Source organism: Muntiacus reevesi, chromosome 16, assembly GCF_963930625.1.
Source record: "Muntiacus reevesi chromosome 16, mMunRee1.1, whole genome shotgun sequence".
Classification (NCBI taxonomy): Eukaryota; Metazoa; Chordata; class Mammalia; order Artiodactyla; family Cervidae; genus Muntiacus; species Muntiacus reevesi.
The window spans coordinates 35,125,461-35,197,549 of NC_089264.1; the positions used below are offsets into that span (position 1 = coordinate 35,125,461).

Consider the following 72,089-nt stretch of genomic DNA (forward strand, 5'->3'; position numbering starts at 1 on the left):
TTTTTCACTCTCCTCTTTCACTTTCTTCAAGAGGCTCTTTAGTTCTTCTTCACTTTCTGCCATAAGGGTGGTGTCATCTGCATATCTGAGGTTATTGATATTTCTCCTGGCAATCTTGATTCCAACTTGTGCTTCATTCAGCCCAGCATTTCTCATGATGTGCTCTGTATATAAGTTAAATAAGCAGGGCAACAATATACAGCTTTGATGTACTCCTTTCCCGATTTGGAATCATTCTGTTGTTCCATGTTCAGTTCTAACTGTTGCCTCTTGACCTGCATGCAGATGACTCAGGAGGCAGATGAGGTGGTCTGGTATGCTCATCTCTTGAAGAATTTTCCACACTTTGTTGTGATTCACGCAGTCAAAGGCTTTGGCAGAGTTAATAAAGCAGAAATAGATGTTTTTCTGGGATTCTCTTGCTTTTTCGATGATCCAACAGATGTTGGCAATTTGATCTCTGGTTCCTCTGCCTTTTCTAAACCCAGCTTGAACATCTGGAAGTTCATGGTTCATAGACTGTTGAAGCCTGGCTTGGAGAATTTTGAGCATTACTTTGCTAGCATGTGAGATGAGTGCAATTGCTCAGTAGCTTGAGCATTCTTTGGCATTGCCTTTCTTAGGGATTGGAATGAAAACTGACCTTTTCCAGTCCTGTGGCCACTGCTGAGTTTTCCAAATTTGCTGACATATTGAGTACAGCACTTTCACAGCATCTTTCACAGGATTTGAAATAGCTCAACTGGAATTCCATCACCTCCACTTGCTTTATTTATAGTGATGCTTCCTAAGGCCCACTTGACTTTGCATTCTGGTATGTTTTGACATTCCAGACATTCCTGGAATGTCTGGCTCTAGGTGAGTGACCACGCCATCATGATTATCTGGATCATGAAGATCTTTTTTGTATAGTTCTTCTGTGTATTCTTGCCACCCCTTCTTAATATCTTCTGCTTCTGTTAGGTGCATACCATTTCTGTCCTTTATTGAGCCCATCTTTGCATGAAATGTTTCCTTGGTATCTCTAATTTTCTTGAAAAGATCTCTAGTCTTTCCCATCTCTAATTTTCCTCTATTTCTTTGCATTGATCCCTGAGGAAGGCTTTCTTATCTCTCCTTGCTTTTCTTTGGAACTCTGCATTCAAATGGTTATAACTTTACTTTTTTCCTTTGCCCTTTGCTTCTCCTTTTCTCAGCTATTTGTAAGTCATCCTCAGACTACCATCTTGCCTTTTTACATTTCCTTTTCTTGGGGATGGTCTTGTTCCCTGCCTTTTGTATAATGTCTTAACCTCTATCCATAGTTCTTCAGGCACTCTGTGTATCAGATCTAATCCCTTGAATCTGTTTTTCACTTCCACTGTATAATTGTAAGGGATTTGATTTAGGTCATTCCTGAATGGTTTAGTGGTTTTCCCTACTTTCTTTAATTTAAGTCTGAATTTGGCAAGAAGGAGTTCATGATCTGAGCCACAGTCAGTTCCTCATCTTGGTTTTGTTGACTGTCTAGAGCTTCTCCATCTTTGGCTGCAAAGAATATAATCAATATGATTTCAGCATTGACCATCTGGTGATGTCCATGTGTAGTGTCTTCTCCTGTGTTGTTGGAAGAGGGTGCTTGTTATGACCAGTGCATTCTCTTGGCAAAACTATATTTGGCCTTTGCCCTTCTTCATTCTTTACCTAAGGCCAAATTTGCCTGTTACTCCAGATATTTCTTGACTTCCTACTTTTGCATTCCAGTCCCCTATAGTGAAAAGGACATCTTTTTTGGGTGTTAATTCTAGAAGGTTTTGTATCTTCATAGAACTGTTCAACTTCAGCTTCTTCAGTGTTACTTGTCAGGGCATAGACTTGGATTACTGTGATATTGAATGGTTTGTCTTGGAAATAAACAGAGATCATTCTGTCATTTTTGAGATTGCATCCAAGTATTGCATTTCAGACTCTTGGGTGGATTAGCCTCACAAAACTGAGCACAGATGGTCTTTAGCTTTAATAAGATCCAGACATTAGTAAGAAAGAAAAGAGATTTTCCAGTTAAGATAAATTCCAATTATTATCTTAGGAAACAGGAAATTTAGGATTTTATAGGAGAAATGTGTGCAAACAAAAGCAGGATTTAGTTTCTGGAAGGACTATTCGAACAAAAGAGCTCTTGTTTTTGACTAGGGAGTTCAAAAGCAATGGGATATGGGCATTATAAAAGAGAGGCACCTGCTTGTGTATTAAAAAAAAAAAAAACCTCCTATAGGGAGATGTCTCTAAATTTAATCATGAATGTGAAAAAAAAAAAGATGCTCTCAAGGACTCTGCTAAATTTTCTGTTAAAAACTAAGAAATAAAAAAGAGAGAGAGGTTGCCATCTAGTGACTGTTTTCTGCTTTTCAATTTTGAAGTGAAGCGAAGTGAAAGTCGCTCAGTTGTGTCCCTCTCTGCGACCCCATGGACCATATACAGTCCATGGAAGTATCCAGACCAGAATACTGGACTGGGTAGCCTTTCCCTTCTCCAGGGGATCTTCCCGACCCAGGGATCGAACCCAGGTCTCCTGCATTGCAGGTGGATTCTTTACCAGCTGAGCCACAAGGGAAACAAACTCAATTTTGGAAACTCTTGAACATGGTCCCTTTGGCAGTGGTTTTTTGAACCTGGCTGTGCATTAGTGTTAGCTGGAAGCTTTCCTAGACTTTGGATTCCTGGGACCCACCTGAATCTGAAAGTAGAGTCTATGACATGAGGCTGCTCTATTCTAAAGTTCTTCAAACAATGCTACTGGAGATAATCTACCACCGTTGTTTGGAATCAACCGTCCTGAGGGCATACTGTGTGTGGAATGAAGTGTCACAGAGCCAAATTTATTTAAAGTGCAGAAGGTTCTTGCTCTTACAACTTGGTTTTAGGAACATGCAACTTGGTGCTGCCTCTATGTACCTCTGAAACTTAAAATAGGCTTAGCATGGCTAGAGTTTACTCTACTACTAAATCCAAAGATACAGAACCAAAGATGTTTATTAACTAAAAACTACTTAAGTGTGGGAAATTCTTCAAGAGATGGGAATACCAGACCACCTCACCTGCCTCCTGAGACATCTGTATGCAGGTCAAGAAGCAACAGTTAGAACGGGACATGGAACAATAGACTGGTTCCAAATTGGACAAGGAATACGTCAAGGCTGTATGTTGTCACCCTGCTTATTTAACTTATATGCAGAGTACATCATGAGAAATGCTGGGCTGGATGAAGCACAAACTGGAATCGAGATTGCCAGGAGAAATATCAATAACCTCAGACATGCAGATTCGGTTCAGTTCAGTTCAGTTGCTCATTCCTGTCTGACTCTTTGTGACCCCATGAATCGTAGCATGCGAGGCCTCCCTGTCCATTACCAGCTCCCAGAGTTTACTCAAACTCATGTCCATCAAGTCGGAGATGCCATCCAGCCATCTCATCCTCTGTCATCCCCTTCTCCTCCTGCCCCCAATCCCTCCCAGCATCAGGGTTTTTTCCAATGAGTTAAATCTTCTCATCAGGTGGCCAAAGTATTGGAGTTTCAGCTTCAGCATCAGTCCTTCCAATGAACACCCAGGACTGATCTCCTTTAGGATGGACTGGTTGGATCTCCTTGCAGTCCAAGGGACTCTCAAGAGTCTTCTCCAACACCACAGTTCAAAAGCATCAATTTTTCGGCGCTCAGCTTTCTTCACAAGCCAACTCTCACATCCATACATGACCACTGGAAAAACCATAGCCTTGACTAGACGGACCTTTGTTGGCAAAGTAATGTCTCTGCTTTTTAATATGCTGTCTATGTTGGTCATAACTTTCCTTCCAAGGAGTAAGCGTCTTTTAATTTCATGGCTGCAATCACCATCTGCAGTGATTTTGGAGCCCAGAAACATAAAGTCAGCCACTGGTTCCACTGTTTCCCCATCTATCTTCCATGAAGTGATGGGACCTTCATGCTTTGCTGGTGCAGCCGTAAAGAGATATACAGATTGCACCACCCGTATGGCAGAAAGTGAAGAAGAACTAAAGAGCCTCTTGATGAAAGTGAAAGTGGAGAGTGAAAAAGTTGGCTTAAAACTCAACATTCAGAAAACTAAGATCATGGTATCTGGTCCAATCACTTCATGGCAAATCGATGGGGAAACAATGGAAACAGTGAGAGACTTTTATTTTTTTGGGCTCCAAAATCACTGCAGATGGTGACTGCAGCCATGAAATTAAAAGACGCTTGCTCCTTGGAAGGAAAGTTATGGCCAACCTAGACAGCATATTAAAAAGCAGAGACATTACTTTGTCAACAAAGGTCTGTCTAGTTAAAACTATGGACTTGAGTTTGAGTAATCACCGGTAGCTGTTGATAGACAGGGAGGCCTGGCGTGCTGCAGTTCATGCGGTCACAAAGAGTCAGACATAACTGAGCAACTGAACTGAACTGAATTAAATGGCCATCAATAGGCTTTGGTTAAAAATCACAGTAAACCCAAGCATTGAAATTCAATATAACCACTTAAAAAGAATGAGGTATTTCTCTATGTGCTGACACTCCAGATATATCATGTGCAGAAGGCAAGCTTACTTTTAGAAAAGAGCTGATTCTGATGCAAGTAGTCTGGAGTTGATCTCAGTGGCACTGCATTAGTGAATCGATAGAGTAATAGTTGTGCTTCAAGGCTATGAATTGGGTTCAGTGATTTTCATTTTTAAGAGGTTGCTCAGATAATTTTGCTACACACCCAGAGGTTTGAAATCACTAGCATGAGTATCTGCCCAGGATCCCTCAAATCAGTTTCCTAGTTCTCTTCTAGGTCTGTAGACTGTCCAGACCTTCCTTTGTGTTCACCTGGCCCTGAGTGAATGCTTTCAGTCTATAATGGAGAGATAGTTGCCTCGTGGATTGTTGCTATCAACAAATGATAAAAATATGATTTAAAGTAAATTTACAAGACAGACTTCAAACAGGGACCCATAGACAGGCTCTTGCAAAACCTTTCCCAGTATGATTTACCCCAGTGTATAGAGTAATCTGGTGACTGTTGAACTGTAGTGAGCCTCGGGTCACGTATAGATTCGTTGTCCTAGCAGCGCATGTCTCTGTAAAGCAGAACAGAAACTGCAACAAGGAAACAAAGAAGAAACCAAGGGGGCAAGAGGCTAAAGCACAGAGAAGCAAAGTGTCACAAAAGGCTGATGTGAGATGTGTGGGCTGCTTTAAAAATGGTCTTCCCTGCTGGCTCAGACAGTAAAGAATCTCAGATGGTAAAGGTTCTAACCCTAAGTTGGGAAGACCCCCTGGAGAAGGGAATGGCCACCCACTCCAGTATTTTTGCCTGGAGAGTTTCATGGACAATAGAGATTGACGGGCTACAGTCCATGGAGTCTCAAAGAATTGGACACGACTGAGTGACTAAGACTCTATGTTTCCCAAAGGCTTGGGTTCTTGGCGATTGTCCCTTGTTATTTAATTTTCAGTTAGTAGCATCTGTAAGCAATAATCCATGAGTCTGCAGTGTTCTCCTATGAAGTTGCGTTTCTAACCTGTCCAGTGTCAGATTGGTGAAATGAAACAGCCCCTTACAGAGAAGGTCCCTCAGTTGGGCTCACATGTTTTATAACAAGAGGTGGGAGATTGGAGGGATCGATGAAGATGAAGAATATGGTGTGAAAGCCTCCTTGGGCCCCCAAGCCTCCCAGCAGCCAATGAAAATGAACCTTTGCTCTGACTCTCTAACACATGGTCTTACAGAGATTATTATATAGTTTTTGAAAATATTTATTTGACTGCACTGGATTTTAGTTGCAGTATGTGGGATCTTTAGTTGTAGCATGCAAACTCTGAGTTGCAAAATGTGGGATCTAGTTCCCTGGCTGGGGATTGAACCCATGCCTTCTGTCTTGGGAGCGCAGAATCTCAGCCAGCTAGACCACCATGGACATCCCATTATATAGTTTTGAGTAAGTGAGGAGCCTCCATCATTTTAGTTCAGTCTTGCTTGTTCACCTATCACTTACTCGAAGCATGTGAGAGTAAGCTGTGAATCAGTTTTTGCATGTATTTCTTTTTCAAAATAGTATTTATGGTCTTTCTGATTATAAAAAAAATTCCAGACATAAATCTACAAAGAATATAGAAAAATGTAAAGAAAAAAATCACTTAGAGATGCATCACATTTTCCCTTCCAGTCCTTAGTTTCTAAATATATATTCATATATATTTAAAGGAAACTAGTATTACATTTCTGGAGAAGGTCAAGCCTACTCCAGTATTCTTGCCTAGAGAATCCCATGGACAGAGGAGCCTGGTGAACTAAAGTCCATGGGATCAGATAGAATCGGACACAACTGAAGCAACTTAGCACTCATGCACAGTATTACATTTTATGTTTTGTTTGGTACCCTGTTCTACTAAACCAATATGTCGTTTCACCGCACTACTAAATATTTTGCAGTGGTGTGGTTTAGTCACTAAGTCATATCCAACTCTGGTGACCCCGTGGCTCCTCTGTCTTCATTATATATCTCTATCACAATTTGTCCAGTCTACTATTGAATGATATTAAGTGTTTTCTCAGTTTTTCTCCATTATAAACTCTTGGTTATTTTTTAAAAATTAAATCTGAGTGCCACCGACATTTTGCCATTATTCATAATACTAGCTGTTTTGAAATATCTATTCTTTATCATAGTTAGGAGTATATTCTTTCCTGATATTCCATGTTTACTAATAATTTGAAAATCAGAAAATGGATGTTGAGTATTCAAAGATGACAAAGATGACATTGTAGTCTTCCAGTGTCTCAGTCCAAATTTAAAGTCATTTGCTCCCCTCTCCTTTCTTTTAAAACCTCCTATCCAAATCATCAGTAAATCTCGTCAGCTCAGGCAGCATCCTACACACACAGGATCTGACCCCTTCTCGCCACGCCCCTCATCTAGATTATTACAACAGCCTCCACACCTTAGCCTGCTCCCTCCTTTACCGAGCTACGTTCTGTTCTCTGCCACAGTAGCCAAGAGTCATCCTTTTAAGGTGTCAGGCCATGCACTTTTTGTTCACAATGATCAATTGGATTTCCATCTCACTCCTTAGTTTACAGGCTTGGTCTTCTATTCCTCCAGTACTTGGGCTTAATCTCCTACCGTGCCTCCTTGCACATCCACTCACTCCCAATTGGCTTTCCTGCTATTCTCAGTACACCAGGCAGAATGCTGCCTCTGGGCCTTCACCCTGCTGTAAATTCTGCCCAGAACTCTTCTATCCTTCAAGTCCACGTGGCAAGCTCCCTTACCTTCTTCAGACTCTGCCCAAATGTTATCTGCATTCAGCCTTCTCTGACCATCCTATTTAAAACAGCAATTTCTGTCACTTTTCCCTACTTAATTTTTTCCACAGCATTCATCACCAACTAACATACTCTATTTTTCTTTTTTTGTTTACTGTCTCACTCCCATTAAATATAAGCTCGAGAAAGGCATCTCCAGCATTTTTAGCAGTATCTGGCACATAGTAAACAGTCAACTGAAGGGATTCAGCTCAACTCAAATTTTTGTTGAATGAATTAAAAAAAAAATTTAATAAGAGAGGAACTTCTGATGTGCTGTGTTACAGGAACTGTGATGTATTATAAGACTGGATTTGCTAATATTCTGGGATAAATTCTTTTGATCATACTGCGTGACTCTTTGAAAGTACTTTTACAATTAAATTTGTTTTGGTTTTTTCATTTTTGTTCATAAATGATGTTTGTCTTATGGTTTTCTTATTTTGCTCTGTATTTTTTAAGGGTTTGATGTTAAGGCCATCTTAGCTTCATAAAATGAAAGGAGCAGCTTTCCATCTTTCCCACTGTTTCCAAAACAGTGCATGTATCATGCCAATTATCTATTTGTCAAAAGTTTGAAAGGACATACCAGTAAAGCCATATGGTCCTGAGGATTTTTTGAGAGGTAATTGGAAAATAATATTTTCCAGTCTTTTATGGTTAGTGATAAATTCAAGTTTTAAGATTTTTCAGGAGTTGTATGTTTTCAGAAAAGACCACTTCATAGAACTGTTCTACTTTTATAATCCTAAAATAGTTTTTTTCTTTTTTTTTCCTAAAATAGTTTATCTTATATTTTAAATGTCTGTTTATGTGGTTATAATTATTTTCATTACCAGTTTACCTTAGATTTCTTATTCTTTGTTTGTCTCTGTGAGATCTTTTGAAGGCTTCTCTTATTATTTTAAATTAAAAAATTGTCAAATTAAACTTGTTTTAAGGTCTATTACTAATGTATTAACCTAACAATAGTAACAATATTCTTAAAAATAAAATAAATTTTTTCTTTTTTATAATTTTAATTTTTTAAAACCTATTATATTTTTTCTACATTTATTCCTTTGTTTGCCTTTCCTTCTGTTCTTTCCCCCTTGCAATTAATCTTTAACTTATATAAATCCTCTTCATCTACCTCTATTTAACTTTGCATATCTATTCTTCCTTTCTTTTCTTACTTTCCTTTCCTCTCAACATTTTGTTAGTTTTATTTTCATTGCTTTATTCCCCAACTGGCACCCTGCTTTGGTTTTGTTTTCGAGTTTGTGCTTTAGTTAGTTTTGTTCCTAACTGGTAAATATAATTTTTGATTTCCTTCGTTCACTGGGTCAGTCAACTGTACTTTATTTTTGTTGGACTACTTTGACTTTGCTCATGGGTGTATATGTATATGTGTATATTCCATTATTTTAATTATTATTTGCATTGTTTTGTAACTGCCATTTGTCTGGGGTTCATCTTTGGCTTCTCATTTTTGGGTATTTGTTTTAATCTCACTTAATGCCATAACAAACCACTTGTGGAATCTTCCTTCCTTACCAGAGATCAAGCCCTAAGCCTTTGGAGTGGAAGTACTGACTCCAAGACCCTTTATTACCAGAGAATTAACCCTAGGGAGTATCAAATAGTGATAACTCACACAAAGAAAACCACCTGAATACAAGACCTGGCATCACCCAACCACCAGTAGCACCCTGTGCAGGCCTCCTCACCTAAACAACAAACAAAACAAAAATACAAACCCAATCATCAGCAGACAGGATTACCACCTCACTCAGCCTTGCCCATCAGAGGAAAAACAAAGAAAGAAAGAAAAACTCAGCATAAATCTCACCCTATACAAAGCTTGCACAAACCACTGGACCAACCTTAGGAGGGCAGAAACCAAAAGGAAGAAAGATTCAACCTTGAAGCCTGGGAAAAGGGGTTAAATAAGTTAATAAGTTAAAAAATAAGTTAAACACAATCAGTTAAAAAAATAGTGAAAAGGCAGAGAAATACTACACAAATGAAGGAATAAACTACAAACAGAGAAGTCCAAATAAATGAAGAGGAAATAGGCAAACTACCTGAAAAAGAATTCAGAATAATGATAGTAAAGATGATCAAAAACCTTGAAAACAAAATTGAGAAAATGCAAGAATCAATTAACAAAGGCCTAGAAGAATTAAAGAATAAACATACAGAGACAAACAACACAGTTACTGAAATTAAAAATACTCTAGAAGGAATCAAAAGCAGAATATATGAAGCAGAAGAACAAATCAGTGAGCTGGAAGATAAAATGGTGGAAATAACTTCTGACGAGCAGAATTAAGTAAAAAGAATGAAAAGAACTGAGGAATGTCTCAGAGACCTCTGGGACAATATCAAACACACCAACATTTGAATTATAAGGGTCCCAGAAGAAGAAGAGAAAAAGAAAGGGTATGAGAAAAATTTTGAAGAGATTATTGTTGAAAATTTCCTCAACATGGAAAAGGAAATAGTCAGTCAAGTCCAAGAGGTACAAAAAGTCCCATACAGGATAAACCCAAGGAGAAGCATGCCGAGACACATACTAATCAAACTAACAAAGACTAAACACAAAAAATAATACAAAAAGCAGCAAGGGAGAAGCAACAAGTAACATACAAGGGAAACACCATATGCTTAACAGCTGATCTTTCAGCAGAAACTCTGTAGGCCAGAAGGGAATGGCAGGATATATTTAAGGTATTGAAAGGGAAAACTCTACAACCAAGATTACTGTATCCAGCAAGGATCTCCTTCAAAATTGATGGAGAAATAAAACTTTTCAGACAAGCAAAAGTTGAGAATTCAATACCACCAAATCAGCTTTACAACAAATGTTAAAGGGATTTATATAGTCAAGAAATACAAAAGAAGAAAAAAGATCTTCAAAATCAACCCCAAACAATCAAGAAAATGGCAATAGGAACATATATATCAATAATTATTTTAAATGTAAATGGATTAAATACTCCAACCAAAAGACACAGACTGGCTGAATGGATACAGAAACAAGACCGATATATGCTGTCTACAAGAAACACACTTCAAACCTCAAGACACGTAGAGACTGAAAGTGAGAGGATAGAAAACTATATTCCATGCAAATAGGAAGCAAAAGAAAGCTGGAGTAGCAATCTTCATATAAGACAAAATAAACCTTAAAATAAAGATTATAAGAGATAAGGAACCACAGTACATAAAGATCAAGGGATCAATCCAAGAGGAAGACATAACAATTGTAAATACCTATGTACCCAACAGAGGAGCACCTCAATACATAAAATAAACACTAACAAACATAAAAGGAGAAATTGACAGTAACACAATAATAGTAGGAGACTTTAACACCCCACTCACATCAATGGACAGATCATCAAAACAGAAAATTAATAAGGAAACACAAGTCTTAAATGATACATTAGATGAGATGGATCTCATTGATATCTTCAGGACATTCCATCCAAATGCAGAAGAATACACCTTCTCAGGCACACATGGAACATTTTCCAGGATAGATCACATCTTGAGTCACACATCAAACCTCAGTAAATTTAAGAAAATTGAAATCATATCAAGCATCTTCTCTTACCACAACGCCATGAGACTAGATATCAGTTGCAAGAGAAAAACTGTAATAAACACAAACACATGGAGATTAAACAACACATTTCTAAATAACCAACAGGTTACTGAAGAAATCAAAAGGGAAATCAAAAAATTTCTAGAAACAAATGACAATGAAAACACAACTCAAAACCCATGGGATGAAGCAAAAGCAGTTCTAGGAGGGAAGTATATAGCAATACAATCCTACCTCAAAAAATAAGAAAAACATCAGATAGACAACCTAACTTGACACAAAACAACTGGAAAAAGAAGAACAAAAAATCCCCAAAATTAGTAGAAGGAAGGAAATCATAAAGATCTGAGCAGAAATAAATGAAAAAGAAATGAAAGAAACAATAGTAAAAATTAGTAAAACTAAAAGCTGGTTCTTTGAGAAGATAAATTGACAAGCTTTTAGCCAGACTCATCAAGAAAAAGAGAGAGAAGAATCAAATCAACAAAATTAGACATGAAAAAGGAGAGGTTACAACACACAATGCAGAAATACTAAGGATTATAAGAGACTATTATGAACAACTATATGGCAATAAAATAGATAACTTGGAAGAAATGGACATATTATTAGAAAAGTTCAATCTCCCAAGACTGAACCAGGAAGAAATACAAATTATGAACAACCCAATCAAAGCACTGAAACTGAAGCTGTGATCAAAAATCTCCCCCAAAAAAACAAATCCCAGGACCAGATGACTTCACAGGAGAATTCAATCAAACTTAGAGAAGAGTTAATGCCTATCTTTCTACAACTCTCTCATAAAATTGCAGAGGAAGGAACACTTCCAAACTCATTTTATGAGGCCACCATCACCCTGCTACCAAAACCAGACAAAGACAGCACAAAAAAAGAAAATTACAGGCCAATATCACTGATAAGTGTAGATGCAAAAATCCTTAACAAAAATTTAGCAAACAGAATTTTGCAACACATCAAAAAGTTCATACACCATGATCAGGTTGAGTTTATTCCAGGGATGCAAGGATTCTTCAATATATGCAAATCAACCAATGTGATACACCATATTAACAAACTGAAAGGTAAAAACTGTATGATCATCTCAATAGATGCAGAAAAAGCATGTGACAAAATTCAGCACCATTTATGATCAAAACTGTTCAAAAAATGGGCATAGAAGGGATCTACCTCACTATAGTAAAGACCATATATGATAAGCCTATGGCAAACATTATTCTCAATGGTGAAACACTGAAAGCATTCTCCCTAAGATCAGGAACAAGACAAAGGTGTCTACTTTCATCACTATTATTCAACATAGTTCTGGAAATCCTAGCTACAGCAATCAGAAAAGAAAAAGAAATAAAAGGAATCCAGATCAGAAAAGAAGTAAAGCTCACACTGTTTACAGATGACATGATACTGCACGTAGAAAACCCTAAAGATAGTGTCAGAAAATTACTAGAGCTAATCAGTGAATTTAGCAAAGCTTCATGATACAAAATCAATACACAGAAATCACTTGTATTTCTATATACTAAGAATGAAAAATCAGAAGAGAAATTAAGGAATCAATCCCCTTCACCTTTGCAGCAAAAGGAATTAAATATCTACGAATAAACTTACCTAAGGAGACAAAGGAACTGTACACAGAAAATTAAAAGACACTAATGAAAAAAAATCAAAGATGATATAAACAGATGGAAAGATATTCCATGTTCTTGGCTGGGAAGAATCAATGCTGTGAAAATGACTATACTACCAAATGCAATCTACAGATTCAATGTGATCCCTATCAAATTACCAATGACATTTTTCACAGAACTAGAACAAAAACTTTTACAATTCATATGGAAACACAAAAGACCTGGAATAGTCAAAGCAGTCTTAAGAAAGAAGAATGGAGCTGGAGGAATCAACCTTCCTGACTTCAGATTATACTACAAAGCTACAGTCATCAAGACAGTATGGTACTGGCACAAAAACAGAAATACAGACCAATGAAACAAGACAGAAATCCCAGAAATAAACCCATGCACCCATGGGTACCTTATTTTTGACAAAGGAGGCAAGAATATACAATGGGGCAAAGACAGTCTCTTCAATAAATGGTGCTGGGAAAACTGGACAGCTACATGTAAAAGAATGACACATACACAAAGATAAACTCAATTGGATAAAAGACTTCTTAGCACCATACACAAAGATAAACTCAAATTGGATAAAAGACCCAAATGTAAGACCAGAAACTATAAAACTCTTAGAAGAAAACATAAGCAGGACACTCAATGACATAAATCAAAGCAAGATCCTCTATGACCCACCTCCTAGAGTAACAGAAATAAAAACAAAAGTAAACAAGTGGGACCTGATTAAACTTAAAATCTTTTGCACAGCAAAGGAAACTATAAGCAAGGTGAAAAGACAGCCCTCAGAATGGGAGAAAATAATAGCAAATGAAACAACTGACAAAGAATTAATTTCCAAAATATACAAGCATCTCATACCACTCAGTGCCAGAAAAAGAAACAACCCAATCAAATAGTGGGGAAAAGGCCTAAACAGACATTTCTCCAAAGAAGACATACAGTTGACTAACAAACACATGAAAAGATGCCCAACATCGCTCCTTATTAGAGAAATGCAAACCAAAAGTGCAATGAGATATCACCTCACACCAGTCAGAATGGCCCTCATCAAAAAGACTACAAAGAATAAGTGCTGGAGAGGCTATGGAGAAAAGGGAATGCTCTTGCACTGTTGATGGGAATGTAAATTGATATAGCCACAATGGAAGACTGTATGGAGATTCCTTAAAAAACTAGGAATAAAACCACCATATGACCCAGCAATCCCACTAGCATATACCTTGAGTAAACCAAAATTGAAAAAGAAACATATATCACATTGATCATTTTTCATTGCAGCACTATTTATAATAGCTAGAACATGAAAGCAACCTAGATGGCCATCAACAGATGAATGGATAGAGAAATTATGATACATATACACAATGGAATATTGCTCAGCATAAAAAGGAATTATGAGTTTGAGTCAGTTTTGATGATGTGGATGAACCTAGAACCTATAATACAGAGTGAAGTCAGAAAGGGAAAGATAAATATCATATTCTAATGTGTATATACGGAATCTAGAAAAATGATACTGAAGAATTTATTTACAGGGAAACAGTGGAGAAGCAGACATAGGGAATAGAATTATGGATATGGGGAGAGGGGAGGAGAGGGTGAGATGTATGGAAAGAGTAACATGGAAACTTATATTACCATATGTAAAATAGATAGCCAATGGGAATTTGCTGTATGGCTTAGGAAACTCAAACAGGGGCTCTGTATCAATCTAGTGGGGTGGGATGGGGAGGGAGATGGGAGGGAGGCTCAAAAGGGAGGGGATATATGTATACCTATGGCTGATTCATGTTGAGGTTTGACAGAAAACAGCAAAATTCTGTAAAGCAATTATCCTTCAATAAAAAATAAAAATTTTTTTAAAGTTCTGAAAAAAAGGGTGGGAGGGGATATATGTGTACCTATGGCTGATTGATGTTGAGGTTTGACAGAAGACAACAAAATTCTGTGAAGCAATTATCCTTCATAAAAAAATTAATTAATAAAAAAATCAAATACAGTTGACCCTTAAACAATGCAAGGTTATGGGGAACTCACCTCCTTACAGTTGAAAATTCCTGTATAACTTTATGGTTGGCCCTTGGTATCTGTGGCTCCTCATTCTCAAATTCAACCAACCCTGTGTCGTGTAGTGTTATATTTATTGATAAAAATCCATGTATAAGTGGACCTGCACAGTTCAAACCCGTGTTGCTCAAGAGTCACCTGTATAGCAGTAGCCATATTTCTAAACAGGGAGTGTATCTGCTATTCTAAACTCTCTCTATGACTTTACAAAGTATTACTCATTTTGTAAAACAGAATTACTTTTCAGCTCTTCTTGTCCTTACTAGCTAAAGTCTAGACCATATAAGTTATCGTAGATTTACTTGCAGTTATTGGCTAAATCTATCTTTGGCTGCAAAGAATATAATCAATCTGATTTCAATGTCAACCATCTGGTGATGTCCATTGTAGAGTCTTCTCTTGTGTTGTTGGAAGAGGGTGTTTGCTATGACCAGTGTGTTCTCTTGGCAGAACTCTATTAGCTTTTGCCTGCTTCATTCCGTGCTCCAAGGCCAAATTTGTCTGTTATTCCAGGTGTTTCTTGACTTTCTACTTTTGCATTCCAGTCCCCTATAATGAAAAGGACATCTTTTTTGGGTGTTAGTGAGAGAGTCATTTCGTAGGCAGGTTGATAAGAAGTCTAGGGGTCCCTAAGGAGAGGGGGGTCTGGAATTCTCAAGGAGGAAGAAAGGACAAACTTTTTTTCTTTCCTCTACATTCCTTAGGATTATATAACAATAATGTATCCTGCCTGAGGACAGTCTCTAGATTAAACCTTGTGGCTAATCCTGTTATCTTAAAATGTAAATTATGGGAGTAGGTTTGGCCTTTACAAGGATTATATAACAATAATATATCCTGCCTAAGGACATAATCACGGCAGATGGTGACTGCAGCCATGAAATTAGAAGAGCTTACTCCTTGGAAGGAAAGTTATGACCAACCTAGATAGCATATTAAAAAGCAGAGACATTACTTTGCCAACAAAGGTCTGTCTGGTCAAGGCTATGGTTTTTCCAGTGGTCATGTATGGATGTGAGAGTTGGACTATAAAGAAAACTGAACACTGAAAAATTGATGCTTTTGAACTGTGGTGTTGGAGAAGACTCTTGAGAGTCCCTTGGACTGCAAGGAGATCCAACCAGTCCATCCTAAGGGAGATCAGTCCTGGGTGTTCATTGGAAGGACTGATGCTGAAACTGAAACTCCAGTACTTTGGCCACCTGATGTGAAGAGTTGATTCATTGGAAAAGACCCTGATGCCTGGAGGGATTGGGGGCAGGAGGAGAAGGGACGACAGAGGATGAGATGGCTGGATGGCATCACTGACTCGGTGGGCATGAGTTTGAGTAAGCTCCGGGAGTTGGTGATGGACAGGGAGGCCTGGCGTTCTGCGATTCATGGGGTCGCAAAGAGTCGGACGCAACTGAGCAACTGAACTGAACTGTAGTGCCTGAGGACAGTCTCTGGATTAAACCTTCTGGCTAATCCTGTTATCTTAAAACATAAATTATGGGAGTAGGTCTGGTGAGGTCTTTATTACAACCTCCAGACATTCTTTGGATTCATTGGAGAGTGTATAACTCCATTGCTAACAAGAACAAGGGTGTACTCTTTCTACCCCCTTCTGATGTCTATGTCAGAAGATTTCTCTATCTCCTTTATACTTTAATAAAACTTTATTACACAAAAGCTCTGAGCGATCAAGCCTCATCTCTGGCCCCTGACTGAATTCTTCACCTCCGGAGGCCAAGAATCTGGGTATCTTTTCGAGGTTCAGGAACAACCTTTCATAAGTTCTAGAAGGTCTTGTAGACCTTAATAGAACTGTTCAACTTCAGCTCCTTCAGCGTTATTGGTTGGAGCATAGACTTGGATTACCATGATATTGAATGATTTGCCTTGGAAACGAACAGAGATCATTCTATCAGTTTTGAGATTGCATCCAAGTACTGCATTTTGGACTCTTTTGTTGACTATGATGGCTGTTCCATTTCTTCTAAGGGATTCCTGCCCACAGTAGTAGATATGATGGTCATCTGAGTTAAATTCACCCATTCCAGTCCATCTTAGTTCGCTGATTCCTAGAATGTTGATGTTCAGTCTTGTCATCTCCTGTTTGACCACTTCCAATTTGCCTTCATTCATGGACCTAACATTCCAGGTTCCTATGCAATATTGCTCTTTACAGCATCGAAACTTGCTTCTATCACCAGTTCCATCCTCAACTGGGTGTTGTTTTTACTTTGGTTCCATCCCTTCATTGTGTCTGGAGTTATTTCTCCACTGATCTCCAGTAGCATATTGGGCACCTGCTGACCTGGAGAGTTCATCTTTCAGTGTCCTATCTTTTTGCCTTTTCATACTGTTCATGGGATTCTCGAGGCAAGAATACTGAAGTGGTTTGCCATTCCCTTCTCCAGTGGACCACATTCTGTCAAAACTCTGTACCATGACCCGACTGTCTTGGGTGGTCCCACACAGCATGGCTTAGTTTCACTGAGTTAGACAGGGCTGTGGTCCGTGTGATCAGGCTGGCTAGTTGTCTGTGATTGTGGTTTCAGTCTGTCTGCCCTCCGATGCCCTCTCTCAGTGCCTACTGTCTTACTTGGGTTTCTCTTACCTTAGACGTGGGGTATCTCTTCATGGCTGCTCCAGCAAAGCATGAAGGTCCCATCACTTCATGGCAGATAGATGGGGAAACAGTGGAAAAAGCGGCTGACTTTATTTTTCTGGGCTCCAAAATAACTGCAGGTGGTGATTGCAGCCATGAAATTAAAAGACACTTACTCCTTGGAAAGAAAGTTATGACCAACCTAGATAGCATATTAAAAAGCAGAGACATTACTCTGTCAACAAAGGTCCGTGTAGTCAAACCTATGGTTTTTCCAGTGGTCATGTATGGATGTGAGAGTTGGACTATAAAGAAAGCTGAGCACCAAAGAATTGATGCTTTTGAACTGTGGTGTTGGAGAAGACTCTTGAGAGTCCCTTGGACTGCAAGGAGATCCAACCAGTCCATCCTAAAGGAGATCAGTCCTGGGTATTCATTGGAAGGACTGATGTTGAAGCTGAAACTCCAATACTTTGGCCACCTGATGCGAAGAGCTGACTCATTTGAAAAGACCCTGATGCTGGAAGGGATTGGGAGCAGGAGGAGAAGGGGACGACAGAGGATGAGATGGCTGGATGGCATCACTGACTCAATGGACATGGATTTGGGTGGACTCCGGGAGTTGGTGATGGACAGGGAGGCCTGGCGTGCTGCGGTTCATGGGGTCACAAAGAGTTGGACATGACTGTGTGACTGAACTGAACTGATTGGCTATATCTACTCACCATTTTTACTTTGTCCTTATCTGGGTTTCTGGCCCTGAGATTTTGTTGGAGTTTTGTTTTCCTTTTAAGTTTTTTCTATACCCTTATTCCTCCCTGTTCTTTCTCTGTTCCCAACCCCCCTTTCCATGACTTTCATCCAGACCCATCTGTTTCTTCTTTTCCTTTAGGCTGGCTAATACAATATCTTAACACCAATGATTCTAGGTATCAATATCTTGACCTGCAGAGTTCACCTTTTTAGATGTTGTTTTTGAAATGCAGGGTTCATAGTGACTTAAAAACTAATGCATCTTGAGTGCCTTCTTGAGTGAATGTGTGTCCTAAAGACTGAATGAGGGGACCAGGTTGTTTCTTATGAATTACAGCAATCGCTGTTTGGTTGTCTCTACAGCCTGTCTTCTGCCTTCCAACTCTCCCTACCCAGTGCCACCACCACCACCTCCCTGTCCTATTATTGGAATAATCTTTCTTAAGCTCTCAAATATATATAGTATTATTTAAGGCATTAAACTATCAAGCCCTCATTGTCCATTGGAACTATCAACAGCCCCTCTGCATGTGTCATACCTCAAGGAGGATGGATTTTTACTAAGCTTTGCTCTTTGCTTCACCGAGAGTTCATCTTTTTCCACAGAACTCCTTTCCGCAGAACTCCTTTAATTACTTTTTTTTCTACGATTGCACTTACCACAGTCTGCTTTGTATCTTGTATGCCTGTCTTCCTGACTAAATTACCATCTTGATAAGAGCCAGAACATCTCTTTTCTTCTTTTGATCCCCATGGAGTTTTGTAAAATGTGGTCATTCAGTAAGTGTTCTACAGCTGAGCTGAATGCCATCCCAAACAGAATCAGGTGTCTTGACTGATTGTAGTTTCCAAGAGCAGTTTAATTAGGGCTAAAAAAAATCAAAGTAGATATTTACAAGCTGAGAAATCTGATGCAGTGAGGTTGGAGGGAGTAGCAGGTGTAAAAATAAATTCCAGAGCCTGCAGTGATCTTTTCTTTTTGGGCACAAGGGGGCAGATGGTACCCATTTCAGTAGTTGCATGGACAGCACCTTGGTGAGGTTGAAATTTTCTGCCCTATTTTTGAAATCTATGTTTACTTAAAAATGAAAAAAAAAATGAAGCTAATGCAGCTTTGTGGCTGAAACCTGGGTTTGGATGAAGCAGAGATCCACTGCCTGACTGCAGGTGGTTCTCCCAAAGCTCTGGGCCTTCTGTTTTGTGTGTGTGTGTGTGTGTGTGTGTGTGTGTGTGTGTGTGTGTGTGTGTGTTTATATTCTTTTCTTTTTTTTTTCCATTTATTTTTATTAGTTGGAGGCTAATTACAATATTGTAGTGGTTTTTGCCATACATTGACATGAATCAGCCATGGATTTACATGTGTTCCCCATCCCGATCCCTCGTCCCGCCTCCCTCTCCATTCCGTCCCTCTGGGTTTTCCCAGTGCACCAGCCCTGAGCACCCGTCTCATGCATCCAACCTGGGCTGGTGATCTGTTTCACCCTTGATAGTATACTTGTTTCAATGCTGTTCTCTCAGAATATCCCGCCCTCACCTTCTCCCACAGAGTCTAAAAGTCTGTTCTGTACATCTGTGTCTCTTTTTCTGTTTTGCATATAGGGTTATCATTACCATCATTTTAAACTCCATATATATGTGTTAGTATACTGTAATGGTCTTTATCTTTCTGGCTTACTTCACTCTGCATAATGGGCTCCAGTTTCATCCATCTCATTAGAACTGATTTGAATGAATTCTTTTTAATGGCTGAGTAATATTCCATGGTGTATATGTACCACAGCTTCCTTATCCATTCGTCTGCTGATGGGCATCTAGGTTGCTTCCATGTCCTGGCTATTATAAACAGTGCTGCGATGAACATTGGGGTACACGTGTCTCTTTCAGATCTGGTTTCCTTGGTGTGTATTGGACCTTCTGTTTTGAACTCATCACTCCATGTCTGCATCATCTCTTAGCAGTGCATCATGGATGCTGACACATTTAGTGTTTCCCTTAAATGGATGAGGAAAATCAAACATTGTCAGTGTTTTGAATAAATATGCATGAATATTGAGGCTGGGACAGAGGAACAAAAATCTGACCAGAGAATTGAAATTCACAGTTTCCCCACTAGGTAGCAGACTAGGACAGACAACCTTTGGAAGATCTCGCCTGTAATCACCCAGAGAAAACCTTTGTTCTCTCTGTTAGCTCATTGTTTTTCCTTTACAGCACCAAGTGTTTTTTATGTGATCAGACCATTCACATGTAAAGGTCTGATATAATCTGAGATAAAACTTGCAGGTCAATTTCAACTTACTTATCTGCACCTTAAAGCTAGTATAGGTTTCTGTGTGTTTCCCTGGTGACTTAGTGGTAAAGAAACGGCCTGCCAATGTAGGTTCTATCCCCGGGGGAAGGCAATGGCAGATGGAAATAGTTCTATAACTATTTTTCTATTATCTCATGCCTTTCCTCTTGGCCACAAAATGGCTGCTGCACCTCCAGGTATCATGTTGATGCTAAAGAAGAATAGGGTAAGAAAAGAGGAAGGATGGTACTAACTGTACCTGCTCTTACCAAGAAGAGCAAAAGCCTTCCAGAATTCTGCTTCTCTTTCTGATCAGAAGGCTTAGGGCTGATTTCCAGAATGGTATCACAAGGCCATTAGCTGGGAAAGAATCTACACTAAAGGCCAGAAAAAAGAAACAGGCTTGAGATGATTGGGATCAGTCAATGAATAATATCTGCCAAAGTAAGTTTTTACCTTGGTTTTTCATTTGTGCATCTCCTTCTTAAATTCTCCCTCTTTCCAGCCTGCATACCTTCTTTGTTTAGAAAGAGGTAGAACTGAGAAAAGTGATAACATGAAGAGTTGCGTCAGGAAGTAAAATTTGTTCTAGAAGAAATTGTAAACATGCAACAGAGAAAAGAGCATAGAAGGACATGAAGCAGGATATCTTTATTAGAGCAGAGGAGGTGAGAGGAAAAAGGAAATACTGGCTTGAGCAGAGGAGATGAAGGGAGGCTTTCAAGCCTTAGTGAATTAATTTCATAGCACTGCCTTTGCCAGAGGCAGAACCCATCTTGTTGAGTCTTAAAGGAAGCACCACAGACAACAGACTTTCTTACAGTTCATTTAATTACAGATTATCATATAAGAGATATTGTTTTTCATGTCTACAGAGCAAACAACAAAGGGTTTTGTGATACTCACAACCTATTTTTAAATGATACCTATTCAAATATTACCCATTCCATGAATCCTTAATGAATTTTTTTCCTTAAAAAAGCATCATAACTTTGAATAAAATTTCATAAAACATCATGAGGATTTCACACTACGACCATTAAGATAGCAAGAGTTCTCCCCAAGAGGCCAGGTCTCCTGGCTTATTCAACTCCTGACTCTGTCCTTCATCTGAGCTGCTATTAAGTGGGCCCCCTTTATACTGTTAAGTCACTGATGACTAAGAGTTCAAATCTTTATCCTGCTGGGAATTTCTAGTCACCGTCACTCTCACTGGAACTGTCGCTGTCAGATGACTCACTACTGTCATGCTTTTTAGGGGGGCGAAGCCTCCTATTGGGATGGGAGTTCCTGTAACCCCAGGTGCCTTGGCTTTGTGACCCACCCTTGTTCCGTGTGTAATTATGTTGTCTGTGGGGTACATAATGATTTTTCCTGCTGTGTGTTATTATGGTTTCCTCATTATTGGGACCATTATGGGAACCTATTTCATTTTTAATTTCATTATCAAGACCACGAGAAGGAATGAACTGGCCCTGACCTTTGCTCTTACTAGGAAATCTTTGTTTTTCCTTTGAGGTCTCTTGATTTCTGTTAGAATGTTCTGTACCTTTTCTGCTGCTACCTTTGCCATTTTTTGGAATTTCATTATAATTAGTACTTTCAGCTCCATCACTACTGCCATCTTTTCTTCTGTCTTTTGAGGGTACATGAGGGTAGTGGAACTCTATTTCCCCTTGATGAGCATTTTGGCTGCTGCCATCCACTCTGTTTCCTTCTTTCCCAGGGAGTTTCTTAAAATCGGTGCTACCTATGATGTCATTGCTGCCCTCCACTAGGCCTACATCAGCAGTATTTGCCTCTTGGGCTGTTTTACCCCTGGTTCCAGTAGTTTTTCTGCCATTCCTTTCTTTCTCTGGGATCTCATTATAACCTGGTCCTTTTGCATCAGGGCTAGTGGTCTCAGTTTCACTTGGGCTGAAAAGCTCTGTTTGAATATCTGTACCTTCTCGGTCAGGATCTATAGCATCTGCCTTACCAGAAATGTCCTTGAAAGGTGGACCATCTCCACTGAAAGGAGAGAGATCATTATCTCCTCTCCCTTGAAGATCAGGGTAACCACTGCCCTCAAAATCACTGGGGATTTTTTTTACTTTGGGGAGCTGTTTTAGATAGTCCATGTTGTGTTGGATGAGGTGGGTAGTTTTGCTTTTTACCGGAATATTCTGGGCTTGGGAATCTCTTTGGTGGTTCTTAAGTTGTGAGGGGGCTTTAGCATAGTTGGCATCTGCTGGAATTTTGCCTAGGACATTCCTGGGCTTGTTATCTTTGTTTTCTTTCCCCACGAGTTCGGTCACAGTCCCGGGCTCCGTTCTGTGGTACACGTTATTTCTGATGAGAGCTGTGCCGTATCCTTGGTTGTGTAGCTTGCGGATAGCAATGTCTCTGTCCTCAGCCCCACGCTTCCCAGTCGATTCAGGATAAATGGACATCTTTAGGTCACTGTGGGCATTTTCTTTGCTACTGATACTGTAGTCTTCATTCATTGACTGTTTATTTCCCGAAAGATTTTGAGATTTTGTGCTTTTGTTATTTTCATTGGTTCCAGGAAGGAACAAGTCTTCCTCTTTTTTCTGGACAATGTTTTCTTTAGGTGTTGGTTCTTGACTTCTCTTGCCAGAATGGGGAAGAGCAATACCTTTGGTTTTTTCTTCCTGCTAAAGTGTAATTTTCAATATAAAGTGATTATTTTATGTTAAAACTTTTAAAATTTAATAATTCTTAGGCCATAATGTTTAAAACCCCACCAGATACTTAATAAAAAGAGTCTTTTAACTCAAAAGAGATTTGTTGGTAGAGAGAATTTTGAAATGGCCAAAGCAGGTTTCACAGAAAAAGAAGAATGAACAAGGCTTTAAGAGTGGGTGAGATTCTAATACATGAAAGGAAAATGGTGACACTATCCTAAGAATAAGTATCATATTCAAATGTTTGGAAACAGGAAATATTTGAAAGAAATTATGAATAAAACTATAAGGCTGGAGTAGAGAAAGCCTAAAGAGAATGATAAAAAGGATAATCCTAAATAAGAGAAGTAAATTTGGAAATATAGATTAGGGCCTGATTTTAAAGGAGGATCTGAATTTAAGGAAGACAGAGTGTGGTCCTCACCTTGTGACCAGTGAGACATTTCAAGTGAAATGGAGTTCATCTTTCAAACATGATTATTCTCTCTCTCATTCTCTCTCTCTCTCTCCCTCCCCACACCCCTATTCTCTCTCTTTGTTTTGGCCCTGGTCTTCAAATGTATAAATATTTCCCTCTCTTCTTTTTCCTTTTTTTTTTTTTTTTACAGAGGATATACAAATAAAAGAATGTAGGTACTACTAAGCTTCTGATATTTAAACAAAGGATCTTGCAACAACTGTTGGTGACCCTAGTTATTGTCTGAGAAGGTAATCATTATCTTTATTTTCTTCCTCTTTTGTCATGTAACAAACCAAATTAGATAGTCTAGATCAATAGTTTTCAAATTTAGCACTTATCAGAACTATTTGGAAGGCTTACTGAAACAAGGATTGTTGGACCCAATGGCCAGAGTTTGTGATTCTATAGGCGTGGGGTGAGGTTCTAGAATCTGCATTTATGACAAGTTCGCAGCTGATGTTGATGCTGCTGGCCTGTAACCACACTTTGAGAACTACTCTTCTAGATCATAAGTTTATGTAGTCAAGGCCCAGATAAGAAAAGCCCTTGAGAGAATAATGGGATGAAAAATAGAGTGGAGAGAAGAGTGTTTATGTTTGTATCTAAATTTTTCCTTTTCAGGGAGAAGGTCTGTAAGGATGCTGCTTCACAGACAGACAGCACCTTACCAAACCTGAGGTACAGCCAAGGTGCAAGAAGCTTGAACAATGTGGTCAGGAAGAAGAGGGACTGAAATTGATTTTGCCCACTCCCTCTTTCTCTGTGGCACAGGCTAGATATGGAAGCATCTGAGAGCTTTCAGGAGCTTTCCAGAGGGAGTGAAGTGGCTCTAAAAGGAGCAATGTATTTAGATGGAGCATATATACTAGGAATAATGTGAGACATATGCAGACAAAGAGGGATCTACATTGTCCATGAGATCCAAGAGAGGCTGAATCCCCACTGTGCCCTCCATCACCCTGAGACTGTACTGTTTGGCCCTAAGCTGTTGTGGCCAGTGTCGTGGCAAGGCAAGCCGTATTATCCCTTTTGTGTCTGAGGATGCCGTGACTTCCTCTCCACTATTGTATGAGCTGTGTTTGTACATATGGTGTATGGTATGTACTGGACTAGAGAAGGAAATGACAACCCACTCCAGTATTCCCGCCTGGAAAATCCTATGGACTAAGGAGCCTGGAGGGCTACAGTCCATGGGGTCGCAAAGAATTGGACATGACTGAGTAACCTGGCCACGTTGTAGTGGATGGTGTTAAGCCATACCTGACTCCCTCATATACATGCTTGCCATCTTAGGGGGAGATGGCGGAAGTGAGGATCTGAGCATTTTTATCCAAAAGAGACTGAACAGTTAAAGATTAGATAAACTTAATTTAAATAGGTTGAATTTAAATTAATTTCTGCATACTCCCTCCCCATTTATTAACACATGGGTGGGAGCTCTTGAGCAAAAGAACTATTGTAGGCAGAATAAATAGCATACTTTCCCTCCACCTCAAGCTAAAAGGTGAGCTAAAATTTACAACACTCTACATAAACCTTTGAACTGGTGGATAACATGAAATCAAAATAAGTGATACTTATTGAGAGACTGAGACATATAAGAAGCTGGGCTGGTGTTTTATGTTCCAGGCAGTACCTGGTGACTTATTAAATGGCAGAGGTAGTGGTCCTACAGAGTTTAATGAAGTGTGGGGGCGATGTGGTAGGGCAGAGACCTCGTATTCAGTCAGGGTTTGCACAGACCTACAGAGTGTCAGAACTTCAGGCAGAAGAATTTGGTTTTATTTTATAGAGGATGGGGAGGCAGTGATGGTGTATGAGCAAGAGAGTAACAAGGAGGAATCAAGCTAAGAAAGAACAGTTAGGAGTCTGCTGCAGTGTCTGAGAATGAGATGTAATCACTTGGATTAGGATTACACCAAAGAGAAAAGTTACAAAGAAAAACCTTCTACTGGTGCCCAAATAGAAGGAGAAATGGCAACCCGCTCCAGCACTCTTGCCTGGAGAATCCCATGGACAGAGGAGCCTGATAAGCTACAGTCCACGGGGTCGTAAACAGTCGGACATGACAGAGCGACTTCTCTTTCTTTTCTTTAATAACTAGAATATTGACATGCAAAAGTGAAGGCAAGAAAAAAGATAACTTTTATATTAGACATATTGCTGTTGAGAGGCTATAGCATCTGAGCTCTAAATGCAGCATTCAGTTAGAGACAGAGTCGGGTGTCCCAGCCTCCCAGCCCATATCCTTCACACATATGACCTATGGTCAGCTGGTCTGTCCTGGAACATTTTATCAGCTAATTGCTTGTTACTTTTCATGTCAGATCATTTCACTTAAGGATATTCTAAATTTTTTTTCAATTTTTTTAAACCTGCAACCAGTAACTAGTATCCCTTTTTTCCTGATAGAACAGTCGGTAAGGTTATTTCCTCTTTCATGTACAACTGTTCCGGGAAAGGAAAGGTTTCCTCCATATTCACTGAATGCTTTGTCTTCTCCAGGTTGACATGTGCAGGTCACTGTTATTACGTCACTAGGTTCAGATCTGTTCTCAAATAGGAGTACTGTTCTACTTGGAAGTCTGCCTGCTTTTATATATAAACCTTATTAACATTGGAGGCAGAGGGTAACTGTCAAGATAAAAATGATTTATGGAGGTGTCTTCTATTCTTACAAAGCTGGCTAATATGCAGTACACAAACATTTCAATGTGTAGTATTTTTAAGATATAATTCTAAATGACTTATTTTGGGGAGTTATTATTTACTAATCTTTTATAGCAGGTATATTCTGAAAATAAGTAAGGTTTTCTCATGAGGGAAAATATAATAGAAAAACTTTATAATGAGTTTTTTTTGGAATAAAAAGTATTTTCAACATTTGACTTAAGACATTGCATCTGGGAAAGTTTTACCTGGACATCTATTCTTTCCTTTGCAACCAAGTTCATTATCTCACTGCTAATAGAAACTTTTGAGTTAAACAGGTACATTATAATAATCCCTTCTTAATTTTTCCCCTTCCTATTCTGAAGGGGGGAGTTTTGTTTTATATTTGATGCTTTTACTGCTTTTGAAACAGTAACATGTATACTAATGAACTGTGTAAATTTCTTTAAAGATCAAACAGATTTCTTTTATAAAAAAGTTAACTTCTAAATTGTGGTATATGATGGCCAATCATTTTGCATTTGCTTATGCCAGTTGACTTCTGATTGCACTGTTGATTGTATGATGTTTGAACAGTGAACGCATCCATTGGCCAATCTGCTTTCCTATCTCCATGCCTTGGCTCACATTATTCTTTTCATGGAGAAGAGTCCCACACAAATGTTTACTCAAATCCTACTCATCCTCCAGCTCAATTATTTCCAGTATATAGCTTTCTGTGAGCACCAGTTTAGGAACTAATCTTTTCTACTCCAAGCCCTAAAGCATGACTTTTGGGGGTATCACTCAGATAGCACTTTCTTTTTCAGGTTATAGTCATTTTTGTAAGCATGTTTTATTCTTTTCTAACTCTAAAATCCTGGAAAGAGTTAAGTTTTCTCAATCATTTATCTCACATAATATCTTGAACAATAGGAAGCACTCAACATATATTTGTTACAACTAATAAGTTTAAAAGACACTGAGTCTTAGAGATGTTAAGTCTTAGAGATGCATTTAAAGAATATTGAGCAGAACAAAATAACATTCTGAAGGGAAACTGCTACTTTTATGGGGAATGAAGCCAGATTTGGGGAAAAAGAGTAAATAGTCATTTTGTTGATGGCATTTTAAACTGTTTCTAGCTCTTTGGCCAATGAATTTACAAGAAGGGACTGAGTGAAAAGAAGTATTGTTTTACTCCAGTGACAGAGTGCTTATTCTTTCTCTTCCAAGCATCCTGACACAGATAGTGTCATCTATAGAATGAGTTTAAGGGACATTAAAATGTGTCGCTTTTTCCTAAAAAGGTCAAAATGATTTCCTTCTAATCCCTCCCCCCATAAGAGCATATGATATAGTATGTCCGGAAAACCTCCTTATAAAGGATCAAATGTTTCAGTGTTTGAAAAGCAGAGATATTACACTGCTGACAAAGGTCTGTATGTATAGTCAAGGCTGTATAGTATGTGTCCTCCCAGTGGTCACATAACAGTTGAGAGAGCTGGACCCTAAAGAGGGCAGAACACCAAATAATTGATGCCTTTGAATTGTGGTGCTGGAGAAACTTTACTTTACTCAGAAGCAATAACGTGAAGAACTCATGGGTGTCTGGCATCCACCAACATCACATGTGCTGTGGCAGGTCTTAAAGCAGGGCAGGGTTTGGGCCAGGGCATGAGGCGGCCTGTCTGTGTCAGGAAGACTCTGGGACCCAGAGGTCCGTAGCAGAGATGCTCCAGGAGCCTGGGACCAGGGAAAAGGACAAAAGCACCAGCCACAGACACAAACTCCAGACCAGACAAAAGTAAATGTCTCCCTTACAGTTTCTCCCGGTGTTGATCCAGAGCTGGCTCAGGATAAGGATCACTGGGATTCGACTTACCTTCACATCAGTTTGGTTTTTCCTTCCAGACGAGGTGGAAGCATACTTAAACATATAATAACCATGTTTCTCATGGTGACCCTTGTACGTTATCTACAAAAACACAACATTGTATTAATGTGGATTTATCTTTAACTTAGAAGTTTTCTGGCCCTCTTTTTTTTCCATTTATTTTTATTAGTTGGAGGCTAATTACTTTACAATATTGTAGTGGTTTTTGCCTGGCTCTCTTTTTAATAGTAAAAGATATTTTTAACTCCGGTGAAGTCTACTTATGCATCTAACAGATGGTAGTACTTCTGATAACCACAGGAGGGCGTATGTCAGCCAGCTCCCGAAGAGAGCAGCTTGTTTCTGTCTCTAAGTCGGTTTTCCTTGACGATGAGTATGAGTATCAAACAGCTCTCTCCGCAGAGTGTATCAATTTTACTATAAATTTCAATGCAAATGGAGAATTGGTAATATTTTCAAGTAGGAGAAGGCAGCGGTAGGAGGAGAAAGGCGGATTTTACAGTATTCATGCTGATGTCAAATTGGCAAAACTCACAGCATAAACATTCAGGCTCTTAAGCTTGTAGTTTTTGCCTTTGTAATTTTAAGCTAAGATAGAGAACAGAAGATTGTTAGTTTTTAGAACAGAATTTTCTGAGACTGCCAGGAGAAACCCTGCTAGGCAGAAGTAAACTGCAATTTGGTGACATGAAATGCTGAGAGTTCTTGTTTAACTTTCTGGTTGCATGTAAAAACTAACTCCATGTACAGAGAATTCCTCATAAAGACTTGTTAACTCACTTCCCTTTGTTTTCTCCCTCATTTATTACTTTGTTCTCATGTACCTGCATGGGAAAATATTGTTTGCTAATAGCAACATCCTAGAATTTTATCCCTCTGAAGGAAGAAATCACATGAAGAGAAACAAGTTCCCATTCAGAAGGCTTTTTTCTTTTATATCACACATTGTGTGAATTAAAAGTGCCAAAAGTAGGTTGTGTAATTTTCCATTTCCATTCTAGGTACACAAGAATATTTTGACAGTTAAAAATTTCCCCATATTGACTTTTCTCTTTATAGAGTTGGAAGAGGTGTATTTGAGAAGAATAATTCTGTTTACCCTCTGTTCTTCCACACAGTCTTGCTTCGTTTTCTCAGCCTGTGGTTGCAATGTCTGAAAGGAAACAAGAAATAAAACATCACCAAGTATTTCTTCTTTCACTCATTTCTTCAAACAATAAATGTCTCCTTTATTTTTCTCACTCCGCGCTCAGTTCTCAGTCCCTCAGTCGTATCCAACTCTTCGTGACCCCATGGACAGTAGCCCACCAGGCTCCTCTGTCCATGGAATTTTCCAGGCCAGAATACTAGGGTGGGTTGCTATTTGCTCCTCCAGGGGATCATCCCAACCCAGGGACCAAACCCAGGTCTCCTGCGTTGGCAGGAAGATTCTTCTGTGTGCCGCCTGAGAAACCCTTTTCTCTCACTGGGTTATTCAGTGTTGAAAATGATTCTGGCCAAAAGAAGATGGTCACATACATGACATTTGTTTCTGCATTGAAGGAGGGTGCTGACCTTCCTTCCCTAGAGGGAGACAGTGCTGTCTCTACTAAGAACCTCGTTCAGTATGGGAGAACAGCTGAGTTGGGAGGGGTGGCCCTCCAAGTGAAAAAGCTTAAATGTCATTTGTATCCACTGAAAAATTTTCCCTGGCATGCTGGGAGTGTTTGGTATCAGTGAACTAAAATCAGAGTTGAGTGAGGTGTGGATTGTATGTGCATTGATGGTATAAGTTCAGTCATTGCTGTTAAAATTAGGATATGATGCTCCTGATGGTCCATCAAGAGTGAAACCATAGCCCTGCACCAAAGGGGAAGGAATACACTGGAGAGGGGACTTTATTGTGGCCAGTCACCTGGGCAGTTTTTCTTTCAGGGAAAGGGAAAATGACATTTTGAAAGATTGTATTTTATAGAATGTGAGTTATGGGATGACACTATGAACGATTAAGCTTTCCATTGCTTCCACTATCAAAAATCCAAAATCTTACCTAACAAAAAAACCGAAGAAAGTTACTTTTTTTTTTCAATTTCATAGTAATTTTTATCCCCTAAGGGCATATTTTATAATTCTACCCTTTATTGCCCCCTCCTTTTGTTGGTTCTTATACGATCATGTGCATATAAATTTAGAGCACTGTATCATTCTTCAGAAATATCAAAAAAGCTTAAGTAGCTCTGGAAATGGGGCTATAGGAGAGAGAAAATATTTTAAAAAATGATATAGGTACCTATTAAGCAAAAGAAAGAAATGATAGTTTGGGGTATTCAGTATCTTCTTACAGAACATACATGTAACGTGTTAAAAACTTACATGATAGTATAGAGAACCTAAATATAGTTCACAATAATAAATCATGAATTTATAACAAAGTAACCTATAACAAAGTCTTTATGGTCTAATTGCATATTGATGATTATTAATTAAATTGCATGGTTCAACAATCATATTTTATTTTTTCCACTTAAAATTTTGTTTTTGAAGGAAACAAGGATGTTACCCCTAAATATGCCTTTTAAAAATGTGAACCATTTAAAATGTCTTCATTGAAATTGTTGCAGTGTTGTTTCTGTTTTATGTTTTAGTTTTTGGCCACAAAGCTTGTGGGATCTTAACTCCCTGACTAGTGATCGAACCTGTACCCCCTGCATTGAAAAGCGAAGTCTTAAGCACTGGATCACCAGGGAAGTCCCCTAAATATGCCTTTTTGACATAAAAATTATTTTGAGCTGAAGGCAATTAAGAAGTAGAACATGTAGAAAAAGTTCCCTTTTCTGCCTAAAGGTAGGGAATAAATTCTCCTTTTACTAGAGACAATTTCTTATCAGTCTAGAGATGGCACAGGGGAATATGCAAACAAATCTTGTTAAACTAATCTTAATCTTCCTAATTAAGGAAGATAAGGATTATCTAATCCTATCCTGTTTGTCCTGTCAATTCTTCACAATATCTTATTACTTTGTCTAAATGGTATTAAAAACCTCCTGCCCTCATCATTTCTTTCAGCCCTCATTCTCTTGTGAAGTCTTCCATGTACCTGTAAAATTATAAAACAAATTTGTATGCTCTTCTCCTGTTAATCTGTCTTTGTTGGTTTCATTTTCAGATCCAGCCAGAAGATTGAGGAAAATCTTTTCCTCGCCTAGAGTTTGAAATTGGATTATATATCCAGAACATAGGTAAGTGGCTCAGTATACACTGATTTCTGATACCACCGATCTGTAATTGAATAATTTAGATAATTACCCAAATAGAATCCATTTGGAAGAAAACGTCACATATAGCTATTTGTAATTCCAAATTAGTCTCTGTATCCTTGCCGAACCTCTTTCACTTGAAATCTGCACCGCTCCTCCTCCCACACCCCCTCCCTACCCACTTGGCAGTTCTGCCCTTGAACGTGGCTCTGAAATGGAGATGGCCTTGTTTCCTTCAGAGGAAGAAGACTGGCATCCTCTCTTGACCAATGGTCAGTGGATTGGTGTTGACATAGCACATTTACTGGAAAATGGTCAGAGATGCCGCTCCAGCTGTCCTTTGGAATGTGTTGCTCAAAATAGACCCATCCGCAGCTGGTGGGATTGAGCTGGGTCAGCAGGACCCACTCCGTCCTCCTCATGCCTCGCGCGTGCCTCTGTGGCCCTGACTGAGCAAAGTCAGTTTTGTGTATTGGGCCTGGCAGATGTCTATTTTAAGCCGTACGCACCCCACAGGACTGCCAGAGCATGCATGCTGAGAGGGGACCTGCTTTCTCAACTCCTACTCTCCTCAGCGGTTGGCATGGCTCACGCTTGTCAGTGGTTGCTTGCCCACTCACTCGGGACCTGTATGCAACTTCTTCTCTGACAACAGAATGACCACTTGCTTCCACGCTTCTCCAACCCTGAGACGTTAGGATGTTTTTCAGGCATTATCTTATAAGCACTGTGTCTCCTTGGCAGAAAATATCTGTAACACTCAGCATTTTCACAAGATGAGTTAGTCACATCCTGAGTGTTCATCTGGGTGAATCAAGGAGAAGAAAAGACACAGAAGGAAACTGGAGCTTGATTTGGGTTAAGCTGCGGGGAACTTCTTTCCATCTTTAGCCTTGCTGATGAAGAGAAAATCACTAGCAGGATCTCACAGTGTTGGAATGTTGCAAGAATTACAGAAAAGCTCTGGTTCCTTTGTGTGGTCTTGCAGTTATACAGTCTAGTTGCTTAGCCATAGAGCATTCAAGTCAAACTCTTTTCAGATTTTGGTAAAATATTCAGAAGCTCTTTTGAGATGTTACAATTTGAGTATATTTGCTCATTGGCATTAGCTGATTGAAATACTATGGCTGGCAATTGGTTTTCTTGAAAATATTCTTTCTGGTGCTTCTCCAAAGGCAATATGTGGACATCTTGTAATTCTTACATGTTTGTTGAGGGCCTCCTTGGTGACAGACATTGTGCCAAGTCTTGAATACTTCCTCTGTGTTTGGTATTTTATTGTAACTGAACTAGCTAAGTGCTACTAGTTTACAAAGATGTTGCTTAAAGGAAAAATAGATAAAGAGAGCAAGAGATTATATGATGTGCAACTGAATTGGTAAATGCTTACTGGTGCTGCCAGGGTCAGGCTGAAAAGGAGCAGTTCCAAACAGAAGATTCGCATCTTTGAGAATCTCTAGAAAAAGACAATAATATTTTATCCTAAAGTATTGTCAGTTATGAACTGTAGCCATAAGAATAAATAAAACACAAAAGTCTGTATAAACATCCATCCCCTTAGCAGTCCATTAGTCCATTTCCTTTTGTTTAAAAAAAACCTGTATATAATTTAAATCTAAGTGTAGAAACTTTAAGAGCTTTCATATGTCTAATCATTCCAATGCGAATGTGAAAATTGTCCAACATTATTAAAACAAAATAGAAATGAATTTATAGATATTTATTTACTCTACTGTCAGCTCAAACTTTTCCCTTTTGTCTTTAGAGAGAATTTAATTGAATTATTTATATAATTCAGAATAATATTAAGCAAAGAGTTAGTAAACTTGAAGATAGATCAATAGAAATGTAATTTGAACAAGAGAGGGAAAAAAGATTTTTAAATGACTGTTTTCTTTTAGCCCTTTGTAAGTGTGTTCAGCTTACTCAGGGACCTGTGTGATGATAGCAATGATCTACTCAGAATTCTATGTCTCAGAGAGGAAGTATAGCAAAATTAAGAACTAGGGTTTTAAAGTGAGATTTATGTTTGAGTTCTTGGCTCTGTTATTTAATAGCCAAGGGACCCTGGGCAAGTCATTTAAACTCTCTAAACTTTGGTTACCTCATTTGTAAGACGTGAGTAATATTTATAGTTATATCTGATGAAAAAACTCTTAGATAACTCTTTACACAAAGTCTGGCACATAGTAAGTGCTCAATAAAGGTTAGCTATTGTCATTTAAATAAACAGTTTAAAAATAACATTAAGTTAGTATAACAACTCATAACAGACTAAATGAATCTGCCAGGATAGCAAGCTCCACTGTGAGGAATGAAATCTTGTTTGCTATCAGCCTGGTGCCCAAATATATATCCTCATACTCATTAGCAAAGGATATGAAGTGGGAGCCACCTGTGGTCTGGAGACCAGGACAATTTATATAATGCCTATTTTAATAGCTAACATTTACTGAAAACTAAAATGAGCCAAACACTGTTCTAAAAATTTGACATGTATTCAATTATTGTAGATAACAATAACCCTATGGAGTTAGGTGACATTACCAGTCCTGTTTTATAGATTGGGAAATAGACACAAATTCAAATAATTTGTCCCAGAATTCCTAGGTGTTCAGAGGCAGAACCAGGATTAGCAGCCAGGCAATGTAGCTCTAGAGCCAGACTCTACACCACCTTGAATAAGTTTCTATTCTTTTATCTTATTGCAGAATGATCTACATGGAGTTCATATAAAGGCTAATCATAGAATTATATTGGGCTCAACAAGATGATGTTTAAAAGACTAACATTTTATTATGGATAAAGGTACATGTTTATACTTAGGTAAATGTGTTAAGAGAATCTAGTGAGTTTGTTTAAGTCTAGAAAGCCAATAGATTGAAAAAGAAAATTGACATAACTTTGGATGACTCATCTGTTGGTTTTGATACTAAGTATTTTACTAATTACCACACAGACATATAACAACCAATATGAAAATTAAAAATTTACACCACTCTTTGGTAGTACTTGAGAGAAAAATACTTTTAATAGGAAAAATAAGCTAAATACTGTTGTAATTTTCAATCATTTCAAAGTAAAAACTTTGGTGAAATAAATAAAACTATTAAATATATTCTAAAATCCTGGGCTATTATCCTCTAAATTAATGCAATTTTAAGAACCTTAATCCTAGTCATGACCAATCCAAGTTAGCTTCTGAGCGTTCTAGGGATCAGGACAGTGTAAGCCATGTATCTAATAACTTATGCTGATCAGTAGAAATATCAGCACAGATGAGGTTTGAGAGCATAAGTCTGATCATATTATCCTTATTCTGTCTTTTTTTGCTTATAGCAAAAGTATAGAGTAAAACTGAAGTCCTTGAGTCATTGTGGAGATTGATAATATTGGTAGTCAGACCAGAGAGAAAATGCTACCAAGCCACAAATTTTAGTTGTTCATTTCTAGAGCTTAGTAACACACTTTCTTTTTATAAAACAAAACACTAAATATTACATAGTTGTGCCCACTGGAAAATATTTTCAATATGCATTTATTTTCAAAAGCAATATTCCTACCTGAATGGCATGCATCCTAAAAATGTAAACTATATTATAAGGCTATTTGCTATCAAGAGAGTCAAATTACCTGGGGATCTTTGACCTTCAGAATACCTGGTTTCTTCTGCAGGATTAGCAGTCTTTGGGTATTTTGCTGAAATTTAAAGTTTGTTAGAGTACCCAATGGCCAATCAGCACTGGCTCATTTAGCACTAGAAAACAATTTGCTACCAGTGTCCACAGATAACCATAGGGGGCAGAGTAATTTTAATCTAAAAATGTTTTTGTGGTAAAAAGCTGCTATCAAATGTTCCAGAAAGTGGGATAAACAGAAAATATAAATACCTCAGCTTGGTATATTATGTTGTCAAATAATTAAAAGTGATTTCAGAACTATTGGTTCTGGCTGAGTAACTCGCAAGTTTACAAACAGAAAACAGTGCAGCTATTCTTTTGTGTAGAAAGTTTGTCATTTCAATTGTGCCTGAATGAACTTTAGCAATATTTAAGAAAAATGCATTGAGTGCCTATTATGTGACAGGCATTAGGGAAACAGCAGTGAATGAAACAGATAGGAAAAAGAATCCCGGTCTTCACGGAGTTTATAAGCTGGTGGAGAGACAAGCAATAAACAACATAAATGAGTAATACATTATGTTGTGTAGTGACACAGACTCAGTCTAAGAAGAAAAAGCGTTGCAGGGAGATGACAATAACAAGCACTGGGAGTGGGAACATTGGGTGAAATTTTAGATTAAGAGGCCCAGGAAGGCCTTTTTGAGGGGGCGACTTTCCAGTAAAGACCTGTAGACATATGGCTTTGTAGTGGAAGAACATTCTAGGCAAAAGGAAGAGAAGAGGAGACTTCTCAGGGATAAGAGCCTGCTGACTTGTTCCGAGACAGGAAAGAGGTCAATTTGGCTGGATGGACTGCAAAGGGGAATAGCAGGAAATGAAGCCAGAGGGGTATTAGATGGCAGATGATGTAGTGCCCCTGGGTCATCATGAGGCTCCTGACTTCACTTGAGTGAGAAGGAAGCCCTTAGAGGTCTTGGGCAAGGGAGGAATTCAAGGAGGGCCTGAGTAGGAAAAGGCAGAGTCTGGCAAGCAAGCTCTTGTGGTAATCCAGTCATGAGACATCTGGGACTTGAACCAGAAGAAACAGTGAGAAGTGGTCACGTTCTAGATTTATTTTGAAAGTAAAATAGGAATGACTGATATACTGGATGTGGCTGTGAGAGGAAATCAAGAATCAAGGATGGCACCGAGGTTTTCACGTTGAGCGACTGGAGGAATAAAGCTCCTCCATGGTATTGTTATGGGGAAAACTGTAGAAGTGGTTTAGAAGGAAGCATTGAGAGTTTGGGTTTGTATGTGAATGTTATAAAATGGTCAATTTAGGACATTGACTTTTTCAATGAAATAAGTAGCACGTGCATATCGGAATAAGCATTTTAAGGGCAGTTGTTTGGTCCAGTCTGCCTGCCAAATTCATGATCGCAAGAGTTCAGGAGGTTCCATTTAGTTTAAAATATTATGCTACCTGGAGGGATAATTTATGTTAGAATTTTATGTAGAAAACATTAATAAAAGATAGTGTAAGAATTTTTTAACTCATGCCAAACAATAAAAACTACCTATGAAGTGGAGTGAAGTGAAAGTCGCTCAGTCGTGTCCAACTCTTTGTGACCCCATGGACTATACAGCCCATGGAATTCTCTAGGCCAGAATACTGGAGTGGGTAGCCTTTCCCTTCTCCAGGGGATCTTCCCAACCCAAGGATTGAATCCAGGTCTCCTGCATTGCAGGTGGATTCTTTACCAGCTGAGCCACAAGGGAAGCCCAAGAACTACCTATAGCTTAACACAATTTAGCATACTATAAATGATATGTAATGAGATTTCAATGTAAGCTCCCAATTCTTCTAATTTTCAAAACAGACAAAAACCAAAAGAAAACAAGCGCAACAGCCCTTGGGTGGCTTTAGCTGAGAGAATGTTTTCTTTTCTAGTTCAGGCTGAATCCCTATTTTTGCTTTCCCAAGTTCTGCACATCCTCTTCTGAGTGTCTGAAGCTGGTTCTTAAAACACTTGCCAGGATTAGAATTTTAGCTCTTGGGCTGGTGCCCCTGTTGATTCACAACCATTTAACCATGAATTTTAAGGTATTTGAACATTGCCATTAACAATGCAGATATTTAACTGGTAGCTTTGGAGTCAAACAGACCTGAGTTTAAATACTGACTCTTACCTCTTGTTTGCTGTGGTCAGTTTCTTAAGCAATTAAATTGAACTTCTGTAGCCTCAATATCTCCATCGAGAATAAAGAGCTTGATAATAAGCTAAACTTTCATTGAGTGATTACTAAAATCCAAGTATTATTCTAAGTGTGGTCTTTAACTCACTTAATGTTTACAAAAACTCTATATTGTAGATACTGTTACTATCATTCTGATTTCAGTGATAAGACATAAGCAATTATGTGAAGTGACTTGCTTAAGGTCATATATCCAGATAATATAAACAGCTAGAATTTACATTTTGACAATCTGACTCCAAAGTGAGGTTTGAAAACCACTTCACTGTACTGTCTCATAAAGTCAACATAAACATTAAATTGACAAATGTTAATTCTAAACTAAACAATAAATACATGATAACTCCTCATCCCACCCATTCTCCCATCATTATGTAGTAATCTGGTATTCAGATGACATCCTTCTGTATCTCCTTTCTGTCCTCTCTTTTCCTACCATGTTTCCTTTTATGACTCATTTGATAAAGGAAAAAAATAATCAATGAAATAGTGAAAGAAATAATAGAGTTGAAGTTTAAGAGCATATGGTGGGCTATTTCCCTAGACATCGCAAATATTAATGACTGGAATTTCAGCAAAATGTAAAGGATTTGACTGATACAGAAAAAGGCTAACAAGGAAACGGAAGTAAAGGAAAGGAGAGGCCAACCAGTAGTGCTCAGTCATCTGTAAGACTGAACAGAAGCATACAGCTACATAACACATTCACAAATTTCTGTAACAGTTAGAAAGTCTGCAATGTTTTAAGGCTTTGTCCTCTTCTATAATAATAACTTTATACTTTTGAATGATCACATGGTATGTGCCTTGTCCGTGGTACAGCCTTAGAAAATATTGGGGTTTTTCACTAATATTATTTTATAGTTTCAGATAGCTCTCAAATATGTTTTCCTTTGTCTTTCCTTCTTTTCAAAAAATTTTAGTGTATAAGAGATTTCCCCTCATTTAAGTGATTAGAAAGTGTTTAATTCTATCTAGATGAATCTGTGTTCTATGAGAGAAAATTCATAGAACATTAAGAGAAAAGTTGACTTAGCTACCGGTCCTACCAAGGAGTAAACTGGGAGTAGCTAAATATATATGCACTCCCAAAGCTAAAATGAATTCAAAGCTCAAAAAATAAAAATGCAACTTGAGCTTTAAATTTAGAACCCACAATTGACTAAAGCAAAAAAAGAGGGAAAAAAAAAAAATGAGCCTATTTTGGCTGAAAGTTTGCAGAGAAAAAACCATGGGGGAAAAACAGAGAATTTGCTGAAGTTCTGTGAAATAGAGATGTTACATCTACTATCTTAAAACTTGCCCCCTGATTGAGCTTGAACTTCAAAAACTCAACGTAAATTTCCTAAATATTTTTCTGTAATAAACAGTTTTGCCATAACATTTCTTAGGAACCAAAGATAAAGACCAGAGTTCAGTAAAAAATGTTATCTAGCCTCACACTATTTATATTTAATTGGAAAACAAAATAAAATAAAATTAGGAAAGAATAGAAAAGAACAGGAAATAGACATGAACTCTCTTCTGGTTCTTGGTTCATGGCTCAAGATGATGCACCTCGCTTGGCTTTCCTGGGCCAGCCTGACACATGGGGTTGATCTTTAAAGAGATTTTTAGATAAAACTAGTCCACAAAACATGTTTAATTTTGTGCTGATTTTTTTTATTTCTTATTCTTCACTTGATTGAGAACAATCATATAAAATATGAGCAGACTAATAACCTACAGTCTGTTCAGTTACCGGACCCTCATCTAGGAGTAAAGCTATGTGTTTTTGTCTTGTCTTGTTTTGTTTTTCCATCTATTTCTGGAACCTCCCACCTGTCTTCTCTGTACTTGTGCTCTAGGTTCAATTATTTTGATATACATTTTTAAAAACTTAAGATTGTAGGAACTCTTTTTATCTTGTAAGATGTTGTTTCCCAACACATTGTTAACACATTCGATAATACAGTTCTCTGTATCATTGCAGGGCTTTAGAGGTATGCATATACTATACATATTTCTGACTAACTAAAATAATGCTCTATTTTCTCATTTACATACACAATAAATAGAAAGAGTTTTCCCTCCTGAATCGGGGGAGGGCAGTTCTTCACAGTGTTGTGAATGAAAAAGGGGGACCCTTTTTGAGCATCTTCTCCTTACCATATGGACCCTTAAAGACTTGTCAAGGCTGAAGACTTGTCAAGGCTTTAGGCATTTCATAGAAAAATTGTTCCCTATTGATTTCCAGAAGTGAGTCTGAAATGGGTCTGTTGAGGCTTGCTGTGTTTTTAGCAGAAGGAAACATTTCTGTTTTAAATATGTTCATTCATGAGGATCAATATTCATCCTGAGTTTTGGAAAGGTCACTTTTTAAAACATCACTTACAACTTTCTCATCTACCCCCAAATTATGTTTATTTTTGGTTTTAAGCTTTTTTTCTCTTGGTGTTTGGGAATTTCAACAGAAGTGCATACAAATTTCAGCCAGATATGGAGCCACAAAGACTCAAGGAACCACAAAGAGTCACGAACAGTGTGAAACTAGCTGTGTTCGTTGCCCTAGGCTATTTGTTTACAATTCAGCTATTACTAGCAAAGAAAGGTATGTCAATATAATTTACTTTTATTTTTATATTAGAAAGATGTCTTATTACACCTTAAAGTGTAATTCAGAGGGTGTGGTTAAAATGTAATTATAATGACACCAGACTTTTCCTTCAGGACATGGTGACATTACTGGAAGTAGCTGTAAAATTTTGTTGTGTGACCTCAAGGGGGAAATATCTTTCATTCCCAAATACTCCTTGCCATTTTGTTTTACAAGACCGAATATCCTCTTAAGAGACAGAACATGATGACACATACCAGCTAGTTATTCATTGTATTGGACACATGCTGTTTTCTTACCTAATTTGGGCATGTCTACTCTTCTCAGTTTTTAAACTTCATGTTTATCTGTATTGTGTTATCATTTTACTTTAGTTCTTTTCTCATGACTATCATGATTTTCATGAACCCAGATTGTCTCTGTGCTTATTTGTTCTTATTTCAGTTATCTTTTGCCATGTAACAAACTGCCTCCAAACTTAGTGGTTTAAAACACCCTCTGATTATTTTCTCTCAAGTGTCTATAGGGTAACTTGGCTCAGCTGTGTGGTACTTACTGGATCTCTCATTTGGGACATTCACACAGAGTGGGTGCAGGAGTTCCCTGAAGACTTTATTAGGCTACACCATCTAAGATGGTGCTTTGGTGCTTCTCCATATGACTTTCTCCAGTAGAACCAGTTGAACTTCTTATATGTGGATCAGGACTTAAAATAACTCCATGAATTAAAAGCTCTTTAACTGAGGCTTCCCTGGTGGCTCAGAGGTAAAAGAATCCATCTATCAGTGCAGGAGAAACAGGTTTGATTCCTTATCCAGGAAGATCCCGCATGCTTCTTGCTAACATGGATCAGCAAACTTTGTCTGTAAAGGACCAGATAGTAAATATTTTTGTTTTTGCAGGCCGTGTGGAGCTCGTGTGCCACAACTATTGTGCCTGTGCTCTAGAGCCTGGGAATTACAAGTATTGAGCCCACATTCTGCAACCATAGAATTAACCATAGTAGTACTGATTTGATAATGACTCTTTCTCTACAACATAAGTAATGGTTTATGTTATGCTGTTGATTTTCTATAACTATCCTATAGCTAGAATCAAGATTAAGCTTTCCCTCAGCTCGCTAAGAGGTGAAACATGCCTGAAAATCTCTGTCATGAAAAGATAACTAGGATAATAAAAATATTATCTTCAATATTGTTTATTAAAGATAAATAGCAAAAAAAAAAAAAAAATAGCATTCTTGGTGTGTTCACATTGGGGAAGTATCAGAAGCATTTTATTAAGTGGCTGCAGAAAAGAAATAACTCACAGATTGCTGTAACAAATACCAGAAATTTTACTACATGTTTTGTGAGGTCATTGATAGTTGGCTTGTATCCAAAGTGATTAACAACAACTAAAATTTTACAGCTTCTCAGGTGGCCCAGTGATAATCTGCCTACCAATGCAGGAGACACGGATTCAGTCCCTGGGTTGGGAAATCCCCTAGAGAAGGACCTAGTAACCCACTCCAGTATTCTTGCCTGGAAAATCCCATGGACAGAGGAGCCTGCAGTCCATGGGGCCATAAAAGAGCCAGACACAAATTAGCAACTAAACAACAACAACAACAAAAGTTTTAAATTAATCAATTCTTTATGGTTATGACTTTATACAGTCATCTAAAATGGGAGTGAGCAAACCAAATCTGGCCCAACATTTGTTTTTGCATAGAGAGTTTTATTGGAACACAGCCATGCATATTTGTTTACATTTTGTCTATGGCAGTTTTTACTACAGTGACAGATTTAAGGAGTTGTGACAGAAGCCATATGGCCTTCAAAGCCAAAAATATTCATTATCTGGTCCTTTACAGAGACAGTTTGCTGACCCATGACTAAATTAAAATAAAAAGATTGAATGTGTATTTTTTAAAAAGATAAGACATAGCACAGGGAACTCTATTCAATACTCTGTAATGGCATGTATGTGAAAATAATCTTAAAAATAGAGTGGACATATGTACATGTATAGCTGCTTCGCTTTGCTGTATACCTGAAACTAACAAAACATTGTCAATCAACTATCTCCAATAAAAAAAATTTAGAAAAAGAGATAAGACAAATTCTGCACACATTGATGGAGGGCCTATCTTCCTGGACCCTGGAAATTATAAAATATGGGAAGGAAAGCCTCCTGAAAAAAGGCAGAATATGAAAGAATGAAATTTGTATGGAACTTTCATTCTTAGAACAACAAATCAAGTTAATGAGTTTCTAACCCACTGAGTATTTTAAAGATGTAAGAGGAGAAAATATTTACAAGTACTTGTATTTGAATAAACAAAAGTGATTGTTTCATGGTTTCCTTTTAATCAACGTTAATTCTTTTTTTAAAGTGAAATTCACATTTCTCGACATTAGACTATCCTTTTCAGAAGAGTGTATTTGTATTTTTCTGCTTTTCTTATATCTTTGTTATTTCTTCTCTTTATCATTCAGAGAGATTCACTTTACCTAGAGATGGATTGGGTATTGTTTTGTTTTGTTTTTTTTCAATAAGAGGAAGCCAAATGGAAAGAAAGTTAACATTTGGTTTTTCAGTTCTGAAATAGGCTCTTGAAACTTTCAGCAGAAGCAGTCATTTGGAAAGCTAAAGCTTTAGTTTTGCAATGTGAAAATCTTTTTAAGAGTGGAAAGGGTGATAGAGAATCAACAGGGCCAGCCATGAAAGAGGCAGGGTATAGACTTTATGTTTCAATAATAAATTGAAAAGTCCAAGAGGGATATTCAGTGCTCCAATTAAATATGGCTCATCCTGGCCGCCAGCTGGGGAGGATATTGGTTGAGTCATCATGATGGAGGAGGTAAGAGGTACTTGAAGTGAGGAGATAGGCCCTGGAGTGACCACAGGGAAAGGTACAAAGTCATCTCTCAGAAGCAGCTATCTTGTGGCTATGCTAATATCCAGACCAACCACTCCTGAAGTGTGGCATGTGCTGGGAGGCCAATTAGCACCTCATTGCCTGATGAGGGCCCACATGTTTCCATGAATTGTCTCGCAGAAGTAACCCTCTTTCATGCCCTAGGACCCTTCTTAGTCCATCCAAACTCCCTTTCCTTGTGTGGTCAGCCTTCTTTAAATGGTCCAGGATGCTCCTAAGCCTCCCAAACTTCAGTATTTAGAAGAGGCGTTTGGAGGAGCAGCTCTCTGACAACCTTGCACGTCTCCATGTACACCATATGGGCAAGAACTGACTGTAGTCCAGCATTAGTCTGGGCAAAGTGCCTTGTGATTTCTCCTGGAGCAAAAAGGGATGAGCAGCCAGCTGAGGAGATGCTCTACGTACGCCTCCTCTCTGACTTATGGGAGATAACCACAAGGTCATTTCTCATCTACCTTCCTAGTTTCAGTTGAGTATAGGACTTTCAATTTTACCCCCACCTTCCTCGCCTTAGGGTTTAATTGCAGACCTCAGCATAAGTCTTTCTGCTTGGCTGGGCTTCCCTGGTGGCCCAATGGTAAAGAACCCACTTGCCAAAGCAGGAGACACGGGTTCAATCCCTGGGGTGGGAGGATTCCCTGGGGTGGGAGGATCCCCTGGAGAGGGAAATAGCAACCCACTCCAGTATGCTTGCCCATGAACAGAGGAGCCTGGTGGGCTACAGTCCATGGGCTACAGTCTTTTGGGGTCCCAAAAGAGACATGACTTAGAAACTGAATAACAGTCTCCTTGGCTAGAGGCGGGAGCTGGTCGCTCATCAGCAGAAATGACCCAGGACCTGTGCTGTCTGCCGTCTGGCCTCTCTGGTTCAGGGTCTCCCATGGGACCAGGGACGCAGGGAGAGGACCTCATGCTGACCCTGCTCTTGCTCTTGTGGAAACTACTTGACTCCACCTTAGCTCGGTCTCCCTACTGGCTGAATCTGTGGAATTTCAGTGACCAAACCCAGTAGCTGCAGTTAGATCTTCATGGCCCTGTTAGAATCACACTGCCATGTGGGGATGCTTGACTGCTCAAAAGGGACAAGGTATTGCCCTATTTGGGCAACAGCATAAAAGAAGATTTTCCTTGCTTATTAGCAGTTGCTTTTCTCAAAGGGATTTTTTTAAAATCACCTGAGCATGACATGAAAGCTGTAAAGTTTTATCTTATTAACTCTGAAGGGCAAAGGAGTGAAACATTGTTATGGTTGTTACACATGCTCTTATCGAAAGTTTCTTCTGATTCCCAGATAGATTCACTTATCTCAACAGGGTATCCTTTCTGTATGAAGAAAGAAGCTCTGAGAGGTACCCAGGGCATGAACCCTGGACCAGTCTCCTTTCCTCCACTTACCAGCCCTATTGTCTCAGCCAAGTTACTAAAGATCTCTGTAAGTCAGTGCGCTTACCTATGAAATGGAGTTGATTTCCAGTAACTGTAAGAATTAAGTGAAGTAATATATGTAACATACTTAGAAACCAACTGACTCTTAGCAAGTGTCTAATAAACATTACTTATTATATTAATGAAAATTGTGTTTCTGAAATCTTAAGGTGCAAGAGAATCACCTGACCACCTCCACCACCCCCGTTTCTGATTTAACAGATCTTGAATGGAGCTCCAGACTTTGCACTTCTAACATGTTCTCTGGTGATACTGATATTGCTCTTCTGATGGCTACACTTTGAGAACGACTGGGTTAGGATATAATTTTCAGGAAAAAAATTTATAGAAACCCGTTAGCAAAGTGGCTTAAAAAAACAAAAGTTAATTTTTAGGGGTTGGGTGTCCAGGACTGGTATCATGCTCTTTAAAGCCAGACCTTTTCTACCTTGTAACCTTGTCATTCAAAGACAGTCACAGATGACTCATCACCATGGTTGCATTCCAGCCATAGGAGGGAGAAATGGGAGGAAGAGAAAGAGGATAACATCTATCTTGAGGGAGACAACCAAGAGCTTGTGCACGTTTAATCATACCAGAACTTAAATCAAATGGACACATCTAGCTCCAAGGGAAGTGGAAGAAATTAGAAGTTATTCTGTAGCCACTGGCTTAGCTAAAAACCTCCAGGGTTCAGAGAAATAACGGTGAACAGATACTGATTGGCACCTAGGGTCTCAGTCACAGCTACAGACAGCTATCTACCATTAAACAAAAAAAAAAAAGAATTTTCTATGTGTAGGAGAATATAAATATCCAACTTCATTACCACCAGCATCTCATATAAGCATAATTTATTTCACTTTTTATCTTTTCTCCATTCAAAGGAGTCATTTGACTTATTCTTGGGGGGAAAGATTATCTTTCTCTGTGAAAAATTAAAATGTTCCTCTTTGTTTTTTATTAATTTGCATCAAGTTTCTTCCAGGTGAGCCTTCAATAGATACTATGAGGAATTACAGAAAATAGAGCTTCTGGTAGGGAAAATCAAAGGGAATTTGGAGCAAGAGGCCAGGGAGGCTTACTAGCTAGAACGGCAGAAAGAGATTGGAACTCTGACACATAAGTAGGAAAAGTATTTCAAGAGAGTGCTTCCATGCAGAAGATATTGCATGATACAGAGGAGAGAGCAGCTATGAAGGGCATCATTAGGGTTTGCCGTGGTGATTTAGTCACTAAGTCATGTCTGACTCTTTTGACCCCATGCACTGTAGCGTACCAGGCTTCTCTGTCCATGGGATTTCCCACGCAAGAACAGTGGAGTGGGTTGCCATTTCCTTCTCCAGGGGATTTTTCCAACCCACGGACCAAACCCAGGTCTCCTCCTGCATTGCAGGCAGATTCTTTACTGACTGAGCCACTAGGGAAGCCTCCAAGGTGTGCAGGGACTGTGTTAAATCATAGCCCTCACCAGCCCACCTCCTAGTCTTCATCCAAGAACTTCATTGTCTCCATGGACCCTGGGTAGCCAATGGTATTCAGGCTTTACTATCTGATTACCCATTTATGCTAGTTTCTGGACTCAGTTTTAATCTTTCCTATGCTACCACTGCATACTCCAAGTGGAGGCTTGCCACAGTACTCCTCTAGAAATTATGCTGCAAGTCTGAAGGAGATTCCTACTTGCTTGAGCAATGGTGGAGAACAGTCACCATTCTGCACTCAGGGACTGAAGTGTACTAACTTGAATCCCTGAGATAGAATAGTGGACACCCATATTACATGTCAAAAGCAAAGCAAACAAACAAACATAAAAGGAAAGATTAACCGATTTTTGTATATAACAATGGACTAGACTGTGGACTGTGTTAGTCGCTCAGCCATGTCCGACTTTTTGCGACCCCATGGACTATATAGCCCTCCAGTCTTCTCTGTCTGTGGAATTCTCCAGGCAAAAATGCTGGAGTGGATTGTCACTCCCTTCTCCAGAGGAACTTCCCAACCCAGGGATCAAGCCCTGGTCTCCGGCCTTACAGGCAGATTCTTTACCATTTGAGCTACAAGAAAGTCTTATATAACAATGAATAACTTCAAAATATGAATAAAGTTCAGAGATTTCAGCAATCCTTTCCAAATCTAAGATTTGATGATTCTATGATATATTGAGTTGGTTTATGACAATGTCACAAATAAATAGGAAAGATTACCTATATCACCTAATAAATATTTATCACACTATTCCCAAGGCGTCCATCTAATCGAAAGTTTTTGCTTACAAAGATTCATTAGGACAAGAAAAAAAAGTTCTATGAATTCTCAAAAGGCAGCTTTTATGGTCAGGTAATTCTATTACAATCAGATACACCTAAGTGTTAAGATACAGGAAAGAAAGGACTGGAGAGGAGAGAGGTTGTGATGATCTGGGTATCTCACAGTGTACTGGATTCTGAACAGCAATCCAGTGTACACAGCAGTGTCCTCGGCAGAGTATACTCCATATGTAGAAGGTGAGGGAACAAAGACTAAGGAAGGAAGCTCTTGATATCACCATCATTCAAGCCCACCTAACTCCAGGTTTCATGCATTTTGCACAGTACCAAACAGCCTATATAGAAAGGTATACCAAAAACATCAGAGGATCCTTGCTTTGGAAATGTTCTTTAGGGCTCAAGTCATAAAATATAGCTGGTCCTAAGAAATTTGTGATAGAGAACAAGGCTTATTTGTTCAACAAGCCCTCATCATTAAAGATTTTCTGCCCACTCATGGCTTAACATCCATTCCTAATGAATACATACTAATGAATGTAGTATTGCTGATGAACATAGGCTAATGGTTAAGAAACAGATCCTAAAGCTAGGCTATGTATGTCTTAATTTCAGTTTTGCCATAATGGTCTGATGCAAGCTGCTTAATCTCTTTGTTCCTCAGCCCCTTTGTCAATGATATTGGCAATGACAATAAAACCTACCTTATAAAATTTTGTGAGGATTTACTGGTGGCTCAGAGGTTAAAGTGTCTGCCTGCAATGCGGAAGACCTGGGTCTGACCCCTGGGTTGGGAAGATCCCCTGGAGAAGGAAATGGCAACCTACTCTAGTATTCTTGCCTGGAGAATCCCATGGACGGAGGAGCCTGGTAGGCTACAGTCCACGGGGTCACGAAGAGTCGGACACGACTGAGCGACTTCACTTTCACTGAGTTATCAATAAATGATATTATGGGAATAATTGGGGGAAATTGAATATGGACTGTGTATTAGAAAATATTAGCATATCTATGTTAAATTTCTTGAGAATGAGAACGGTATGGCAGCTATATAGGAGAATTCCTTGTTCTAATACTAAATGCTGAAGTATTAAGGGTGAATGAAGCATTATGATTCCATGATGTCTACAATCACTCTTTAATGGTTTGGCAAAGTATATGTGTGTGTGTATATACATACATACATACATACATACATACATATATATATATATATATATATATATATATTTTTTTTTTTTTTGGATTGCTGTTCAGACTTCCCTGGTGGCTCAGACGGTAAAGCGTCTGTCTACAATGTGGGAGTCCCAGGTTTGATCCCTGGATCACAAAGATCCCCTGGGGAAGGAAATGACAGCCCACTCCAGTACTCTTGCCTGGAAAATCCCATGGACAGAGGAGCCTGGTGGGCTACAGTCCATGGGGTCACAAAGAGTTGGACACAACTGAGCGACTCCACAACCATATATATACATACATACATCTCCTGGTGAAGGACAGGGAATCCTGGCATGCTGCAGTCCATGGGGTCTCAAATACTTGAAAAAGATTGAACAACAGCAAAGATATATATATATGTATATATATGTGTGTATATATATATACACACACATATGAAGGTAGGCACACAGAAATAGAGATAAATGTGGCAAAATGTTAACCATTGGTGAATCTAGGTGCTTATGTACTAGTTACCCAACCTTTCTTAAGGCTTGGTTTTTTTTCATAATAAAAAATTAAGAGATGATGGGTTGATGTATGTGTAAGAGTTTTCTACCTCATCCCACCCCTACCCTACCTAAAACCAAATCAAATAGGTATGGGGTTGCCAGATGTAACAGGACATTCAATTAAACTTAAATTTCAAATAATAAATCATTCATTTAGTACAAATATGTCCCAAATAGTTCACAAAGGCCAAATATTGCATGGCACATATTTATACTAATGAGTTACTCATTATTTATCTGAAATTCAAATTTAACTAGGTATCCTACATTTTTATTCATAAAATCTGGCAAGTCTAATAAAAGCTATTTATCATGATATACATGGCTGAGTCTGCCCACAAGCATGTCAAAATCTTAGTCAAGTTAATTTATCCATGAGAAAATGTCTATAGTCTTTCTGAGTTTTAAACCATAGTAGAAATAAACTTTTGTCCTTTAGCTGAATTGTTCTCCCTCTGGTCTCACCTTTTCCCATCCTGAATTTTTTTTTCATAATTATAACACATCTGAAGGGTTGCATTTTTATTTGTGATAAAATCCATAGATACAATATACATACAGGTCACATAAAAATACATGACAGTGATAATTAAACCTAATATACAGTGACAGGTAGTGTGATTAAAGAACTGCACATTTATTGTATACAGTGTCACTAATGTTAGTGAATCTAATCTCTTCTAAGAAGCAGCTCTTGCACAGAATATGTTTTAGCAGTTAGTGGAAACACATTAAAATTACTATTTATAGGACTACAACCTCAAAATACTCAGTCACACACTATCTCATGCATTGGTTTACCACTTGATGAATGGCCCTGATTTACGACCTTTCAATAATATACTAGGGAAAAGCAATAAGAAGCCCATTACTTGCAGAAGCAATTACAGAAAACCACTTTGGAACAGTAGCACCATTCCATATTATAAAATGCACATTAGTTGTATTGCACCTTCCTGAGTTGAACTTTGAAAAGGGTAGCCACACAAAATCCCAGAATGGGTGAACTCATCCCAGTCTGGGCCTTCACTGGTGGCTGTAGTAATCTTGACCATCATAGCTGTCATAGCCACGCCCTTTATAGTAGCTATACTCATCCTCATAGGCTCGATAACTGTCCCCACGAGGATCTCCATTCTCACTTTCATAGATTTCGTACCCGTTGTCATACTCATTGGTACCTGTTTGTTCATACTCCCCAGGGGTGGTGGTTTTCCCAAACAGTGGTGGGGTGGTCCCATAGACCTCCTGGGGTGGGGTTGTAGATTTAAACCCACCATTTGGAGAAATAGTGGTCTCTCCAGCCACTGCGGTTCCTTCTGTATTGGCTTCAGTGACACTTTCCTCTTCGCCTTCTTCCTCTCCATTATCCCCGCCGCTGCTGCCATGGCCATTGTCTACCTCTGTACTGTTGCTGCTGGTGCCATTTATGCCTTGCTCATTGTCATCCACTTCTGCCTCATCTTCTTCCTCTTCTTCTTCCTCTTCTTCTTCATCACTCTCATCCTCTTTTGTAGACTTCTTTCCTGTAACCCCAACCTATAAGGAAAAGTTTGAAAGAATTCAAATCTAGATGTGAAAAACATAAAACTTAAGGTCATTGTTTCATCCAACACAAGCTTTCTGTACTGACATTATTGTACTACATGCAATTTTGAATTGAAATCAGTTTAACTTACAAAAGAACCTGGTGGAGGTTTTAAATTCAGAATTAGTACCTTTGTCATTGGATGCTAATGGAAAAAAAGCCACTTGATAAATAAGTCTTTTCTGTGGGAGATACTTTCTATAACTTTGCTACCTGCTTTCTCTGCCTTGGAAACCTCTTCCCAGAAATGCAGCACTTTTTATCCATTGCTAAGATGCTTGGCCTTGGTCTTCTGTGATAATGTTGAAAAGTCAGTGTAAGAACATGGGAAGAGATCTTGCCTAGGAAAAGATCTCTCCTTATTTATTTGTAAATAAGGATATTGTACCTGCTTTTACTTTTTCACTAAGTTAATGAAGATAATATAAAATATTGTATGTATAGTGTCAGGATAACCTCGGACTTCAGTAAAGAAAGGAAAGCAGATTGAACATTTTGGAGGCATTGTTACCTTCTTGGGAAGCCGGATGGCAGCTAGACCTATGTGTCCAGTTCCAGGTGTAATCTCCTCTCCATAGCCAAGTGTGGTAGTAGAAAGGGTGGCATTCTCAGCCTCTGATTCTTCATCTTCATTTTCATCAGAATCTTCATTCCCTCCATTGTTTCCTTCTTCATTTGAAGTCTCCTGTTGAAAATGTCCAGAGCAAGAAAAAATTATTTTAGCTGAAAGATAACTGAAGATTTGTTGGAGTCATGAACCATTATTGGGAAAATAACAATGGTCGATGGTTTCCCTCAGCCATCTTGTCGCCCAGTGTTGACAACTTGGCTTCTTCTTGGAATTCAAAATATTTTTACCCTATTTACCTCACTATGGTGTGTTTTAGATATTTCTATATTCTATTTAACCAATTCAAAAATATTTATGTAATAATTTCAGCACATCTGACTATATGGTATCATAGCATATATAGCTTAGACTCCAGTGTTCTTGCCTGAAGAATCCCAGGGATGGCAGAGCCTGGTGGGCTGCCATCTATGGGGTTGCACAGAGTTGGACACGACTGAAGCAGCTTGAAGTCATATTAATAACTACTGTGATGTGATAGTACATTAATTACTATATTTGCTGACAAATAAGCTGAGAAATTTAGACTTATTTTCTTATTCCCTAGAGATACCTTGTAAGGTAAGATTATTACTTATACTCTTTAGAAAAGGAAAGTAAGCTCAGATAAATTAAATAATTAACTAAAGTCTTATGGTGAGTGACGAAACTATATCTTTCTAACTAAAAGAAAAATTGAGCCCTTTTATTGTACCACGATGATTTTCGATGAGGAGGAGGATTTATGTGAATTGCCCACACTACACCTAGGATGTTTTTATTTTAAGGAATTTTCTTTTTTTATAGAACCCTCTGTCTTCAAACAAGTTAATTGCATGTCTTATGTACTATAAAAAAAAAAAAGAAGTTAATGTATTTAATTTACTTTCAAGAGTATTTAAAGAAAAAGAGATATATATTAAATTCAAAATCCATCTGCTAACATATAAGCCAGTTCTGAGCTATGTGCAGTATTCAAGAGATTCCATGATTTTTTTCTGTGAAATGAAGAAACTAAATACTCCAGTAAATTCTTACTGATGTATTATGTTATTGTAGGAAGATGTTTTCTAAAAATTACTACTCCTCTATGAATATTTTTATCATCTTCAATATTTTACTATTTTGTCTTTACCCCTTGTTGTTAGGCAATAAACTGTTGACTGAGTTAATCTCCCAAAGTAATTCATAGCTAGTATTGAAAGTCAGGAATTCATACACAGAGAATTTATTTAGTTTAAATGAGTACTAGAAAAGTGAATTTATTTCAATACAATTTTAAAGGGATTATATGTTAGGATAACTTTAACTAGGCATCTTATATTTTAAGACTTTAAAACAAACAAACAAAAGCCACATTTAGCTTTTCTTATTACTAAAATGATCTATGTCTGTTTCATCAGATTTGTAAATTTTACTGTTTCATGAACGCTTGGGACTACTAGAGTCCACCTCAAAACAGTTGCCAAGCTAACTTTGTCAAATATTCCACAAACGTCATACTGTTTATTTACTTTTTCATGTTTATATACTTTAGTCCAACAGACTAAACCTTTTAGGGGAGAAAGAGGAAAGCTCATTTGGGTAGGAAAATATACAGATTGGGTCCTTCACACTTGTTTCACAAGTGAAAAAACTGAGGTCCAGTGGGACAAACGACTAGGATGAGGTCAAAGACATGGCATTTCATTAGCAGCAGGGGTGACCACAGATTCAGGCTCCCAATTCGTAGGATTCTCTATTTTCTCCTACAACACCCTTTCTTTTTCTGGTTCTTTATTTAAGGTGGTTCTGCTGCAGTGACTTAAAAGGGAAAGTAGGTCAAACTTTTGATGGATGTATGTGTGTTAGTCGCTCTGTCATGTTCAACTCTTTGCAACCCCATGGACTATAGTCTGCCAGGCTCCTCTGTCCATGGAATTCTCCAGGCAAGAATATTGGAGTAGATAGCCATTCCCTTCTCCAGGGGATCTTCCTGACCCAGGGATCAAACTCAGGTCTCCTGCATTGCAGATTAATTCTTTACCATCAGGGCCACCAGGGAAGCCCTAGACCTCAAATATCTTTTTGAATAGAAAAATTAACAGTCGTTTGTACTTGAGTATATTATTAACCCACTAGAATGACTAAAATGGCTGAAAGAAACGTGTTGATGAGAATGTAGAGCTGATGGAATGCTCCTATAGGGATAGTGGGAGTTTACATTAGTATCTTGGCTGTGGGAAGCTGTTGGTGGCGTCTCCTCAGGATGAACATATGCAGACCTTTCAACATAGACATTTCACGTCTAGATAGAGTGGCCTCCAGAAATGAATGCACATGTTCACCAGTAGGAGTGCTAGACCATTTACAGCGGCACTCTGTGGTCACAGCCCAAATCTGAAAACTCCTTAACTGCCCATCAACAGAAGGTTAGCACATTGTGATACACAGGCATGATGAAACACTGATATTGAAAACAAATGACTTATAACTACAGAACCATATGGGTCAGTCTCTGAAGCTGAGAGTGAAAGAAGCTACATGTAAAAGCGTATATGCTGCATGATTCCATATATTCATGTGTGTTTGTGAATGAAACACAGAAAGAGCCAAAAACAATCTTTCTGATAGGAGTCATCATAGCATTTGCCCTTGGTGGGATTGATTAATGAATGGAATGGAGCACAAAACACGTGCTGCTTTTTCTATAGGTTCTGGGTAAGACTTAAAGTGTTCGATTTCTGAAATTTCAATCATCTACAGTCTTACGATAATTGTGTTATGTATGTTGAAAGTGAAAGTCACTCAGTCATGTCTGACTCTTTGCGACCCATGGACTGTATAGTCCATGGAATTCTCCAAGCCAGAATACTAGGGTGGGTAGCCTTTCCCTTCTCCAGGGGATCTTCTCAACCCAGGGATAGAACCCAAGTCTCCCACATTGCAGGCCTATTCTTTACCAGCTGAGCCACAATGGAAGCCAATGTGTCAATAAAACTTTAAAATGTGAGACTGGATAATTTAGGAGAGGGGAAAAAAATGTATGATCATGAAGTAGAAAATATGCCTAAGCACCTGATCCTGGGAATACAATTCCCGGGGACTCTGTATTTAACCTAAATTGCCAGTGAAATTTTAGAGAAGAGATGGGGAAAAAAGAAGTTCTAAATTCTCTTCAGGACGGAAGACTACCAATTTTATTCATGCAGTGTTCTATTATCACTTTGAATGAATGGTCTTTGGAGCATTTATTCCTCTGAAGTTCTAAAACCAAACCACCAAATATTGACTGGGCACTAAATACATATAAGAATCTGAGCTGGGCAACGTGAAGAGATGCAAAAGAGATTACAGCACTGTTCATCCTCAAAACAGAGGTTGTAACCTGTGGTCTCAAGGTCTTGGGTCTTGGGAGTTTGCAGATAAGTTCTGAGAGGACTAGAAATGTTCATAGACTGTTGGGAAAATATTGAGTAGGTGAGACTTCATCAGAGTCCTGAAGGATTCTTAATCTTCTTCTATCCCCAACCACCATTACAACAAATGAAGAACCATTGCCAAAAGGTATGCAATCCAATTCGGAAATCTAGCTGGTAAGGCAGTTTTACAGTCACTGTACAGCAAACAGCTGTAGTTAAATGGATTACCCTATTTAGTTTAGTTCTTGTGTAAGATTAGTATGTGGAACTCCAGGCAAAATTTTGTGGGATTTAATAGGTGGCATTTTTCCTGGTACTGGCTTGACATTCTTGTAGGGTCTTCCTTTAAAAGCTGTCGGGTTAAATTATGGTACTGAAAATGTTATTTTATGGTTTAAAAAATTAAACTAATTATTTGTCACTTTTAAAGTTCCCATACCACTTTGTTTTCAGGATAGCAGACATTTATCCATGATCCATTTTGGACTGTCATTGTCCCTTCATAAATAGCACCTAAGAATACCTGAATTTAGAAGGTTCCCAAACCAGTGGATAGCTATAATTGACTATCCAGGAAAATGTACCTAAATAGTAGTTTGCATGGGCAAGGATATTAGCTGTAAACACGCTAGTACAATTTCCAGGTTATGTAGAATTTTAGCCATGAGCTACACTAATTTGTAGTACTGTGTAGAAAGGTATTTCTACATCTTGAGTATTTGCATTTCTGCAAGGACATGAATTTTATTATTAGACAAAAAGACATATGAATTTCCAATTAAAAAGAACAACCCTACTGTGTGAGTCAAGACGGGCAGATGAGGCACTTCCCTGGTGGTCCAGTGGTTAAGAATCTGCCTGCCAATTCAGGGGACATGAGTTCGATCCCTGGTCTGGGAGGATTCCACGTGCCACAGGGCAACTAAGCCCATGGGCCACAACTACTGAGCTCGCCGCAACAAAAGAAGCCACCACAATGAGAAACCCAAGCACTGCAACTAGAGTAACCCCACTCACAGCTAGAGAAAGCATGCACACAGCAACAAAGATCCAGCACAACTATAAATAAATGAACATTAAAAAAGAAAGAAAGGCAGATGACACAATAACACTGTAGAGAATCTAAGACTAATTTTCTTATACTACCCACTCATCAAACTGAATTTTTAAAGTTCAGTCCTTATAAACAGTGCAATACATAAAACAAGTATTGCACTAAGTTTAGGATTATTATGTATTTACCTTTCACCATCACACTCTGTCCATCTATAAATGTAAATAATGCTTTCTTCGTTTTTTTTTAGAATCAACATTTCTTCCACTTAAAATGGATATACTTTTGTATTCATGTACCACTTACAGGTAACTTTAACCCCAAACTGTAATAGTGTTTTAAACAGGTCGTTTTAGTTAATTATAATTTAAATAATACCCCCCTTCTCCAAAATAGAAGACTGGGGGCAGTTGGTAAGCTGGCAGTGGCTATTTGCTGAGTCTAAGCTTCAGGAAACTAGTTTCCTATTTATTTATTTTGTGCTGTCTGGTTTGTTATTAAAAAAAAAAAAGACTGCAGAAATTCCTTACCTCCTCTTCCTCCTCCTCTTCTGAGCTATCACCATTTCCATTTTCTTCAGATGAGTCACTACTACTCTAAAAAATATGTATACATGAATTCATACACATATGAATATATGTACATATGTATTTATTTACTTAGAACAGTTCTCAGCTACTGTGAGAAAGATATGAAGAGACTAGACATATACAAAACGGGATTAGAGAAAAAGGTGTATTTTACAGTGACCAAGATATGCTTTGAAATGCTCCATTTTTAACTTCAAAAGCATTGACAATATGTTAAAGCGTTTTGTGTGTAAAAACTAGAGCAATGAATGGCAGAATGACTTAGCTCTGAGAGAATGAGAGGATCATCTGGCCCAATATTTTTATTTTACAGAGAAGGAATCTGAAGCTCACAATGGCTGAATTCTCCAACCAGTTCACAGCAAATCTTAAGCTAAAACATAGATACCATTGTTTCATTTTCTTTATAAAATATGAATGAAATGATAATTTGAATTATTACAAAATATAAGTTATTGTGTTCTAAGTCTCTTCAGTCGTGTCCGTCTCTGTGTGACCCTGTGGACTGTAGCCCGCTGGGTTCCTCTGTCCATGGGATTCTGGAATACTGGAGCGGGTAGCCAAGCCCTCCTCTAGGAGCTCTTCCCAACCTAAGTATCTAATCTGTGTCTCCTTTTCTTCAGCACTGTAGGCAGGTTCTTTATCAGTAGCACCACCTGGATGATTTTCTTAAATGATGAGCTCTCCTGGTGAATTTAAATTAGACTTTGACTTGAAATTAAATTTGCGTATAATTTTAGTACCTTTTAATCTAATTAAAGTGAAGTCGCTCAGTTGTGTCTGACTCTGTGACCCCCATGGACTGTAGCCTACCAGACTCCTCAGTCTATGGAATTTTCCAGGCAAGAATACTGAAGTGGGTTGCCATTTCCTTCTCCAGGGGATCTTCCCAACCCAGGGATTGAACCTGGGTCTCCCACACTGCAGGCAGACGCTTTACTGTCTGAGTCATCAGGGAAGCCCAATCTAATTAAAGTCATTCCTAAATTGAAGTATGTGTATGTCTATAAAACTTTATGAGAGAAAAATTCATAGAAGAGATATAGGTTATATAAGAAGATAAAATAATTTACCTATTTAGGAAATTTATGAGTACCATTTCTCTAAAAAGCTCAATATTGAATGAGAATAAATTAAACCAAGGAGTCTATATAAAAATAAAAGCTAATGATTTTTGCTATGTTTTTTAAAATATTTATTTATGTATTTATTTATACATAAATATTTATGTATATTTACAGTTCTTAGTTGTGGCATGCAGGGCCTAGTTCCCTGACCAGGGATTGAACCTAGGCCTCCTGCATTGGGAGTTCAGAGTCTTAGCCACTGGGCCAGAGAAGTCCCAACTTTGCTACTTTTCAAAAGGAAATGTTAATCCCAATTGAATTTTCCTTCTTTTTCTGCAACCACTATTTATCCTTGGTATAAGTAAAAACCCAACATGAGATTCTATCATTTTCTGCCCTGCAAATTTATCTTTGATTCTGGTGACTTGTGAAGTACTGTGGGTCTTAGAAAACATAGCTATAGAAGAACCTTAGGGTGAGAGATCAGTTGAGGGAATATTTATGTCCCAGTACTGCTCAGGTCTCTGCCTGTTGGGCTCATTCTTCAGGTGGCCATGCCATACACCCAGGGAAAGGAATGCTTGTCCCCTTGAGCCAAGAATAATCATGGGTGGAAAAGAGAACAATTAGACTCTCTTCCACTGCCATGACCTTAATGGCTGTGTCTTCCCTGGCCCAGAGGTGAAAAAAGCATAAGGTTCTATTGAAACTATTTCTGTTTGTTAGTTAAATTAAACAGAGAGAGGACAGCTTATTTGTGTAGTGTATTTTGTCTCAGCAGGAGTGGTTTTTTAATGTAATTAAGATTTATTTGATTTTCATACAACAGCAGGATAAAAATTCTATTCAAGTTCCCATAGACTATAAACCAGGAAACTCTGGAACTTATCCAGGGACATAAAACAAGGTACAAAAATTTCATGGTCTAAAGGTGTTAAAATCATACTCAGTGGGAGTGTTTTAATCATTTTACAAGCTTCCTCACCCCTAGCTTTCATTCTACTTCAGCCACAATTAGTACCTACGTAAAGATAATTTTAAAACTGCTTGAAATGCCTTGAAGCCTCAGCATTTTTTTATTCTCCTTTCTTTCAGTTAGGCCTTATTACCAAGTTGTTACCAAGTCCTACAGATCCTTCTGGAAGTCTTTCATATACTCCTTCCAATCTCTATCCTTACTGGATTTTTTCAATTCCAGAAGACACATTCCAGGTGTTGTACTGATAATCAGAATCATAGCAAGAGAGGAAGTTGGAAATATGGGCAGTTTTTCCATGTCAAGTACTGTGATAACTGAGATGAGTCTGATAAAAGAAATATAAGATAAAGTCCTTGCTAAGAGTTTACACACTAATCAAATATTTTAATCATAAAAGAAAGTTTCCTCAATTAAAAATGCTTAGGGTATTAACCTTATTTATACTTCCATTTCTAGAGCCAAGCAGATAAACTGCAATAGGCTGACAGCCTGACAATCAATATATTTCATGCATATTGGTATTCTGGAAATGATTATATAAAAACAAAGATTCCATCTGAATATAACATGAATTTCAAAGCCAATGAAGCTTAATGATTTTGGGGGTGATAATCTGCATACTAAATACTTAATAGACTTAAGAAAATGAATAGTTAAGAGCTATGGAAGCATATAAATAGACATGCAAGGAGAAACATCCTGGAAATCAAACTTTGTAAAGTGGAACAGTAGATCAATACTAGCTCAGACTGTTAGATTGTGAGATATATTTTATTGGATTCTATTTTATTTATTTACTTTAGTTTTTTTTTTTAATTTTTGTTGGCATATAGTTTATTTACAATGTTGTGTTACGAATTCTATTTTAAAACAACTCTCTTATTTACAAATTCTACATTGCTTGAGATAGACCTACCTGCATATAGTCTGTAGCAATTTTGAATAGTAAAGATCTGCTTAAAAATCTGTGAAGTTTGGGTCTATCAATAAGGAAAAATATAACCTTTCCTAATATCTTTTCAGTGTGGATATTTGAATTGGACCACATGTATATATCTGTAAAATTTTCTAGCTAGGAATATCTCTAAGTATATGATATTTTAGAAAAGTTGAGGAAGTAGTCCAAAATTTGAATGATTTATCATTTCTATTTTGTTTAAGAAAGACAACAAAATTTCAAATGAGTACTGTTTTTTATGGGCAAACAAAAGAATGGAAGGCAATTCTGAAAACCCACAATGCTTGTATCCACTGTGCTCATATTTCTGCGGCTACACACATTCCCCATAATTATTATGGTGCTAGAAATACTTTAAAATGATCTTTTCCTATCATTGTATGAGTTAGAAATGGGTTAGCTCAACATATGGCAGGATGTTATGCCAAGCCACTGTGCTGAGGCATAGTTTTCAGCGACCTGACTGCTTTTAGTGTCTCAGAAGTCCTGGGTCAGATGGTGCATAATTGGTGCCCTGAACCCAAACTGTATAGTAATAAAAATAGCACAGTGCTGGTTTGTTGTCTATTTAAAATCAGCACCACACCCTCTAGTTTTCAGAACCCTCTTCACAGGTAGTAACCCAGTATAAACAGAAACTCTTATTTTTAGTGGTTAGTTATTTTCTGTTTGTTTACAAATTTTAAGGATGTTTTGTTTTTCTCACAAGTTTTTTAGTTTGCTTCATGAATTTCTCTCTTTCCTTTGCATTCTTGAGCCATTCTTATTCTAGTGAGTTACACACGTCAAAGGTTAAGAAAATCTTCAGCAAATCATAGATTATCAGGAATTTTGTAATGGTCTTTGTTGTTTATGAATTCATTTCCCCCTAAATTAAAGGACTCTACGTTATTGGATATAAAACAGCTATATGACAGTATTGAATCTCCTAGAATATGGCAGTTAGTGGCTGCTTCACTTAAATGTCAATAACTGATAAAACTGTCCACTTTGTCAGTGAATTAGTCAAAACACCTGAACTCAATCTTCTGTGGTGTTTGCTTTCATTATATCATTCTAGACTGGGCCCAAATGAGTTTATTCTATGTGAGTGTATAGCTCTGCTTTATGAGAAAACTTGGGAATAAGCTTTATTATATTAAAAACAGACTGCTTTAGCAAGTGGTCTTTCTGGCTGAATTTCAGTGAGAGTTGAATTTAGGTGTTTTGTAGTTAAATTCAATCCCCTTTCAATTATAAAGAGTGAAAAAAATTAATTTTTATACTTACTTGAACTGCAAATCGTTTTAGAGCAGGATAAAAGTAGGCATGCTTATAAAGATAGTATCGAGGCCTGTACTTAAATACCTGCATGAACACAATAAATAATATATTCATGTTTCATGTACAATAAATCTAGAGTCAGTGTAGTCGAACCAAGGAATCATGCTAAAATGAATTACCCCATTTTCTTCAGAATCCTCTAATTTGGCTCTTCGATGCAAATTTTTCATCTGTTTAAAAGAGCAATCAGTTACTATATATCCTCTCTTTAATATCAAAAGACAAAAAATGGAAATAACTATAGGTTTTTAGTAAAGAACTTACTGAGAGAGCGCAGGCCATTCCCACAATGCTGAGCAAAATTAAAACTGTCTTCATTTTGGTGATTGCTTCTGGAATTAACGAAGTGGTAAAGTTAATGAGGAAAACTAAGAATGTAGCTTTTCTTCACATACTAAGAGATGTATTTGTTTTCATTTTTTGTCCAATTAAAGTTTTGACTCACTAGGACCAAATTTCTGCTTTTGTTTTAAAATTGTTCCTTCTGTGTAAGTGGTAGAAGATAGACTTTATCCATCTATTTGAATAATCATGAGTTCCATATTTGGTTTTAACCTATCTGATCTGACTTGTAAATGAAAATCCATTTTATCACTGCCAGAGTTTGAATGCTTAGTGTGTTTCACATTGGGGTGAGGAGACCTCGTAATACCATTGGCATGGAACACCAGCTGGTGTAGTTATGTGACCTGTTTGTTTTGTTTATAATTAAAAACTAAGGAAAAAAATGAATACATTTGAATGATTACTTTTATGCCAGTTGTCCTACAGGCTCTTCCCAGCACCTATATAGCTTTTAAACTAAAAGTTTGTTTGTACTATGAAGACTAAGAGTCATTTTTCCATGGATATCTTAGACTACTTGAATTTTTATGTGTGTAAAAAATCCATGATATGTGAAATATTATTCTCACAACATGTAGCACCCCAACATCCATGTTTAAGGATAAATATATGAGAAAAGTTATCAGAGTTCATCTTGGGATATCAGAGGCAATCTCCTCAAATTACATTGTTCTCCAGTTCCATTTAAGCTTATAATCACTGGTGTGGGAGATTGTTATGGAATGGATGTGGGCCTTTCCAGGGTCAGGATGATAGTCATGTCAGTTCTATGGAGGAATAGAAGACGCAACTCTCAGAATAGGAGTAGTTTGTGAGCAGTCATGGGGTTTGCAGCCTTGCAAAGATCTCAGTTCCATATAGATTTCTCACAGGCAAAGGAGAGCAATCATGAAATCCTATCCTAATTTCATTCTGTTTGATAAAATCCTAATTTAATAAAAGTTGAACAAACTTAGCTGAAAGCCACCAACACACTTAACTGAGAGAGTTCTCCTCCAGAGTGACAGCTTTGGCAATGTTTAAAAGCAGTATGTAATGGTGATCAGAATTTCCCCATAAATACACTGGGAGAAGTAATATTTAAAATGTATGAAATCCATGTCATATACTATATCTGAAAGTAGATTCTGCATTTTATCATCACTGGTCATGATTTATCACATCCTTATTGAGTATCTGAAGCTAAAATAAACATTACACAGAGGAAGGTTAGAGGCCTGGAAAATCTGTCTTGGGTCCTCTGTCACCTGTCTTTGTGGCGGAGTGGGTCTTTGATTTTGCTGCTTGTTAGCTTGCTCACAGACCTGTCTACTTTAGTTCTTGATGGCCACATGGGAATAAAGAGGCTTTCCCCTGAAGGGGACTTGTCTGTTTAAGAAGCTTTCGTTGCTATTGAGGTTCTCTGAATAATACTTTGAATTTGGCCATTCATGATGGAGCCCACCAACAAACAGGAAGATTACTGCTCTGTAGCTTTATGAAAAGAGTTGGAATAATTACAGTATCTTAAAGAGCTAAAAATGTAAATATGTAGAACTGTAGAAAGATTTTGGAGTATAAAATTTCTCATAACAAACCTTAAAAACAACTAGATAAAAATATAACAGGAATAAAATAAAAAGAACGAAGTGATTCACCTAGGCAGCAATCGGCTGTGTACCTAAATCTCATTTTATTTACTTTGTGATTCATCAAGAGCAGAAGACCTCTATAGTGCCCACTACTAACCCAGACAACAATTCAAAAATTTTTAAAGGATTGTTTTGAGAATCTAATTGCAAGTTTTTATTGGGAAGAGTATGATAAACTAACAGCATCATTTATTTCCCTAGTACTATGCATTTTTCCATTCTGATTTTAGAGCTATAAGATATTAACACTTTGAAACCAAATATATATTTTGGAAAATATTGTTTATAACTGAAGTACAGATTAGGCATAACTGATGGAGAAATCAACATACATTGAGGCACATTTATAAATGCAAAATAGTATTCCAGTTAGGTTACCTTGATGTGTTAGAATGAGTAAAAACAGTTATCTGTGAGGTACAGAGATAGAAAGTAGAAAGCATAATTTTCTAGTTAATGTTCATAATAATAAGAGCTTATTTACACACATAGGTTAATAAACAGCCTTTTCAAAAGAATCTAAAACCTGAGGTACTAGTTTAATGATAAACAAGTGTTATATTACATAGCAATTCTCTACAATGTGTTAATATCTATATTTAAATAGAATGTTCAAAACCAAGCCCAGAGATGTGAAATGCAGAGTGTCTGATTTATAAGATAATGAAGTTGTTATATTAAACCTTACCTTTTGCAGCCCTGGAGTGAGAAGGCAGGCTCCCAGGAGTGAGTGACACAGATTGAGTACTCTCTCTGCTCTCTCACTCACTCATTCACTTACTCTTGTGGGCTATAAACTCTTTTTTGCCTTCCCACAGCCAATCACTGTCATGGCCAAAGTGATGTCAGAATGTGGATTCTCACCAGAAAACTCCCGAACTTCCACACTTTTTCAAGACACAAGCTCAGTTGAATAAACATGAACTGTGGTTCTAGTGCCAAGAGGTTTGCATTGTGGAATTTAATTGAAGGTTAAGATGAAGATGAATAGTTTGAGTTCTGAATATATATAAAAATATACTGGATTTGAATTAAAATAAATAGCAAGAGATTTAACTGTTTAAAATTTTCATAATTATGCAAATTTTCACTATGTTGAAAGGAAGGAAAACTTACTGTAATCAGAAATAGTCCTACATTATTAGTTTAGTAAAAAAAAGCAAAAGAAACTAAATAATAAAAGACAGGAGCTGATAAGCAATTAATACTTTAAAATCAATTATTTTATGTTATTCAAATATGATTTAGTGACTAATAAACTTGGACTAATTAAATGTCAGAATTTATAAAATATATTTCCTGAGATATATTGCTGAGTATAAAATTTATACTAAGTTTTTGAGAATCCTGCTACTGAGAAGCAGGTTGCACTTTTTGCGTTGTAAAATAAACCTCTTTAGACTATCTACTTGTATGGTCTTTTTCTGTTGTACAGGAAATGTCACCTCAGTGTATTTTCTTGGGCTTCAGTATACCTCTTTTCTGTTCATTTTCACATTTAATTTTTTTCCCATGGGTATAGAAAACAGTGATTAGAGCTGGCAAGGGTGAGCTGTTGTTATAGAGATGATTCATGGAAACCAGACACACAAGAAACTGATTGATAAACTAAAGTACTGAATTTTTTAATTTGCAAAGGGAAACTTAGCTTAATAGCTTGCATATTATGCTTGCCCAGTCATTAAACCTTCCTCTAACTGTGAAGTCTATCTGAGAAACCAAAAATTAATGAGTACTAGTTTTAAACGTATGTGCCAGTCACCCTGTTAGATGCTTTGGATAAATTGTCTTTTGTTTCAGGAAAGTTGTTTAAAAGATATAGACTCAACAACAACAAAAAAATAAATAAATAAAAATAAAAGATATAGACTCATAGTCAAGACAATTGGATAAGCTGTAAAAATTCAACTCAACCCCATCTTAGTTCAGTTTACCAAACTTTAAATTACGGAACTGTCCAGTGACCCAGGACAATGGAAAGCAAATGTCCCAGGATGGAGAGCCAAAAACAAGACAGATCCTGTCTTTGTCTTTAAAAGTTTTAGAATCCACCTCCATTGTAGGAGACACAGGTTCAATCCCTGGGTCAGGAAGATCCCCTGGAGGAGGAAATGGCAACCCACTCCAGTATTCTTGCTTGGAAAATCCCATGGACATAGGAGCCTGGTGGGCTACAGTCCACGGGGTCACAGAGTTGGACATGAGTGAGCAACTGATGCATGCATGCACACGTAGATGGATCTGAGGCAGAGCAGTCAAAATATATGCAAGGTTTAGAGGCGCTATGAATGTATGGTGTTTTAATTCTAAATGACACATGAGCAATGGAGCTGGGCTGTGACATCAGAATAGGAGTTTACTATCCATAGATAAGATGTTATCAAGAATGAAGAGAAAAAACATTCTTGGGAATGAGTTTAAAGGATATGGAAACATACGAAAAACATAGCAACAGTATCTAGCATTCACTGAATTCTCTCATGCTAGTTCTTCATTTGTGTATGTAATTTTACTTATCCTTCCCACACAGAAAACAATTCTGTGAGATTATTCCCATCTACAGGTGAGGCAAGTGAGGCCCTGGGATGGTAAGTATGCCCTGGGTTAGATGGCTAATAAATGGGGGAATCTAATGACCAAAGTCAAGTCCAGTTCTAGAGCCTATTTTTAATCGCTATGTATCCTTGCTAGTACATTGAAAAAACTTCAGTGATTCAATAGATTGGAATATAGTGAGTGGATGTAGGAACAGATGAGGTTGGTCAGATGGGCAAAGGCCAGACGAGGGAGGGGGCTTAGGCTGCACTAAGGGGTACAGACTCCACCATGGAAATGAGAGAATCCCAAAAGATTAAAGCAGAAAAACAATATATTTAGAATTGAAGTTTGGAAAAATCTTTTGTTGATAAGGCAGAGGTGGATTGAGGGAAGTGAGATTGTTGTGGAGGAGGAGAATTTCAAGAAGATGTTTTAGTGGTCCAGAAAAGCAACAGTAAAGTTCTAAACTAAAGCAGTAGCTGTGGGAAATGGAAAGAATGGAGCAAAGAAAAGTGATGTTAAATAGATAAAAGTAATAGGACTCAGTAGAAGTTAGAGAAGTGGAGAAGATTAGGATGATTTCTGGATTTAGGGCTTGGGTAACTTTGAGAACTGGTGCAGCCACATCTCATGCAATTCCTAGCAGAGTTAATTGGTACAATATGATCACTCAGTAAGTTGTTAATAGTATAAGATACAATAAAAGGGGTTGAGAACTGAGAATCAAAAGACTGAAAGTTTGTTCTACCAACATATGAACCACTTAACCTCAAGAAGACTTCAATTTAAGTCATCTTTTAAAAATAAGGGAATTTCCACACCAAAAAAGAACTGACCATCAGTCAGTTGAACCATCATTCCTCCGTCACCTGTGGAGCATTCGTCCCAATCAGTAGGACTTGAACCTGATGAAATCTCTATATCTAGAGAAATTATAGGAAACATATGACTATTTAAAATGACATCATTGGGATGCATTCAGCAAAGTTCAGAAAGTGGGAAACTTTATCAGACATATTACCTGGTTTCTGTCTTATTAGCAGCAAAAATTTAAAAAAAAAGAGAGAGAGAGAGAAGGGAAACTATAGATTAAAAAGATTTCAGAGACATTTCTAGAGAAATTATGAAACAGAGAAATGTTGACTGCTAATTGCATGTTTTATAGTATTAAGAAATTATTGTTAAGTTTTATGTATAATGATATTATGTTTTTAAAAGAATTCTCATCTTTTAGAGATTCAATCTTAAAATATTTATGGATGAAACAGATATGGGATGGGGAAAAAAGATGAAACAAGGTTGGCCATAAATTTATAATCATCAAATTGGTGATAAGTCAGTGGAGATTCATTATACTATGCTCTTCACTTTTGTATATGTTTGTAGAGGTCTGTACATAGTTGTTTTTTTTAATGGAAATTACTGAACTAAGTGATCTTTAAGACTTTTCCTGTTTCTAACATTCTGTAATCTCTTATTTTCTATAAATTATTTAAGCTTGATATATCCTTTCCAGGAACCCTCTAATCTAAATTGGCTGCATTTACTCATGCATGCTGATTGGAACATTCTGAGGAGTGGTGCTAGGGAAAAAATCACAGATCTTTACTGCTTTTTTTTTTTAATCACAACAGATCCAGCAAAACTTTTTGTTGAAATCTCACTATCATAATGGTCTTCTTTATTTAAACAGGTTGTTATGAACTGATTCTCTTAGATGCCATATGAATATACGTTCATCTCATTGATGCCACGACTAAGTTGCACTGTGTGATGAGTCGTTTCTGCTAAAACCCCACACTCATTGTGATGTACACTTCTTTCTTACCTGCCATGTTTACTCAATTATCAAATCTTATTAACACTTCTCCACAGTTTCTTTGAAATCCAGCCTCCCTCTTTTCTTGTCTCTTCTGCCTTTGTTCAAGTTCTCATTACTTCTTGCCAGGTTATGGTAGTAATATTCTAACTGTGGCATGTTCCCTATTTCCCCGTCCCTGGACTTCTGTGACCACAGGATTTAGAATCAAAGATTGAGCTGAAGTCCTGGTGTTGTCTCTTGCTAGCTTTTGACCTTGGGTTAAACTCTCTCAACCTAAAAACTCTGCCCTCAACTTTTCTTTCCAACATCATTTATTACTTCTTGCCTGCTAGAATATGGAGTTCTAGATGCTCTATATAGACTTATGAATAGCCAAGTCTAAGAAGTAGATGGCCACCTGATGCAAAGAGCTGACTCATTGGAAAAGTCCCTAATGCTGGAAAAGATTGAGAGCAGAAGGAGAAGAGGGCAACAGAGGATGAGATGGTTGGATGGCATCACTGACTCAATGGACATGAGTTTGAACAAGTTCCAGGAGATAATGAGGGACAAGGAAGCCTGGAGTGCTGCAGTTCATGGGGTCACAAAGAGTCGGACACAACATAGTGACTGAACAACAGCAACAACAAAGAAGTAGATAAATATTCTAAAACATAGTTTCATGTGAAATCTCTTTGCATGTCTTAATTGAAATCTTAATAACCTAGAATTTTCCAGAAGAAATGTCAAAATTTTGTCTTCTCTATCAGAAAAATGCTAAACATTCTGGGTATGCCAACATTCTGGTTATTACTAAACCCTTCTACTGTTCCTTCCATATCTCCCTCATCCACTCTTTCTCTCTGAAACCAAAAGTAGTATGTAGTTTGGACATCAACCCTCATAACTACAGTGTTCTTCTACTGAGCTATCTCACCATCAGCCTGGTTGCTCTTGATACTTCATCATTGGACCCTTTTCTACCCAATCTAAGGTGTCATACCTCTTTAACCTTTTTATTTCCAGTATGCATTTTGCCCTCCAACCAGGCTTACCAGTTCAACTTTTGCCTAATTTTCCCCATCAGTATTTCTCTGGACTTTTATGTAATCAATCAATTGCTATCACTTATTGAATTATAAGCATGGGTGGTGGGAGCCACAAGAGATACATTTATTTTGATTAGAGTTTATAATCCAATCAAGTTCTCCCTCCCCCCTTACCTCCCAGGCCTCTCCTGTTTATGTGAAAGTCAAGTAATGCTTTTCCTAACCACACTCAATTTCCCAGCAAAACTTGCACATATTCCATAGCCAGAAAAAACAAATACCAAACTGTACCTAATATAAATTCCTATTTAAGAACCATCATATTCTCTTGTGTGGTACTGGTGGTGGTGATATGTGTCCATGTCATCTGTTTTTTATTGTGAGATTCTAGAGGGCAAGGACTGTATCTATTTAAATTGCTATTTACAGAGTCAGGAAAACCACATCTATGGTTATTTACATGAGACTGGACGTTCTCATATATTGACACCAGGTGAACAATAATGAGATGTATCAATGAATTCCTTGTCCTTTCTAAAGGAGAAGGCAAATATGTTAGCACACAATGCTATTAGCAGACAGTAAACTAAGTAAACCAAGAATACTTATAGACTGTTCTCTATGTTGTGGTTCCTGTCTCCAAGGAAAAGTTTCTGAATTTGTCTCCTTCCAAATTTTGAATAAACAAGATTTGGAGAGAGATAAATGAATGAAAGTCAAATCTGGTTGGATCTCTCTACAGCCTTCCCTGGGAGTTTATCTCTCTAGTTTACTATCTACTTCTCCCTATTGGCTCTCTTTCACTGGAATTTAATTTTTGAGTTTCTTTCATAAAACAAAGAAACAAAACCCCCCTTCATCCATAATATTTCCACCTAGCTAGCTACTCATATATTTTTCTCTTCCTCTTCACAGTCAAGTTTCTTAAGAGATACCAGTATTTAATTATATGGCTTCTTCACCTTCAGCTTATTTCTCAGCCCACAGCAGAATGGCCTCTGTCCCCATAATTCTGTAGAAACTTAGCTCGTTAGTATTACCAATGACTTCATTCTGGTTAACCAATGAGTTCTTGCTGATTGATTGTAGTGAGCACTTTTCAGTCACTTTCCTAGGTAGTGTCTATAGCAGTTGATGCTGCTGACTGTTTTTTCCTCTTTCAAAAGTTCTACCTCCCTCCCACATACATGGTACTGCATTCTCTGGTTTCCTCTTTCCTTCCCACCTGCTATTTGTCAACTACGCTCATGTGCTCCTCTTTCTCTAGCTGTCTTTTAAATGTTGATAAATGTTGATATCTCCAGGGTTCTTTTCTTGTCCATCTCCTCTTCACATTCTCCAGAGTCTTTCTGGATGAGCTTTTTCATTCCCATAGTTTCACTTATCCATCTGCTGGGCTTTTTTTTTTTTTTTAATTAATATTTTCCTCTTGCCTTCAGGGTCATACATATCAAACTTATAATGGAAATATCCCCTTAGAAGTTCCCAGATTATCTCAAATTCCCAGATGCCCTTCTATTTTTTTTTCCAGTTGTTCATACTAGAAATTTGATATCATCCTTATCATGTCTGTCCTTTACCCCTCCCACCCCACTGTGGTCCTGTTAATTTCACACCCCTTAAATCTTACTTCCATTCACCCTCACTACAACTATTATCTTACTTGATCACTGTTGTCTCACCTGGGCTACTACAAGAACCTCTTTATTTTTCAAACTGTGGCTAAAACAAACTTTCTAAAATGCATTTTCAGTAGTGTATTTTCAACATCTGCTTAAAATCCTCCATGACTCTAGGATCCTCAGGGTAAAATTTAAACTTCTCAGAGTTGCATAGAAGACCCTTCGTGATTGATTTTTACATATGACTCTGGTCCTGTTCCTTTAATTTCCTGTCTCACACTAAACTCAAGCCACAGCAAAGTATTTCATTTTCTTCCTTTTATACCATGTCTCTTTCTCTAGGCTCTTACACATGCTGACTTTGTCTAACTCTGACCAGTCATTCAGGGATCAGTTCTGAAGTCACATCTTTAGGAAACCTGTCCTGGTTCCTACCCTCACCTTGGCTAGGTTGGTATCTCTTCTATGTTTCCAAAGCACTCCTGTGATAGTAATGACCCTTCTCTATCAGGGCTGATTGCTTATCTCATGAGCTCTGAATAGGTTAGGCATTTTTGAGAACAGGATCAAGGTCTTATTTACCATTATATCTCCAACCACTCATCACACACACTACCTGATTCAGGACATTTATTTAATAAATATTCTTGAAATAATGGCTGACTAACTAAGAATGAATACCAAAAGGCCATCTATCACAGTGTTTCTCAACCTATTTTTTCCATTATTGTCCAATAAGAAGAAAAAATTAATCTAACATAATATCTCCCTAAATGTGTATGCTCAGTCGCTTCAGCAAAGACTGACCCAGGCATCAAACCCAGGTCTCCTGCATCTCCTTCATTGCAGGCAGATTCTTTACCACTGTGCCACCAAGGAAGCCCATCTTCCTACAGAGAGAAATTAAATACTAAGGAATAATAGAATTGAATTTGAAACTCTGTGAACCATTGTAATAGCTAAGAGAATGGGGAAGGGAACCAATAATGATTTCCAGAGTGCTGTCATGTCTATATCTATGTATATCAGCCATAGTTAGGAAAGAGCACTCTTTTCTTTATGTGAACAGACTGAAGGATTATTTTGATCTCACTTTTTAGTTAATAATTTTCTTATACCTTCTTTGTGTTTTGAGCTGGAGGCAGATTTTTACTTACCAATGATAAGGTTTTGTGCTATTACTTGGTGAAAAACCTGAATGTTTACTTTGTGAAGTTAAAATACCTAGTATATTTATCAAGTCAGCACATTCTTCAGCAAAAATACCAAAATACTAGAAATATCAAATACAAAAACACCAAAATACGAGAAATGTGTTCTCAGAAATCACCATTTCAGGGATTGCACAATTGACAAATATAGTCTTTTAGTTACTAGCTAGGATTATATTTTTGGTATTCCTTAGGTTTCCACTGCCTTGGAACTTCTGAAATGACCTGCAATAATGACAGTTTGTGATTCCACAAAAAACAAATCACTGCCAGTCTTTAGTTGTGGTCTTGTGTTGTAATTTTGTATGATATGGCTCATTCCGTTGCATCAGCCGTAAAGTTACAACACAGCTGAGGCCAGCTGTTCACATAGTGGACATTTATCGGATTTAGTTTGGTATGTTCTGCTTGAATGTGTCCAGTGTAGATTCCTGGGGATACCTGTGGTCCAATGCATTCCACACAAGCTTCTCCCTTTTGGAAGAGTAATCTTTATGTGTATGTCTCATTTTCTTCCAGCTGATTTTTTAATCCTCGTATCTGGGCTTTCATCTAGATCCTCTGCCCTAAAAAATTTGTAGTTTTAGGGTTTTTTCTTTTCCTTTTGGTATTTTCTAGTTAATTCGCTGTTTTTCTCTGCTCCCAAATAACTCTCTGTGTTGCTGTCATGGTACTACACCTATAGAAAGAGCTTATTAGATGCAGGGTGACAGATTGAATGACTGATTTTCTTATATTTATTGCCATGGACAAAGCCTTCCTACTATAACAGAATTTGGTATGTAAGTTCTTCCTACTCTTAATCCTATGCACTACCCTAAAGAATAAGCTATCAGTAATTTTTAATTAATTTATTTTATTCCTTTATTATTACTATGATTTTGCTGCATCAGGTCTTAATTGCAGCACGTGGGCTCCCCATTGTAGCCCGTTGGCTTCTCTCTAGCTGTGGCATACGGGCTTAGATGCCCATTGGTACATGGGATCTTAGTTCTCTGATCAGGATTTGAACCATTTCCTGCATTAAAAGGCAGATTCTTAACCACTGGACCACCCGAGAAGTCCCACAAAATATTAGTTATCTAGATTCAAAATTTTAATGCATAAGAAAAACATTTCTTAAAGAGATTTTAAACTCAAGATGGATATCTGTATCTTGTATTCTCCAGGCACAGCCATGCTCAGAGGCAAAGGATAAGATGACATGTCTCTCCTCAACTTTTAAAATCTAAAAAACATTAAACAACTTATACTAAAATCAGATGTAATAAAGTAATGACAAGTTAACTAATAATAGGCCAAGTCAGAAATAAAATCAATCAGATTAAGCAAGAAATTCAACATCTCTGGAAAACATGATCTTCTGTCACTGTCATCACTGTCACCATCAAAAATTTTGAAATGCCACTTCACCTGTTATCTGACAAAGTCTCTCTTTTGAAAGAATAACCTTTATATGCAAAAATGTGAGGGTTTCAGCATTTTTGCATACAGGTATCTAAAAGCCTAGAAATAATTATTCTTTGATAGAAATATAAAATTAAATAACATCTCCAAAAGGCTAAGTTCAGTATTCCCAATAGTAAAAGGAAAATAATGTAATTATGGAATGGTGGACTGGAGAGCCCATTAAATTCAAGTTTCTGTGATATAAATCCACCAAGTTAGAAAATCTTTTAAAACACGCGGAATTTATTTTTCTCGAAATCTGATGAGCTGGCATCAGGAGATGATGTCCTCCCTTAGTCTTGTGGCTTTACGTGTAAGGTGGGGGTCAAGGGATTTGCCTACAATTTCAGGCTGATTCAAAACCAGAGTCAAGTCCTCCTTGTAATTATGTTTTCCTGTAATAGCTCAAGAGGTCCTACTCCACATTCAAGTCCATATTTTATTAAGGTAAATTGGCAGAGTCTTTCCTTCTGTTGGTGTTACTGTGTCGGTGAGAAGCCGCCACCCATGAGAGAGCAGGAGTGGTCTCTGTGGTAGAAGAAGTGATGGCCACCATGAGAGACAGAAGTTCCCCAGGGATTTGGATATTTTAAGTTTGGTGGTAGATTCTGTTCAGGAATGGAGCAGGGGTGCCTCACGAAAGAACATGTTATTTGAGAACAACCAAATCTAAAGGGCCGCAAAGAAAGAAGAGTGTATCAAATGGAGCATTGGATTGTAAAGGACCTCTGTCCAGTTCAGGGGCCCGTGGAGAAGTTACAAGCATAATACCAATGAGAGCTGGGGTAGCAGGGGTGGGGGTAGGACGTGGGAACAAAGATAGTGGCAGAAAAAGATGGATCTAATAGAAACTAAACACTTCACTGTGC

The 72,089-nt window shown here is 37.8% G+C and overlaps 2 protein-coding genes across 4 annotated transcripts; both read right to left on the bottom strand.

Annotated features, from left to right (window-relative positions):
- Positions 1–21,466: 21,466 nt before the first annotated feature.
- On the bottom strand, positions 21,467–32,649 carry MEPE (matrix extracellular phosphoglycoprotein). 3 transcript variants are annotated; one of them, XM_065907273.1, is made up of 4 exons: positions 32,596–32,649; positions 29,069–29,122; positions 27,958–28,050; positions 21,467–22,927 (listed from the first exon to the last, which is right to left on the bottom strand). In XM_065907273.1, exons 1-4 carry the CDS (start codon positions 32,647–32,649, stop codon positions 21,467–21,469), a joined length of 1,662 nt encoding a protein of 553 aa, XP_065763345.1. The 3 variants fall into 3 exon arrangements, with proteins under 3 accessions (XP_065763345.1, XP_065763344.1, XP_065763346.1); XM_065907272.1 differs by having other exon boundaries at positions 21,467–22,930; XM_065907274.1 differs by lacking the exon at positions 27,958–28,050 and having other exon boundaries at positions 21,467–22,930.
- A 15,872-nt stretch (positions 32,650–48,521) lies between these two features.
- IBSP (integrin binding sialoprotein) lies at positions 48,522–62,304 on the bottom strand. Its single transcript, XM_065907484.1, has 7 exons — positions 62,239–62,304; positions 59,839–59,906; positions 59,694–59,744; positions 59,521–59,598; positions 55,188–55,253; positions 50,107–50,280; positions 48,522–49,546 (listed from the first exon to the last, which is right to left on the bottom strand). The coding sequence occupies exons 2-7, from the start codon at positions 59,890–59,892 to the stop codon at positions 49,034–49,036; spliced, it is 936 nt and encodes a 311-aa protein (XP_065763556.1). The 5' UTR covers positions 59,893–59,906; positions 62,239–62,304; the 3' UTR covers positions 48,522–49,033.
- Between the last annotated feature and the right edge of the window lie 9,785 nt (positions 62,305–72,089).

Excerpts from the sequence above, each read along its gene's own strand:
- MEPE (XM_065907272.1), bottom strand. The coding sequence starts at position 32,649 with ATGCGAATCTTCTGTTTGGAACTGCTCCTTTTCAGCCTGACCCTGGCA. Across the intron at positions 29,123-32,595 it reads GCCTGACCCTGGCAGCACCA|ACATTGCAACCACAGGCTGA; the intron begins GTAAGCATTTAC and ends GTTTCCTTTCAG. Across the intron at positions 22,931-27,957 it reads AAAACCAAACTGATGTGAAG|CAGGAAGAAAAAACCAAAGG; the intron begins GTAAGTCGAATC and ends ATTACACTTTAG.
- IBSP (XM_065907484.1), bottom strand. The coding sequence starts at position 59,892 with ATGAAGACAGTTTTAATTTTGCTCAGCATTGTGGGAATGGCCTGCGCT. Across the intron at positions 59,745-59,838 it reads GAATGGCCTGCGCTCTCTCA|ATGAAAAATTTGCATCGAAG; the intron begins GTAAGTTCTTTA and ends TCTTTTAAACAG. Across the intron at positions 49,547-50,106 it reads CCATCCGGCTTCCCAAGAAG|GTTGGGGTTACAGGAAAGAA; the intron begins GTAACAATGCCT and ends TTTTCCTTATAG.